Source organism: Tachyglossus aculeatus, chromosome 1 (genome assembly GCF_015852505.1).
Source record: "Tachyglossus aculeatus isolate mTacAcu1 chromosome 1, mTacAcu1.pri, whole genome shotgun sequence".
Classification (NCBI taxonomy): domain Eukaryota; kingdom Metazoa; phylum Chordata; class Mammalia; order Monotremata; family Tachyglossidae; genus Tachyglossus; species Tachyglossus aculeatus.
The window spans coordinates 43,709,992-43,782,080 of NC_052066.1; the positions used below are offsets into that span (position 1 = coordinate 43,709,992).

The 72,089-nt window shown below is 44.7% G+C and overlaps 1 protein-coding gene across 1 annotated transcript; it reads right to left on the minus strand.

Annotated features, from left to right (window-relative positions):
* Positions 1-3,888: 3,888 nt before the first annotated feature.
* LOC119929985 (lysosomal amino acid transporter 1 homolog) lies at positions 3,889-53,143 on the minus strand. The gene is made up of 9 exons (XM_038748384.1): positions 53,074-53,143; positions 43,827-43,949; positions 29,861-30,162; positions 24,811-24,940; positions 23,574-23,664; positions 20,858-20,982; positions 18,935-19,030; positions 13,561-13,746; positions 3,889-4,119 (listed from the first exon to the last, which is right to left on the minus strand). The coding sequence occupies exons 3-9, from the start codon at positions 30,034-30,036 to the stop codon at positions 4,018-4,020; spliced, it is 906 nt and encodes a 301-aa protein (XP_038604312.1). The 5' UTR covers positions 30,037-30,162; positions 43,827-43,949; positions 53,074-53,143; the 3' UTR covers positions 3,889-4,017.
* Between the last annotated feature and the right edge of the window lie 18,946 nt (positions 53,144-72,089).

Consider the following 72,089-nt stretch of genomic DNA (forward strand, 5'->3'; position numbering starts at 1 on the left):
GAATACCAAAGATGAGGTCTGCAAGGTAATATTTATAACCACTGAGGCCTAGGATTGTCAGGGCCCAGTTGAGGATTTGGCTAGCCAAAGTCATACAGATATGCCAAGTGGCTGCTTGAGAGCTTTGCTTAGGGAAAAGGCTGAGAAATAATATAAGTCCAAAGTAGTCCCCAGATTGAGAGCAACCATATGACCTGTTATCATTTCCTTTTTACCAGATATCGACTCTTCTTCATTGTACAGACTGTTCCCTAAGTAGAAGTCTTAGACTCAAGGCAACCATATAGCCCAGCATAGGGTGGCTCAAGGATCTTCACCAGGGTGATTCTTTTTTAAGGTATTTGTTAATAATAATAACAATGTTGACATTTGTTAAGCACTTACTGTGTGCCAAGCACTGTTCTAAGCGCTGTGTGGGGGGGGATACAAGGTCATCAGGTTGTCCCACATGGGGCTCACAGTCTTAATCCCCATTTTACAGATGAGGGAACTGAGGCCCAGAGAAGTGAAGTGACTTGCCCACAGTCACACAGCTGACAAGTGGCAGAGCCGGGATTAGAACCCATGACCTCTGACTCCTAAACCCGGGCTCTTTCCACTGAGCCACACTGCTTCTCTAATCATTTAAGTTAAGCATTTTACTGTGGGTCAAGGACTGTTGGGTCCTTAGCCCACTGTTGGGTAGGGACTGTCTCTATATGTTGCCAACTTGTACTTCCCAAGCGCTTAGTACAGTGCTCTGCACACAGTAAGCAGCGCTCAATAAATATGATTGATTGATTGATTGATTGACCATACTATGTGCTGGGGTAGATACAAGATAATCAGGTTGGACACAGTCCCTGTTCCATATGGGGCTCACAGTCTAAGTAGGAGGGAGTAAGACTGAATCCCCATTTTACAGATGAGGAAATGGAGGCACAGAGAATTTAAGTGACTTGCCCAAGGTAACACAGCAGAGAAATGGCAGAGCTGGAGCTAAAACCCAGGCCTGTGCTCTTTCCACTAGGCAGCACTGCTTCTCAGAGAGTAAAATGTATCTTATCCATAGTATTTCATGAGGGCTGGGTATGGTCACCAGGGGTTTGGGTAGGGTGACTAGATAGATAGATCCCCTGCCTCCCCAGTTTGACTATAAATTCCTTGAGGACAGGGATCTTGCCTTTTTCCTCTATTGTTCTTTCCCAAACAATTAGGACAGAGTTCTGCACATAGAAGGAACTCAATACATAGTATTGATTGATTGAGAAAAGAAAATGGATAAAAGAAGAAGAGGGGAAGGGAAAAGAGGAGGGGGAGAGTAGGGAAGGGAGGAGAGGCATGATAAGAGATGGGAAAGGAAGAAAAGACAGAGAGCAAATAGAGGGAGACAGAAGCAAGGAAGAGGGGAAAGTACAGGGTGGATTCCCCTTCTACTTAAAGCGGGGAGTTCCCTTTTAATTGATGCAGGGAAAAAGAAACAGACAGGGATCAAATGAGAGGTAGGTCACACGAGGAAATGACTAATAAAAACATTCTTTCTTGAAAACATTTATTTGAGCTGATGAATAACCCCAATCAAAAGAGACAATAAATACTATTTAGAATGTGTTTTTTTTTTTTCCTTTATGGGCTTAAGCGAAGAATACCAATGTGCAAAATCACTGGTGAAGAGTGTATTTTCTACACAAATTGTGAATAATAATAATAATGATGGCATTTGTTACGTGCTTACTATGTGCAAAGCACTGTTCTAAGCACTGGGGGGATACAAGGTTGTCCCATGTGAGGCTCACAGTCTTAATCCCCATTTTACAGATGAGGTAACTGAGGGTCAGGGAAGTTAAGTGACTTGCCCAAGGTCACACAGCAGACATGTGGCAGAGCCGGGATTAGAACCCATGACCTCTGACTCTCAAGCCCAGGTTTTTTTCCACTGAGCCACCATTTAAATGCCACCTTATTCTCCAGCAATTTGAAAATAACTCACTTATCAGATCTATCAAAGGCAAATATAATTTCAAATAAATTAAGATAACCTGAGCCTACACCTATTATTGCTTAATGGTCCTTCAGGCAGTCTCATCAGTTTCACTTTCAGTCCAATCCGATAGTCCTAACTGAGCCTGGCTCACCTTGAGCGAATGTCGTGTTAGATATTTGGGGTCGGAATTGACCAGTATGGAATCATGGCAAAAACAGAACTTTGGAAATAGCCCGGGCTTGGGAGCCAGAGGTCGTGGGTTCTAATCCTGGCTCCGCCACTTGTCAGCTGGGTGACTTTGGGCAAGTCATTTCCCTTCTCTGGGCCTCAGTTCCCTCATCTGTAAAATGGGAATTAAGACTGTGAGCCCCACGTGAGACAACCTGATCACCTTGTATCCCCCCAGCACTTAGAACAGTGCTTTGCACATAGGAAGCGCTTAACAAATGCCATCATTATTATTATTATTATTAAAATTTAATTTGGGATACAAATTATCTATTTCCCTCCTTTTCCCTTTTATAATAAACTCACACCTACAGAATATTATTTCACAGCATAACATATTGTTTTCAATTCCTTAAATTTAAAAAACCTGTATAGCAAAAGACTAATTATAAGATGAAGAAAAAACACCTGTGTATTCACTGTAACTGAATTATAATGTTGGAATCTTAGTAGAGCACTAGAAGAACATTAGTTTTACATGGTCTGCGCACATTAAGCGCTCAATAAATATGACTGAAGGAATGAATCACAAAAAAAATTGAACTGAAAATCCTGAAAAGCCATTTTCAGTTTATGGAAGACTACATCTGACTTAGAAGTAGGAAGAATTTACAATTCCATACCACTATATTTTCAAAGCCCTACTTTGCACATTCAAGTTAATGTAAATATTTTAAAAAACAGCATCTTTAAATGACAGTGAGATCATCCAGTGCACATTGCAATGTTTCTCGGTTGTTTTTATACATGATAATATTAGGTGCAATTAAATAGTTACACAGATAGTAATTCTGGTGGTAACAGGTACAGTTAAACAGTAAAAGTAATTCCAACAGTACATAAATGGAACAGAAATGATAGACAAATGTGCAATTTTTATATAGGAAAAGCATAACTTTTTTCCATATGAAAAAAAAGTCCCTGACCATTACATCAGTTTCTAATTGTGGAAGAGAAGAGAGTAAGGGGGGAAGAGGATGGAAGGGAGATGTAATGTGCGAAAGAAGTTTCTCAAGGCTGATCCATGAGACTGGAGTTGTGCAAGTTAAGTGACAAGCAGAGAAGCCGGGATTAGAACCCATGACCTCTGATCCCAGACCCATGCTCTTTCTATTGAGTCATGCTGCTTCTCTTTATTGAGCGCTTATTGTGTGCAAAGCACTGTACTAAGTGCTTGAGAGAGTAAAATACAGCAATAAGCAGACACATTCCCTGCCCTCTACAAGCTGACAACCTGTAGAACTTTTCATTTCCAGACCTTTTTTATTGGGTAAAGCAGCCTGAAGAAGGAACTGTAATATTCTCTGATAAGTTCCTTGTAATTAAGTTGGGTTTGAGGGAAACTGAGAGACGATGCTGTATGTCATTGATGTACGTCCCAAGCGCTTAGTACAGTGCTCTGTACACAGTAAGCGCTCAATAAATACAATTGAATCAATGAATGCAAGCCAGAGGAAGTGATCAGAACAGTGACTGAGCGGTAACTTTCTAAAAAGAAACCACAAAAAACTCTCCCTCTATCTTGCCTCTCCTGCCTTGGTGTTGCTATACTGGGGTAATTTGATATTCATTAAACCCGACCAGGGTTGGGGAGAGTGGGGTGTGCGTGTGGGGAAAAAACTAAGAAATCTTGTGTTTTTTCAGCATAACATAAGGATTTGCATAGAAAAAAAGTTGCAGAATGGACAAGTTCTTTGAATGGTCAGAGTGACTTTAATCTTCTATCCTGTAAATATTTAGGGAGCCAAAAACAGAAAATGAGTCTTCAAAAATCACCTTTCTTAGTATATTGCATCTGCTGAATACCGCTCCATCAGCTAGCCGCTTTAGGATTCCTCCTGGTTGATCAGTAAAGGCTCTACTTCCAGCATCAGCAGACTGGGTCGTCTTGGCTTCTGTTTGCGGTATAAAACGAACTGAGCAGTCATCTACGTTTTGTAGATAAGGAAACATTTAACAGTGGGATTATCAAAGTCGCTTTTGTAGAATTTAGTTTCATTCCCTTAAAGAGCCACTTTCCAGTAAAGTAACTCAGGAATAACACAGGAAGTAAAGACAACAAATCAAATTTCCTCAAGTACCTCCTTCTTTTTATACTTCCCTTTGACTTCCTGTTTCTCTTTGCTAATTCCTTCCCAATTACTGCTCCTTGCCCTTTGCTTACCTTCTCTCCTTTTCGGTGCCTCCTTTCTTCTCACCTAGAAGATTTGGCGAATAAAATAAAGACGATCCACAGTAAAACAAACAGACACATGCGGTTAGGATGTAATAATTGTGGTATTTGTTAAGCGTTATGAGCCAAGCACTGTACTCAGCACTGGGGTAGATAGAGAAGCAGTGTGGCTCCATGGAAAGAGCACGGGCTTTGGAGTCAGAGGTCATGGTTCAAATTCCGCCTTCGCCAATTGTCACCTGTGTGACTTTGGGCAAGTCGCTTAACTTCTCTGTGCCTCAGTTACCTCACCTGTAAAATGGGGAATAAAACTGTGAGCCCCGCCATGGGACAACCTGATCACTTTGTAACCTCCCCAGCGCTTAGAACAGTGCTTTGCAGACAGTAAGTGCTTAACAAATGCCACTATTATTATTATATGATTTTAGTAAGGCTTTGGAGAAGGGCAGAGTAGTGGTCTATTGGAAAGAGCATGGGCTTTGGAGTCAGAGGTCATGGGTTCAAATCCTGGTAAGTGCTTAATAAATGCCATCATTATTATTATTATTATTACACAATAATCACATCCCACAAGGGGCTCACGAGTTGGAATTAGAACCCAGATCCTTCTGACTCCCAGGCCTCTGCTCCTTCCACTAATAATAATAATAATAATAATAATAATAATAATAATGGCATTTATTAAGCACTTACTATGTGCAAAGCACTGTTCTAAGCACTGGGAAGGTTACAAGATAATCAGGTTGTCCCACGGGGGGCTCACAGTCTTAATTCCCATTTTACAAATGAGGTAACTGAGGCACAGAGAAGTTAAGTGACTTGCCCAAAGTCACACAGCTGACAAGTGGTGGAGCTGGGATTTGAACCCATGACCTCTGACTCCAAAGCCCATGCTCTTTCCACTGAGCCATGCTGCTTCTCAATAATAATGGTATTTAAGTGCTTACTATGTGCAAAGCACTGTTCTAAGTGCTGGGGAGGTTACAAGGTGATCAGGTTGTCCCACGGGGGTCTCACAGTCTTAATCCCCATTTTACAGATGAGGTGACTGAGGCCCAGAGAAGTTAAGTGACTTGCCCAAAGTCACACAGCTGACAATTGGCAGAGTCGGGATTTGAACCCATGACCTCTGACTCCAAAGCCCGGGCTCTTTTCACTGAGCCACGCTGCTTCTCATAGCAATTGGGAAAACATTTTAGACACACCTGGGTGCCACTGATATTAAAAAGGAAGTCTGGGGAGGCGGAGACCAGCTTGCTGCTAGTTGGAAATCACACGGAACACATTATGAGAGTTTAATCGGCATCACTATCGGGATTTGCTGGAGCACTCCCAGGACAAATGATACAGCACTAAGCAATTCATGGGTCGGTAGAAAAGATGTGCTCTTTTATCTTAAAATATTGATTTTAACTCTCCTATGTGAGTCTCTCAAAGAGAGAGTAACACACGGTCGGAAGCCACTTGGGGGCACAGCAATCTTTTTCAACATCTACTTTAGTCTACAACTACTGTAAGAGGCCAGGGGGTGGGAAGCAGGTTTAATCCAGTCTTTCCCAACTCTCTCTGTGTCTGTCACTCTACAGCCTTCTTCTTAAGCTATGAGCTCCTGAAGGGGTAGGGACCAGGTCTGAATTATAGTAAATGATAACAGTAATTAAGTACTTATTATGAGCCAAGCACTGTGCTAGCTAAATTAGTCTAATTAATAATAATGGCATTTGTTAAGCACTTTCTATGTACCAGGTGCTATACACTAAGTGCTGGGGTGGATAAAGGTTATCAGGTTGGAGACAGCCCATGTTCCTCATGGGGTTTACAGTCTTAAACGCCATTTACAGATGAGGTAACTGAGGCACAGAGAAGTGAAGTGCCTTGCCTAAGGTCACAGAGCCAGCAAATGGCAGAGTAGGGATCAGAACCCAGGGTCTCCCCAGCACCTGTTCTATCCACTAGGTCACACTGCTTCTCTTAACCCAAGTGCACATTACTGAATGAACAACTTTTTGAAAGAAGTACAATAGAGATGATTAGTACAGTGCTTAGTACATTGCCTGGCACATAGTAGACACTTAACAAATACCATTATTATTATTATTATGGCTTCTGAAGAGAGTCACAATCAGTATGAGTTAGTTATCCTATTTCTGGAAGTGTCCCCTGTTAACACTGTCCTGCAGGGCTCTGTACACAGTAAGCACTCAGTAAGTATGATTGATTGGTTAAGCAATTGATCAACTGATTAACTGATCGTTTTACCTGTTTCTTCCTCTTTCCATCATCAATCAATCATATTTATTGAGCGCTTACTGTGTGCAGAGCACTGTACTAAGCACTTGGGAAGTACAAGTTGGCAACATACAGAGATGGTCCCTACCCAACAGTGGGCTCACAGTCACAGTCATGTACCCAAATGCTCTTCCAAGCTACATTTTAGAATGACTGAGCTCTTATGATGTGTTTAATACTGCACTAGACACTTAATAGTTTAAGTAAAATAATAATAATTATAATAATAATGGCATTTATTAAGCGCTTACTATGTGCAAGGCACTGTTCTAAGCGCTGGGGAAGGTTACAAGGTGATCAAGTTGTCCCACGGGGGGCTCACAGTCTTCATCCCCATTGTACAGATGAGGTAACTGAGGCCCAGAGAAGTGAAGTGACTTGCCCAAAGTCACCCAGCTGACAAGTGGCGGAGCCGGGATTTGATCCCATGACCTCTGACTCCAAAGCCCGGGCTCTTTCCACTGAGCCAGGATTAAGTCTACTGAAATTGTCTACTGAATATTCAGTAGATCATTGAAATGCATCTGGAAAATACACAGGTAAAGGTAACTGATACACCTGATGTCTCTATGAATATGATGAAGGCCCAATATTAATAGCACTGATTTTTATAAACATGAGGTTGCAGAAATTTGAAACTTCTATTGATTTATCATTTCACTGAAGAGATTACGTCTACATCAGTAACTAGCTCTTTGAAATCTCAGGCTTGAAATCTTTCTTGCTACTGAAGCACCTAGAATGAGAAAGAAGTCCAGTCTGCCACTTTTATCAAGTCTTGATCGAATGATAGAGTAAAATGGGAGGAATCACCAGGAGAAACAAGATAAGAGTCTCTTTGGAAGCTTCTCATTTCCCTAGCTTGAGGGTTCCTCCAGGCAGGGGGTCCAACTTTATTTGTCCTTCCTGGTGATTACAAACACTCTACATTCTTTGAGGCTAAATTTTCATCATTGGATGTTTCTAGTTTGCTTGAAAGCATCTGTTTTTCATAGAATTTGGATTTTGAGACATTTCTGGTGAGATTGGATTCAGACTTCAAACAAAGTCAGACCGGTGAGATGACTCTTGCATAAATCCTGAAATTTAGGAAGATTTGAGGACAGGGATAGCAGAGTTCCTGAATTACCGCGTCATAAGACAATTGAGAAATGCAACTGAAACCTGTGACAAGTTCCTCAAGAAAAATGTTCTCTCGGGAAATAATTTTGGTTTTGAATTATAATAATAAATGCGGTATTTGTTAAATGCTTACTATGTGCAAAGCACTAAGTTAAACACTGTGATTAATGCCACATAAGTAGATCAGTTATAGTCTGTCCACAAGGGACTCAGTGTCGAGGAGGAAGGGAGACTAGCTCTTTCCTTAATATAGATATTTATATTAATGTCTTTCTCCCCCTCTAAAATGTAAACTCACTGTGGGAAGGGAACGTGTTTACCAACTCGGTGTTATTTTACTCTCCTAAGAACTTAGTACAGTGCTCTGCACACAGGAAGCACTCAATACAATTGATTGCTCCTATACCATTTTTACTGATGAGGAAACTGAGGTACAGAGAAATCAAGTGACTTGCCCAAGGTCACCTAGCAGTTAGCGGGAATTAGAACCCACCTCTCCTGCATCCAAGACCTGTACTCTTTCCACCAGGCCATGCTGCTGTTCAAACCCTAGCAAAGTTAGGGTTGCACTGGGAAGGGTTAGTCTTGGGAATGAAAGCTACCGGTAACCCCAAGAAGGGTCAAAGGGAAGCCTGTGAGTATACCATCCTGGTATTTCCAGGGCAAACTCACTGGCCAGCGTGCTCCACTCCCTCTGTTTAAATCAGAAGTAAGAGCCAGGGATTGGCAGCAGCCTGAAGCTGAATAGCGGGGAACCTAAATTCAGACTGGAGCCAAAAGACTCTCTTTCCGCAGCCTGGAAGAGTAGTTACATCCCTTCAAATTCCAGAGGGCCAGCACTTAGAACAGTGCTTGGCACACAGTAAGCACTTACAAATACCATCATTATAAACCAGCTGAGAATTTCAGACTTTGGTACTGGTGCTGATTCACAGAACTAATAGACAAAAGCTGTCAATTTACTTCGAACTTGCCTTTTCTCTAAATTCAACCCCCACTTCCAGTGAATAGAAGGTAGAACTGCCTCACATTTCAGTGGCTAAGTGCCTGTGTAGTTATTTTTTTTAAGATATGATTTGGAGAAAGCAAAAGCAATCCTTATGAAGCAGTGTGCTTAATGGATAGAGCATGGCCGCGGGAGTCAGAAGGACCTGGCTAATCCCTAATCCCGGCTCTAGCGCTTTCATTTATTCATTCAATCGTATTTATTGAGTGCTGTGTGCAGAGCACTGTACTAAACACTTGGGAAGTACAAGTTGGCAACATATAGAGATGGTCTCTACCCAACAACGGGCTCACAGTCTAGAAGGGGGAGACATACAACAAAACAAAACATAATAACAAAATAAAATAAATAGAATAGTAAATATGTACATGTAAAATAGAGTAATAAATCTGTACAAACATATATACAGGTGCTGTAGGGAGGGGAAGGAGGTAGGGCGGGGGGATGGGGAGGGGGAGAGGAAGGAGGGGGCTCAGTCTGGGACGGCCTCCTGGAGGAGGTGAGCTCTCAGTAGGGCTTTGAAGGGAGGAAGAGAGTTAGCTTGGCAGATGTGGGGAGGGAGGGCATCCCAGGCCAGGGGGAGGATATGGGCCGGGGGTTGATGGCGGGACAGGCGAGAACAAGGCACAGTGAGGAGGTTAGCAGCAGAGGAGTGGAGGGTGTGGGCTGGGCTGGAGAAGGAAAGAAGGGAGGTGAGGTAGGAGGGGGCCAGGTGATGGACAGCCTTGAAGCCGAGGGTGAGGAGTTTTTGCCTGATGCGTAGGTTGATTGGTAGCCACTGGAGATTTTTGAGGAGGGGAGTAATATGCCCAGAGCGTTTCTGCACAAAGATGATCCGGGCAGCAGCGTGAAGTATAGACTGAAGTGGGGAGAGACAGGAGGATGGGAGATCAGAGAGGAGGCTGATGCAGTAGTCCAGTCGGGATAGAATGAGAGATTGAACCAGTAGGGTAGCTGTTTGGATGGAGAGGAAAGGGCGGATCTTGGCTATGTTGCGGAGGTGAGACCGGCAGGATCTGGTGACGGATTGGATGTGAGGGGTGAACGAAAGAGCGGAGTTGGGATGACACCAAAGTTGCGGGTTTGTGAGATGGGAAGGATGGCAGTGCCGTCTACAGTGATGGGAAAGTCAGGGTTTGGCGCAGGGTTTGGGAGGGAAGATAAGGAGTTCAGTCTTGGACATATTTTTAGATGGCGGGCAGACATCCAGATGGAGATGTCTTGAAGGCAGGAGGAGACCCAAGCCTGAAGGGAGGGAGAGAGAGCAGGGGCTGCTGTGTGACCTTGGAAAAGTCGCTTTACTCCTCTGTGCCTCAGTTACCTCATCTGTAAAATGGGAATTAAAACTGTGAGCCCTAAGTGGGATAGGGACTGAGTCCAATCTGATTACTTTGTATCTTTCCCAGGGTTAAAACAGTGCCTTATCAAATACAATTTAAAAAAATCCTCACTAAATTTAAGGAAACAAGAAAAGACCGTAAACAAGAGTTCAACATAGTCTGGTTTGTTCTTCCTAACGGCTAAATTAGGGCATTACTTTTGAAGACAAATTTCAGTTTGGTAAAAAGAGTAAATGACTATAGAATGAGATAATTCATCTGAATTATCTCCCTAGGTCTGGAGCGGGTTGGCAGAGTGGCTTTGGGAGTGGCACTCTCCTTATCCCCTTCATTCTCCAGCTGTCCACCACACTGGGACTGCAGGGATGTTTGACAGAACCTTCCGCATGTAATTTATTGGGTCTCTATCTTTGCAAAGCACCATGCTAAATACCTGTAAGAGTACAGTGGAATTAGAGTCAATCAATACCATTTATTGAGCATTTATTTATATTAATGTCCATCTCCCCACCTCTAGAGTGTTAGCTCATTGTGGGCAGAGAATGTGTGTCTTTCTTGTACTGTACTCTTCCATGTGCTTAGTACAGTGCTCTGCACACAGAAAGTGCTCAATAAATACACCTGAATGAACGAATGAATGTCACTCGCTTACACACTGGTGTGCAGCAGGTAATGTGATTTTAGGCAGATAGCAAGGAGCGTGTTATCAGTCGCTCATTCCCGATGATTCTGCTGTCAGAGTTTTAGTAGCCAGCCCACTCGCAAGATCTATCTTCGATGCATGCCCAGTATGAGTCCATTCTGAATATCTTGCATCTAAACCCATGCTTAGCACAGTGGTTGGCACATAACAAGCAGGCCATAAGTACTTTAAATAAAAGGAAAGTATAAACGGTGCATCATTGGTGGGTGCAGATATCTTCTAGACTGTGAGCCCGTTGTTGGGTAGGGACCGTCTCTATATGTGGCCAACTTGTACTTCCCAAGCGCTTAGTACAGTGCTCTGCACACAGTAGGCGCTCAATAAATACTACTGAATGAATGAATCATCACTGCCACTGGAGGCAAACATTTACAGAAGGTTGGAGAAGAGAGCCATCTACAGGATCTTATGCATGAGTCAAGCTGAATTCCGGGGATCAGTTCATTAAAATTTCTGTATCTACAACTAAAAAATCCAAGGTCAATATTACACAATGATCGCCTAAGATATAAAGCAACTCTTCTACCCCTGAGGAGTTTATAAATCCTTTTTGGGCAGAGATCATAGCAGCAGCGTGGACTACTGGAAAGAACACAGGCCTAGGAGATCCTGAGTTCTAATCCCAGCTGCACCATGTACCTGTGGGTGACCTTGGGCAAGTCACTTAACTTCTCTAGGCCTCAGTTCCCTCATTTGTCTCTATGTGTTACCGATTTGTACTTCCCAAGCGTTTAGTACAGTGCTCTGCACACAGTAAGCACTCAATAAATACGATTGAATGAATGAATGAATGAATGAATTTGCAAAATGTGGATTCAATTCTTGGTCTCCCTCCTACTTAGACTGTGAGCCCTATGTGGGACCTGATTATCTTGGAGAAGCAGCGTGGCTCAGTGGAAAGAGCCCGGGCTTTGGAGTCAGAGGTTGTGGGTTCAAATCCCGGCTCCCCCACTTGTCAGCTGTGTGACTTTGGGCAAGTCACTTCACTTCTCTGTGCCTCAGTTACCTCATCTGTAAAATGGGGATTAAGACTGTGAGCCCCCCGTGGGACAGCCTGATCACCTTGTAACCTCCCCAGCACTTAGAACAGTGCTTTGCACATAGTAAGCGCTTAATAAATGCTATCATTATTATTATTACTCCAGAGCTTAGTACAGGGTTTGGCACAAAGGCATATCTCCTCCAAGAGGCCTCCTTTCCTCTTCTCCCGCTCCCTTTGGCACCACCTTATTCATCCCCCATCCCAGAAGCACAGCACTAATGTACATATCTGTCATTTATTTGTACTAATGACTGTCTCCCCCTCTAAAAGTTCATTGTGGGCAAGGAATGTGCCTGGTTATTATTGCACTGTACTCTCCCATTCATTCAATCGCATTTCTTGAGCGCTGTGTGCAGAGCACTGTACTAAGCGCATGCTTAGTATAGAACTCTGCACAGAGTAAGCACTCAATAAACATGATGGACTGACAATTATTATTAGAGAAGCAGCGTGGCTCAGTGGAAAGAGCCTGGGCTTGGGAGTCAGAGGTCAGGAGTTCAAATCCCAGCTCTGCCAATTGTCAGCTGTGTGACTTTGGGCAACTCACTTAACTTCTCTGTGCCTCAGTTACCTCATCTGTAAAATGGGGATTAAAACTGTGAGCCCCCCCTTGGGACAACCTGATCACCTTGTAACCTCCCCAGCACTTAGAACAGTGCTGTGCTCATAGGAAGTGCTTAATAAATGCCATTATTATTATTATCATTATTATTAATCCCGGCTCCACCGCTTGTCAGCTGTGTGACTCTGGGCAAGTCACTTCACTTCTCTGTGCCTCAGTTACCTCATCTGCAAAACGGGAATTAAGACTGTGAGCCCCACTTGGGAAAATCTGATCACTTTGTATCTCCCCCAGAGCTTAGAACAGTGCTTTGCACATAGTAAGCGCTTAACGAATATCATTATTATTATTAATTATTCTTCCTCTTTGTAATTTATTGAAGGGTCTGTCTTCCTTGAGGGCAGATATCATAGATACTAATTTTATTGTACTCTGTCAGGCACTCAGTGCAGTGCTCTGCACACATTAGATGCCCAATAAATGCCACTGATTAATTCTACTTGTACTGTATTCTCACAGGCACGTAGCATGGTGCTTTGGCAACAGTAGGGGCTCAATAAACACTACTGATTGATTTTTATGTGCCCCCTATTACTGATATTCACTTCTTGACTTGTCTAAAATGGAATAACTGCCTATATGTTAGCAGAACATTAGGTAGTTATTAGGAGAAGCAGCGTGGTTCAGTGGAAAGAGCACAGGCTTGGGCGTCAGAGGACATGGGTTCTAATCTTGGCTCTGCCACTTGCCTACTGTGTGATCTTGGGCAAGCCGCTTAACTTCTCTGTGCCTCAGTTACCTCATCTGTCAAATGGGTATTAAGACTGTGAGCCCCACGAGGGACAACCTGATTACCATGTATCTACCCCAGCACTTAGAACAGTGCTCAGCACATAGTACATGCTTAACAAATACCATAATTATTAGAACATATAATTTAGGCTTATTTTTTGTAGGTGCCTGATGTAAGGGATACACTAATAAGCCAAGAGATTTTAAAATAATGAACTGATTTAAAAATAATATACATATAGTATTTAAAATGATATAGAAAATGTCATTTACAATTCTCAAACAGGTGATATCATGCTATATAAGTTCTTAGCTGACTCTTGCTTACTCAGAAGGATACAAAAAAATCAAGGAACAGAACTCCAAAGCTTCCAATAAACCAGGGAAGGTGATGAAATAAGAAGATGGTCCTCTGAGAGTCAGATGAAGGTAACTTTAAAACAAGGCCAAGTCCGTAAGTACAATTTCCTGACATGGCTAATGCAAACAACAGATACGACGTGCCTTCTGTTGATCGTCTTCGGAACTAGAAACAAAGAAAACATTAGTTTCTTTTTAAAGCATAAGATATTACTGCACAATTGATGACATTATTCATCCCAGGTTTGCCACTCATTGCTATGTGACTTTGGGCAAGCCACTTTGCTTCTCTGGGCCTCAGTTACCTCATCTGTAAAATGGGGATTGAGGCTGTAGCCCCTTGTGGGACAGAGACTATTTCCAACCCAATTTCTTGTATCTACCCCAGTGCTTAGTACAGTGCCTGGCACATAGTAAGTGCTTAACAAATACCACAATTACTGTTATTATTTAGAGGAATTCCTGATATTCATATCAGTGCAGGCCAATTGATTCAGGACCTGAAATATCTGGTCAAGCCGAAAAGACGTTGGTCCAAGGGCAAATAACTATTTTAGTTTGAAGAAGTACAGTGTTCGGATGAAACCGCGCTTTTCTAGGCTGATGTGGTTGATGATGATGACATTCACGGCTCTCACTGTGGGCTATAACATTTCTTCGGTTTCTTGAATTTATCTGCAAGACTGGGAAACACTTAGAAACTCCAAAACAGCTGACTGATCTTTTTCATCTGAAAAAAGGCTTTGGCTGGTCTCAGTGCTGACTGATCCAACACGGAGCCCATCTGTTCTATACTTCCCTTCATAAATGTTCTCAATCGAACCATATGAAAATACTCCCCAACACAGTTCAAAGGGATTCATTTCGATCGAGGCCCACTGTATACTCCTTCAAGGGAGGGAATTTTGAGTAAACAAACAAAAGGGGAATAAAATAAGCAGAGACATCTGTAGTGAAGAATTTAGTATGTTTTGATAGGACTCTTCTGGTTTATTTAGTATGAAGCACAGATTTTTACAGTTAGGTCGATTTTTCTACTGGTAGATCATAGTATACTACTTGCAAAAGTGCCTATGCCTCTTTTGCAAGCAAACATTCAAAGTGTCCATTTTTTTTTAATGTCCCTTGCTGGAGAAATTTAGAAGCAGCTTTGTATCAAAACACAGATTATTCACAAGAGCTAGGCCCATATCTAGATTACTGGAAGGATTCCACCTATGTCAGACCCCCACCCTCTCCACTTTCAAAGCCTTATTCAAATCACATAATAATAATAATGGTATTTGTTAAGCGCTTACTATGTGCAAAGCACGGTTCTAAGCGCTGGGGATGTTACAAGGTGAACAGCTTGTCCCACGGGGGGCTCACAGTTTTAATACCCATTTTACACATCTCCTCCAAGAGGCGTTCCCTGACTAAGCCCTCATTTCCCCTACTCCCTCATGTTTCTGCATCACCTCTGCACTTAAATCTGGACCTTTAAGCACTCGGTATTCACCCCATCCTCAATCCCACAGCACTTATGTACATAACCCTAATTTATTTATATTAATGTCTGTCATCCCCCTCTAGACTGTAAACTCCTAGTGGGCAAGGAACATGTCTACCCACTATGTTATATGGCACTCTACAACACATTTAGTACAGGGCTCTAAATTCCATTGATTCAGAATATCTGGAACTCAAGACCTCCACTGACTGTGGGTTTGTGCCAAAGTAGGCCTGGAAAAGCCATTCTAGCCCAAAATCAATCATTCAAGTCAATCAATCAATCGTATTTATTGAGCGCTGTGTGCAGAGCACTGTACTAAGTGCTTAGGAGAGTACAACATAACAGTATCTAGGCATTCATTCATTTATATTTATTGAGTGCTTACTGTGTGCAGAGCACTGTACTAGGCACTTGGGAAGTACAAGTTGGCAACATATAGAGATGGTTCCTACCCAACAATGGGTTCACAGTCTAGAAGTGGGAGACAGACAACAAAACATGTGGACAGGTGTCAAGTTGTCAGGACAAATAGAATTAAAGCTAAATGCACATTGTTAACAAAATAAATAGAATAGTAAATATGTACAAGTAAAATAAATAGAGTAATAAATCTGTACAAACATATACAGGTGCTCGTGGAGGGGAAGGAGGTAGGGCAGGGGGGATGGGGAGGAGGAGAGGAAAAAGGGGGTTCAGTCTGGGAAGGCCTCTTGGAGGAGGTGAGCTCTCAGTAGGGCTTTGAAGGGAGGAAGAGAGCTAGCTTGGCAGATGTGTGGAGGGAGGGCATTCCAGGCCAGGAGGAGGATACGGGCCGGGGGTTGACAGCGAGATAGGCGAGAACGAGGTACAGTGAGGAGGTTAGTGGCACAGGAGCGGAGGGTGCGGGTTGGGCAGTAGAAGGAGAGAAGGGAGGTGAGGTAGGAGGGGGCGAGGTGATGGGCAGCCTTGAAGCCCAGGGGGAGGAGTTTCTGCCTGATGCGCAGATTGATTGGTAGCCACTGGAGATTTTTGAGGAGGGGAGTAACATGCCCAGAGCATTTCTGCAAAAAAAGATAATCAGGGCAGCAGCATGAAGACTGAAGTGGGGAGAGACAGGAGGATGGGAGATAAGAGAGGAGGCTGATGCAGTAATCCAGTCAGGATAGGATGAGATATTGAACCAGCAAAGTAGCGGTTTGGATGGAGAGAAAAGGGCGGATCTTGACCATGTTGCGGAGGTGAGACCGGCAGGTTTTGGTGACAGATTGGATGTGAGGGGTGAATGAGAGAGTGGAGTCGAGGATGACACCAAGGTTGCAGGCTTGTGAGACGGGAAGGATGGTAGTGCCGTCTACAGTGATGGGAAAGTCAGGGAGAGGGCAGGGTTTGGGAGGGAAGATAAGGAGTTCAGTCTTGGACATACTGAGTTTGAGATGATGGGCAGACATCCAGATGGAGATGTCCTGAAGGCAGGAGGAGACATGAGCCTGAAGGGAGGGAAAGAGAGCAGGGGCAGAGATGTGGAATTAGGCACATTCCCTGCCCACATTGAGCTTACAGTCCAGCGGGGGAGACAGACACAAATGCAAATGAATGTTACGGATATGTATGTAAGTGTTGTGGGGCTGAGGGAGGGGTGAATAAAAGTGCAAATCCAAGTGCAAGGGTGACACAGAAGGGGCTGGGAGAAGAGGAAATGAGGGCTTAGTCAGGGAAGGCCTTTAGATGGGATGTGCCCTCAATAAGGCTTTGAAAGTGGGGAGTGTGATCACCTGTCAGACATGAAGAGAAGGGCATTCCAGGCCAGAGACATGATGTGGGTGAGAGGTCAGCGGTGAGATAGACAATGCTGGGGTATAGTAAGTACACCCGCATTAGAGGAGAGAAGTGTGGGGGCTGGGTTGCAGTAGGAGAATAGCAAGGTGGGATAGGAAGGGGTAAGGTGATTAAGTGCTTTAAAATCGATGGAAAGGAGTTTCTGCTTGATGCAGAGGTAGATGGGCCACTGGAGTGTCTTGAGAAGCAGCATGGCTCAGTGGAAAGAGCCTGGGCTTTGGAGTCAGAGGTCAAGGGTTCAAATCCTGGCTCTGCCACTTGTCAGCTGTGTGACTTTGGGCAAGTCACTTAACTTCTCTGTGCCTCAGTTACCTCATCTGTAAAATGAGGATTAAGACTGTGAGCCCTCCGTGGGACAACCTGATCACCTTGTAACCTCCCCAGCGCTTAGAACAGCGCTTTGCACATAGTAAGTGCTTAATAAATGCCATCATTATTATTATTATTATTGAGGAGTGGGGAAACATGGACTGAACGTTTTTCTAGAAAAATGATCCGTGCAGCATAGTGAAGTATGGATGGGAGTGGGGGTCAATAACAGGTACCCCAAGATTTCCTTTCTAATCGCGTTATATTAATGGTTGTCTCCCTCCAGACTGTGAGCTCACTGTGTGCAGGGAACATGTCTACCAACGATTTTGTATTGTACTCTCCAAGTGCTTAGTACAGTGCTCCCCACACAGTAAGTGCTCAATAAATAGCAGTGATGATGATGATAATGATGATGTTGGCCAAGGCTTCTTGGATGGGTGGGTTGTTTTCAAGATGCCTTGGGTGTTGTAAGCTATTATGGGATCCCCCCGAAAGGCCACACAATGCCCTAAAGGGGTCCCAGAATTCAAAATTCCTCTGGCTCTTTACCACAGTCCTGGACCTGGAGAATATACCTGAGGTGTGTCCGCCTCAGAGCATACCTACAGTGTATGTAACTCAGAATCACTCCAGAATTCAGGGGTGCAAGATGGATTGGCTATGGATCTGTGCTGTCCAAATGACCTGATTAAAGAGCCTTCTGGTCACAGCATCCTTTCAAATGGGAAGGTTCTACTATCTAAAGTGTGGGCTGATTCACCACTGGAGACTTGCACTGAAAGCTGATTAGGAAAACTGACTTTTGTAGACAATCAAGTTAATTTCTGTTCCTCCCACGTTAACGGGTCCAAACACCTTATAGTAAAATACCGTTTTAAAGAGCCACATTACATTTGTGTTGGATGGTCTGAAAATGAGTTTTTCTAAAATTGTTTGGGCTTAGCGTAGGAGTCCCTGGTGACCATCCACCTCTCATGATCACTATAATCACCCCTCGAAGTGATCTCTAGTCCATCCAGGTAGCCAACCATCATCATCATCATCATCATCATCAATCATATTTATTGAACGCTTACTGTGTGCAGAGCACTGTACTAAGTGCTTGAGAAGTACAAGCTGGCAACCAGGGCCGTGAAACATTGTGTTGCCCAGCTTCCCCCCTTCCCAAAACGCGATCATCTTTATGGAGCCCCCACTCCCTCCTTCCCTGTGTTCAGACCGTATGTGACTGATTCCAACTTGTACTTCCCAAGCGCTTGGTACAGTGCTCTGCACACAGTAAGCACTCAATAAATATGATTGATTGAGTGCTTGCATAGAAGCAGCATGGCTTAATGGAAAGAGCATGGGCTTGGGAGTCAGAGGCCATGGGTTCTAATTCCGCTCCACCACTTGTCAGCTGTGTGCCTTTGGGCAAGTCACTTAATTTCTCCATGCCTCAGTTACCTCATCTGTAAAATTGGGATTAATGAGGCTCACGCGGGACAACCTGATTACCTTGCATCTACCCCAGCGCTCAGAACAGTGCTTAGCACACAGTAAGTGCTTAACAAATACCACTATAATTACTATTATTATTACAAATACACTTCCTTATAATATCCTCAAAAATGAAAATATTGTTATTCTGGTGTTTGTTAAAATTAGTTGATACTTCAATTTCCAAAGTACATTCCAGAGGAAGACAAGAAGAGATGATGAATTACTGGAACCAGAAAGTCAGTAAGTCACTTACATTCTTATACAGTTGAGGAAACCGAGATCCCAAATAAAATACGCAAGATATATAGCCACAAATAAAGCCAGACATTTTGATGATACCATGAGGATCCTGAAAACAGAAACACAAAAGGGGTTGTGTTAATGAAAATTTTGGCCAGCTGGGAGAGCCAGCAGAGAAATTTGGTCTACTGACAAATATCCTTTTTCTGCTTACAGTAGTGAGGAGACCAAACAATTTTAGCAGCCAGGGTCTCTTTCATCACCCCATAACATATAAAAAATTACTTTTTCATAAATCTCTAAAACAGCTTTTAAAACACATCACAACAAATAAAAATGAAATTTTCTTAAAGATAAACACTGAGAATTTCAACAAACTTCCTGTTCTTGAAATCTGCTTAGATGTTCACATTCTAACTGTGTCTTGTTCTTGATTTCCTCTCCTCCAATTCTTTATTCACATTTTCCCTCCTATCTGGAATGTTCTCCCTCTTCAAATCTACTAGAAAGCAGCTTTCTCCATATTCAGAGTCCTTCTGGAAAAGCTCACCTCTTCCAGGAGGGTTTCCCTGATTATTTTTTTCTTCTCCCCAAATCACATCTCCCTTGGAGAACTCATTCGCTTCCTGATCTCTTTCCCTCTCTCCAGTCTCGCATTTCCTCCTGACTTCAAGACATCTCTACTTGGATGTCCTCCCGTCACCTCAAATTTAACAAGTCCAAAACAGAACTCCTTATTCTCCCACCCAAACCCTGTCCTTTCCCTGACTTTCCCAGTACTGTAGATGGCATTAGCATCCTTTCTGTCTCACAAGCCCATAATCTTGGCATTATCTTTGACTCCTCTCTGTCATTCAACCCACTTACTCAATCCATCACTAAATCCTGTCAGTCCCACCTTCACAACATAGCTAAAACCCTCCCTTTCCTCTCCATCCAAACTGCTACCACGTTCATACAATCCCTCATCCTAGCCCGCCTGGATTACTGCATCAGCCTCCTTGCTGACCTCCCAGCCTCCTGTCTCTCCCAACTCCAGTCCATACTTCACTGATTGTCCATTGATTATCCATCCACCTCTAAATCAAACAAAAACTCCTCACCATAGGCTTTAAAGCACTCACTTGCTACTTTCCTTCTAAAGTCCAGCCCACACACTTTGCTCCTCTATTGCTAACCTTCTCACTGCACCTCAATCTTGCCTGTCTCGCCGCCGACGCCTAGCCTATGTCCTGCCTCTGGCCTGGAATGCCTTCCCTCCTTAAATCCGACAGACAATTACTCTCCCCGATTTCAAAGTCTTACTGAAGGCACATCTCCTCCAAGAGGCCTTCCCAGACTAAGACCCCCTTTTCTCATCTCCCATTCCCTTCTGCTTCGCTCTGACATGCTCCCTTTGCTCTTCCCCCTTCCCAGCCCCACAGCACTTATGCACATATATGTAATTTATTTGTATTGATGTCTGTCTCCCCCCCTAGACTGTAAGCTCGTTGTGGGCAAGGAATGTGTCTATTATTGTACTGTACTCTCTTAAGTGCTTAGTACAGTGCTCTGCACACAGTAAGTGCTCAATAAATGTGATTCAATGAATGAATATCTGCCCCACTCACATCTCAGCATGTTTGCACCCACAACCTTTTATTGCCCTGTTGTACATATCAATGTATCAATTTACATATTCTATTATTTGAGCTCTTCCTCCTCCTAGACTTCATTTATTTTATACCTGACTTCCCAGATGAATTCTAAGCACTGTAGTATAGTGGTTTGCACTCACAAGGACACATCAAAACCAAACTCATGTATTTCAAATGATAACCAGTTTGTTCCATCTCAGTGTACCCTAAAATCATATCTTCACCTTCAAGGAGATTTAAACTGCTCATTTAAAAAATAAAACATTTACTACTCCAATTTGACATCCATTCCAGTTTACCTTATTGGCTTCTAATGCTGGACTTTGCTTCTGGTTTGTCAGCAGGAACTGACTTGGTATTATCACTGACAATAACATACAACCTACAATCCAGGCACCACAGCAAGTCTTAAGGCTTCCACTCCCTGAAAAACAAAAGCAATAAAACACGGACTTTTTGGCAAATTAAAAGAAATATACCTGTACTTGAGCAGATTTAATATTCTTTTTAATTTGGTCAACAGAAACAGACATTAAACATAAAAAATACACGAATTGAGTAAAATACAGCAATGAATATCCCACAGGTATGCACAGCAGTCTGGATTAGATCAGAGATCTGTCCAATCTCCTATAGTAGGAGCCAGTTTGCAGCTATTATGAAATATTTTTGGACAGCAGTAACAATTCTAGGTCACACCCACTCTCACTGGAAAATTAGAGTTATGAAAACTACAAGGAGCTGTTATGGTGGCCTGGGTGTCAAATTTTCATTTTAAGGTATCTACCTTTCTTTAATAAAAATAATAATAATGATGATGGCATTTATTAAGCACTTACTATGTGCAAAGCACTGTTCTCAGTGCTGGGGAGGTTACAAGGTGATCAGGTTGTCCCACGGGAGGCTCACAGTCTTAATCCCCATTTAACATATGAGGTAACTGTCATGGCCCAGAAAGCTGATGAGAACCAAGCCTCTATTGAATCGATATCTACAGGGGTGAGCGAATTTGACAGGAGCTATTTCTTAGCCTGTTATAATAATAATAACAATAATGATGATGGCATTTATTAAGCACTATGTGCAAAGCACTGTTCTAAGTGCTGGGGAGGTTACAACGTGATCAGGTTGTCCCACGGGGGGCTCACAGTCTTCATCCCCATTTCACAGATGAGGTAACTGAGGCACAGAGAAGTTGAGTGACTTGCCAAAAGTCACACAGCTGATAATTGGTGGAGTTGGGATTTGAACCCATGACCTCTGACTCCAAGGCCCGGGCTCTTTCCACTGAGCCACACTGCTTCTCTATGTTATATGATTATATTTATTGGTCTGATTTTGTCAGCAGAGCTTAGTGCCTGCTCTGTTGGCAACGAAGCCCCTTTCTAAACTGTGAGCCCATTGTTGGGTAGGGACCGTCTCTATATGTTGCCGACTTGTACTTCCAAAGAGCTTAGTGCAGTGCTCTGCACACAGTAAGCGCTCAATAAATACAATTGAATGAATGAATGAATGAATAAAGTGTATCTTTGGGTTACCCAACCTTCATCTCCAGAAAAGGAAGCGGGGATGCCATGGAGTGGGGTAGCATAAATCACCCTGCTGAGTTGCTCTTTGCACTCAACAAAATGGAGGAACAGTGTGGTCTATGGGACAGAGCACACCCTGTGGAGTCAAAGGACCTGGGTTCTAATCCTGACTCTGCCACCTGTTTGCTGTGTGCTCTTGGGCAAGTCACTTAGCTTCTCTCTGCCTAAGTTTCCTCACCTGTAAAATGGGGATTCAATATCTGTTCTTCCTCTTACTTAAACTGTGAGCCCCATTTGGGACAGGGACTATGTCTGGCATGATTATCTTGTACCTATCCCAGTGCTTAGAACAGTGTTTGACACACAGTAACCACTTAACACACACCATAATAATAATAGTCCAAACTGTCCACTGTGGGACTCAATCTCCACATCTTTTCAAATGTTTTTTCTTTTTTCAGAGAAGAATGGTAAGAGTATATTACATTGCTGCTAGACTCTAATGATAGAGAAAAAACACACTAATAAAAACCACTTGTAATTCCCTAGGAATTTTCCCTCTACAGACAGCAACTGCATAAAATGCTCCATAAATCATGAAGCTCATCTTTAGACTGTAAGCTCGTTGTGGGCACGGAATGCACCTGTTATATTGTTGTGTTGTACCCTTCAAGTGTTTAGTACAGTGTCCTGCACACAGTAAATACTCAATAAATACAACTGATTGGTTGATTGATAATGAGCCAAATCTCTCTGTGCCCAAAGCAATACCTGAGAGTACTTTAGGCCTTTTGGAGGAGCATAACTATTTCCAGTGACAGCAATCGATGAAACAGTTCCTTAGCAGTCTGAGAGATTGAATGCTCCTCCTAAAGTACTGAATTTATTCCCAAGGAACAATTTTGGACATTGGAAACATTGGTCTACTCATAATAACAATTATAACAACAATTGTTATTATCATTATTACTTATCCTTTGTTCAAAATCCCAAGTTCAACAAATTCTTACATTGGCAAAAAGACAGAAGTGAACAATTTTACTGAAGGGCAATTTTTAAAGTCCTGTTTTATAAAGTTGTTTTACCCAAAATTCTTAGCAAAAAGTAAAATCGACAAACTAATGTTTTTGTTAATTTATAAATAGTCAAGTGAATATACTTCTACAATACTTCAAAACCACTTTGTGAGATCTATTTGTTCTGACAATTTTGATACCTGTCTTCATGTTTTGTTTTGTTGTCTGCCTCCCTCTTCTAGACTGTGAGCCTGTTGTTGGGTAGGGACTGTCTCTATATGTGGCTGACTTGTACTTCCCAAGCGCTTGGTACAGTGCTCTGCACACAGTAAATGCTCAATAAATACAACAATGAATGAATGAATGAACATTTCTAAATACTTTAAACTGATTTCAAGGTTATCAAATGTAAAATAAAGTTACTTTAGAATAAAATTCTGTGTTTGAGTGAATGCTATTAATCATCTTACAATTTTTCATCTTCCGGTTCTTTAACTTGTAGTAGCCAAACTGCGAGATCATAATGACATCCATGTTGACATAACAAATGGCAGTAAAAATCTGGGGATAAAGCATACACAACCCATAAATCCAGTACGCCAGTATCAAAAACACATAAATATGATGTGATTTGGAAAGATTATTCAGCTACTGAGAAACCTTAAATGGCAGCAAAGAACATATAGACTAAAACTCAAATGGAAGATTTCATGCCTCTCATGCCTCCTCCTTCCCCTCGGCAGCAGGGGGCTGGGGCCATCGATGTGACAGCAATCCTCAGGAAAAGTTATTTGCACCAAAAACACATAAATATAATGTGATTTGGAAAGATTATTCAGATACTGAGAAAGCTTAAATGGCAGCAAAGAACATGTTTATAGACTAAAAATCAAATGGAAGACTTCATGCTTCTCATGCCTCCTCCTTCCCCTCAGCAGCAGGAGGCTGGGGCCATCGATGTGATAGCAATCCTCAGGTAAAGTTATCTGCACAGTAGCCACAGTTGGCATGTCCTTGGCTGGAGGAAAAGCCAATGCTTCACTGTCCCTAGTTGTCCTCAGTTGATTGTTTCAAGGAGAAGGGGAGGATCCACGATGTCTGTGGCAGTTGAGAGGTCTAGGCGGAATAGGTTGGAGTAAAGGCCGTTGGATTAGCCAAGGAGACCACTGGTGACCTTAGAGAGGGCAGTTTTCGTGGAGTGAAGGGGACAGAAGCTAAACTCGAGGAAGTCAACGAGAGAATTGGAGGAGAGGAAGTAGAGGCAGTGAGTGTTCACCACTCACTCAAAGAGGTTGGAGAGAAATGGTAGGAGAGAGATGAGGGGATAGCCAGAGGGGAGTTGCGCTTGGAAGGGAGGGTTTGTTTTTAAATAGAGGATACATGAGCATGTATGAAAGCAATGGGAAACAAAGCCATTGGAACGTAAACAGTTGAAGACAGCGGACGGGGAGGGAAGAAGAGAGAGGGCAAGGGTTTTGATAAGGTGCGAAGGGATGGGGTTGGAGGAGCAGGCGGAGCAGTTAGATCTTGAGAGGAATTTTTATGAAACCAAAGAAGGATCAACTTGTGCCAAAAGAGCTGTCAGTTGATTCTTTTCAACTATATGTCCGTTGAATATACTCAAATGCAGGTATAGCCAGCAATGAACAGGAGCACTATCTTAATATTTAACCATTAAAACACAACTCAGCCAAGCAAACCACTTACCTGAATTGGTAACTGGTTGGTTAAATAGCAGCCAATGAAATTTGTGAGGTCCCCAGCTATCCAGCACAGCAAAAAGCTAAGAGAAAGAGCTTCATCCACTTTCCCATTTCTGTACGCAACATAAAGTTGTCTAGAAAAATATCACAGATTAGAAAGATTTCAAAGTGTAAATTCTACAATGCTATTAACATGAATTCAATATGAATATCTTTTTCATTAAATAATAATAATTAAAATGAACAATGATGGTATTTAGGCGCTTACACTGTGCCAAGGACCGTTCTAAGTGCTGGGGTAGATGCAAGGTAAACAGGTTGTCCCACTTGGGGCTCACAGTCTGAATCCCCATTTTACAGATGAGGTAACTGAGGCACAGAGAAGTTAAGTGTCTTGCCCAAGGTCATGGAGCAGACTAGTGGAGGAGCCGGGATTAGAACCGAAGTCCTCCAAATCCCAAGCCCGTGCTCTTGCCACTAAGCCACGCTGCTTCTCAAATAATAGTGATAGAGAATTTTCAAAATAGCACAATTTAGACCACTAAGTACATATTCCTGAAGCCTAAATTAATGCAGGCCAAAGGTTTGATAAAAATTGATATAAACCATTTTTTTCACTATAACTTTTGGTTTCAGCAATTTGGCCAGCACTTGATACTGGAGATTTAACAAATCTATTAGCAAATATGATTTTAACACATCATCTATCTCACTCCTACCATTCCTTTCCAAACTCCTAGAACGAGTCGTCTACACTCGCTGCCTTGAATTCCTCAACGCCAACTCTCTCCTTGACCCCCTCCAATCTGGCTTCCGTCCCCTACACTCCACTGAAACTGCCCTCTCAAAGGTCACCAATGACCTCCTTCTTGCCAAATCCAATGGCTCCTACTCTATCCTAATCCTCCTCGACCTCTCAGCTGCCTTTGACACTGTGGATCACCCCCTTCTCCTCAACACACTTTCCAATCTTGGCTTCACAGATTCCGTCCTCTCCTGCTTTTCCTCTTATCTCTCCGGCTGTTCATTCTCAGTCTCCTTTATGGGCTCCTCCTTCCCCTTCCATCCCCTTACTGTAGGAGTTCCTCAAGGGTCAGTTCTTGGTCCCCTTCTGTCCTCTATCTATACTCTCTCCCTTGGTGAACTCATTCGCTCCCACGGCTTCAGCTATCATCTCTACGCTGATGACACCCAGATCTACATCTCTGCCCCTGCTCTCTCCCCCTCTCTCCAGGCTCGCATCTCCTTCTGCCTTCAGGATATCTCCATCTGGATGTCTGCCTGCCATCTAAAACTCAATATGTCCAAGACTGAACTCATCTTCCCTCCCAAACCCTGTCCTCTCCCTGACTTTCCCGTCACTATAGACGGCATTACCATCCTTCCCGTCTCACAAGCCCGCAACCTTGGTATCATCCTCGACTCCGCTCTCTCGTTCACCCCTCACATCCAATCCATCACCAAAACCTGCCGGCCTCACCTCCACAACACTCTCCATCCAAACCTCTACCTTGCTGGTTCAACCTCTCATCCTATCCTGCCTGGATTACTGCATCAGCCTCCTCTCTGATCTCCCATCCTCCTGTCTCTCCCCACTTCAGTCTAAACTTCACTCTGCTGCCCGTATTATCTCTGTACAGAAACGCTCTGGGCATGTTATTCCCCTCCTCAAAAATCTCCAGTGGCTGCCTGTTAACCTATGAATCAAGCAAAAACTCCTCACTCTCAGCTTCAAAGCTCTCCATCACCTCGCCCCCTCCTACCTCACCTCCCTTCTCTCCTTCTTCCGCCCAGCCCGCACCCTCCGCTCCTCTGCCGCTAACCTCACTGTGCCTCATTCTCACCTGCCTCGCCATCGACCCCCAGTCCATGTCCTTCCCCTGGCCTGGAATGTCCTCCCTCCAAACATCCGCCAAACTAGCTCTCTTCCTCCCTTCAAGGCCCTACTGAAAGCTCACCTCTTCCAGGAGGCCTTCCCAGAGTGAGCCCCCTCCTTCCTCTCCCCCTTCCCATCCCCCCACCCTACCTTTTACCCCTCCCCACAGCACTTGTATATATTTGTGCAGATTTATTACTCTATTTTACTTGTACATATTTACTATTCTATTTATTTTGTTAATGATATGCATATAGCTGTAATTCTATTTGTTCTGACAATTTTGACACCTGTCTACATGTTTTGTTGCCTGTCTCCCCCTTCTAGACTGTGAGCCCATTGTTGGGTAGGGACCATCTGTATATGTTGCTGACTTGTACTTCCTAAGTGCTTAGTACAGTGCTCTGCACACAGTAAGCGCTCAATAAATACTATTGAATAAATGAATGTATCTAATTGAGCTGTGTTAATCTAAACGAAGTAAATTATAGTTTTCTTAAGATTCTTTGCTCTAATACACCTAGAAACATAAGAAACTGCATTAATGCATAAGACCATCTATTAAGTACTAGGTACACACAAGCAAACATCTCTAATTTTTTCCTTCTTCATCCCTTTCTCAGAAATTTCTACAAAAATTCCTAATCCTTAATTTCAAAGGTCTCTATTAGCTCTCTTTACCTACCAATTTCTTTAGTTGAGAGGCTCATCCCAAATCTCACTCTTGGCTAGAGTTTACCTCTAGACTGTAAGCTTGTTGTGGGAAGGGAATGTGTCTACCAATTCTGAAATATTATACTCTCCAAGTGCTTAGTACAATGCTCTGCATACAATAAGCACTCAATAAATACAAATGACTGACTGCTCTTCCCAAAGAGTCCTTTAAACTGTTACCATCAATCAATACTATTTATTGAGTGCTTACTACACGTGTAGGGCACCGTACTAAGCACTTTGGGAGAGTACAATAGTGAGTTGGTAAAAACGTTCCCTGCCCACAACAAGTTACAGGCTACTTCACATTCGACTTCCCGCTTCCAGTCCACTGTCCAAGCGTTTCCCCATACCTACAAGTCTTCCTGCTTTCAAATCCACCAGACTGCACCCCACCCTGTCTTCAAAGTCCTCCTGAAAATTTACCTCCTTCAGAAAGCATTTCCCCCTCTGAAAAATTCCCCAGCCATTTCCATTTCATCAGCCACCTTCAGTATTTTTGTATACGTCAATTTATTTGGTCATTTATTCATTTTTTCTATACTATTGCTGTTACCAGGTATGTTGAAGCAGTGTGGCTTAGTGGATAGAGCAGGGGCCTGGGAGTTAAAAAGACCTGCATTCTAATCCCGGCTCTGCCGAGTGTCTGCTGTGTGACCTTGGGCAAGTCACTTCACTTCTCCTTGCCTCTGTTACCTCGTCCGTAAATGGGGATAAGAGCGTGAGCCCTATGTGGGACAGGGACTGTGTCCACCCTGATTAACTTGTATCTATCCCAACGCTTAGAACGGTGCGTGGCACATAGTAAGCTCTTAGCAAGTACACTAGTTATTACTCTTAGTAAGCTTCCCTTGCTCATTTCATGTAAATTCCATGAAGACGGGACTGTATCTTTTACCCTTCTTATAGTCCCTGTTTAGTCCAATATTCTGCATAGAATAGGTACTCAAAAATACCAATGAATAAACAGAGATCCATCAATGGAAATTGAGCACTATGTGTAGAGCACTGTACTAAGCACTTGGAAAAGTATACTACAATAGAGCTGGTAGACACAATCCCTGCTCACCAGGAGTTTCCACAATCTGACATGGAATCATATTACTTACGCTCTTGAGCCTCCCCCCGACTCCCCACACTGTGAGCCCGTTGTTGGGTAGGGACCATCTCTATATGTTGCCAACTTGTACTTCCCAAGCTGTTAATCCCTATTTAACAGATGAGGTAAAGGAGTCATGGAGACTTGCCTGACTTGCGTCAGGTCACACAGCGGACAAGTGGCGGAGCCAGGATTGGAACCCAGGACCTTCTGACTCCCAAGCCTGTGTTCCATCCACTAAATCATGATGCTTCTCTAGCAGAAGCAGCAATTTTTACTGAAAAATTCATTTCCAAAAGCACACTCAGTTCAAGTAGATAAGATGAATGGATATTTTGAATGGAAAATGATAGTGCTATGGCATATTGTAACTAGCAAACTAAAGTAAAATTCCACATTGGCATCCACCCTCAAGACAAGCACAGACCACGCCTACAAAAATCAGTGACATTTACCGAGTGCTTACTCTGTACAGAGCACTATACTAAGGAAGTGAATTGAGGATCTGCATATAGTTTAATAACCTTAATGAAATCTTGTGTTTCCCAACTAATATTAAAAATTATAATATATTATAATTATTATTATATTATAAATTAAATTAAACTAATTTGGCGGGGCAACTGCTGGTGATTTTGGGGTTGACACCTCTCTGTCTGCCTGGACTCCTGGACTGCCTTGAAGTGCACTTAAGAAGTGACCAAGCTGGGGGACAGGCCTGAGATTTGGGAAAGTTCTGCATGTATGCAATCAACCAGGCTGTTGATGACGGTGTCAGAGTTTGAGTTCTCAGAATAGGCTTAAAGTGGGTTCCAAAAATGTGTAAACCCCACCAATATTAGATTGGCACTAAAAAGAGAAGAGAAGCAGCATCACTTAGGTGGAAAGACCGCAGACTGGGGAGTCAGAGGACCTGGGTTCTAATCTCAACTGTGCCACTTGTCTGTTGTGTGGCCTTGGGCAAATCACTTTTCTGCAACTTAGTTTCCTCCTCTATAAAATAGGGATTAAATCCTGCTCCCTACTACATAAACTATGTGCCCCATAGAGGATGTGGACTGTGTCCAATCTGATCATCTTGTATTACCCCAACACTTAGTACAGTGCTTGGCACATAGTGCTTAACAAATACCAATTACTGATCATTATTTACTGCAGCTTTGCCCTGCACAGATTTGAGGACAGGGGATTAGGAAGAGTGATTGTCTATGAGGAAATGCCTTAAAAATGTCATCAATGCAGGCGTGACTTGTGTTTCAACAATTCTCCACCCCTCCCTGTTATAAAATATCATAAAAAATTTATAATAAGAATTCAGGAAGGAATGTTCAATCACAAACTAGACATATGGGATTTTACACTTACGGTAGTGCAGCAAACAAAAAACAGATGATAGAAATCAGCCCTAAGATCACACTCCAGTATTCCCAAGCATTATCTACACATTCTTCCAAGAGATGCCAAATCCATGCTGTTCCATTTACACAGACTCTTCCACTCTCCAATGAAGAAAGATTGAAACCGTGAAGCGGAGTGACCATCTTTTTAAATGCCGATAATCAACGTGACTTGTAGTTCTGTTGGACACACAATCAGTTTGTGGATGAATCTCCCCTCGCGACGCCTCCACATTCAGGGGGAGAGTTTGATACAAGTTATTTCCAATTCTGTAAAAATGAAATAGAAAACGTGGGAATGCTAAAATGAAATAAATCAGAATAGCATGGAGTTATTCAAGTTAGAGCAGTGTGAGAAGTAGCATGGCTTAATGGAATGAGCACAGATCTGGGAGACTGTGAGCCCACTGCTGGGTAGGGACCGTCTCTATATGTTGCCAACTTGTACTTCCCAAGCGCTTAGTACAGTGTTCTGCACACAGTAAGCGCTCAATAAATATGACTGAATGAATGAATGGGAGGCAGAGGACCTGGGTTCTAATCCCTGCTTTTCCATCTGTCTGCTGGATGGCCTTCCCCGACTAGGCCCTCATTTCCTCTTCTCCAACTCCCTTCTCTGTCCCCTGGCACCTAGATTTGCAGCCTTTATTCACCCCTCCCTCGGCCCCACAGAATTTATCTGAGAAGCAGTGTGGCTCAGTGGAAAGAGCATGGGCTGCGGAGTCAGAAGTCATGGGTTCAAATCCCGGCTCCGCCAATTGTCAGCTGTGTGACTTTGGGCTTTGCGACTTTGCGACTTCACTTCTCTGTGCCTCAGTTACCTCATCTGTAAAATGAGGATTAAGACTGTGAGCCACCCGAAGGACAACCTGATCACCTTGTAACCCCCCAGTGCTTATAATAGTGCTTTGCACATAGTGTTTAATAAATGCCATCATTATTATTATTATCTGCAATTTATTTATTTATATTAATGACAGTTTCCACCTCTAGACTGTAAGATCGTTGTGGGCAGGGAATGTGTCTTCCAACTCTGTCATATTGTATTCTCTCGAGTGCTTAGTATAGTGCTCTGCATTCCTTCACTCATTCACATTTATTGAGTGCTTACTGTGTGCAGAGCACTGTACTAAGCACTTGGGAGAGTACGATACAACAATAAACAGACACATTCCCTGCCCATAGTAAGCACTCAGTAAACTTGATTGATTGATGGATGGAATGACTAACCATGAGTAAGTCATTTAAACCTCACTGTTCTTCAGTTACCTCACATGTAAATTCGGGATTAAATCCTCCTCTCTCTGATTTAGCCTGAGACAACATATGGGATTATCTTGTATGCACTCCAGCACTTAGAACAGTGTTTGATGCATAGTAAGCACTTAACAGATACCATAAAAAAGTTAAAAATAAATATGTGATAAATATATTAACTTGCACCCATATTACAGCACTGAATATGGAACTGATGGATTAATCATCAGAGAAAAAAATTCATGTCAATCCTGACTTAAAGGACCCTGCTGTTAATGATATACCTATTTTAGCAAACATAGGGACATACATGCTCATGGAAGAAGGAAATTAATTCAAACAGCTTCCTTGGAGGCATACAGTTACCTTCAACAGGCAACATAAATTGTTAGAACAAAATTATAATGTCCCGATATTTCTTCTTATGGTTATACTTAAGTACTAGTGACAAGAGCAATATAATTCCTTTGATTTGACCCTTAAGAAAACTCTTTTTATACCTTACGGTGGAGTAGTTTGTCAAAATGAAAGCCTTGGGTAAGTAATGGGAAGATTAGCAACGTGGCTCAGTGGAAAGAGCACGGGCTTGGGAGTCAGAGGTCACGGGTTCTAATCCCAGCTCCGCCACTGGTAAGCTGCGTGACTTTGGGCAAGTCACTTAACTTCTCTGTGCCTCAGTTCCCTCATCTGTAAAATGGGGATTAAGACTGTGAGCCCCACGTGGGATGACCTGATCACCTTGTAACCTCCCCAGCGCTTAGAACACTGCTTGGCACATAGTAAGCACCTAACAAATACCAACATTATTATTATTATAATAAGCAACAATCATTTGTACATTGGACATAAATCTGGTTTGCTGAAACACATGTTTTCTGTATGTGTGTGTTCTGGCTACACTGTTAGAGATTTAGGGAACATTCTTCTGACACATGAGCCTGTTTGTGTTCAGGTTGTCAAGGTGTTGTTGGAGGTGGCTTGTGTTTGTGGGCACAGGGTTGGGCACAAAATACTGTCCAAGTTTTACTGAGTGGGGACTTTGCAAGTACATTCTTCGAAAACTGGAAGTATTTGTTTTAGTATACATTTGTTTTACTATAAATAAAAGGTGATCCCTACAGAGTCAGCTCCATGAGGACAAACAAGACAGACTCACCTTCATCCACCACTCCCACACAATTAGTATTATAAACAAGAGATTCATTCAGTCATTCAATTGTATTTATTGAGCGCTTACTGTGTGCAGAGCACTGTACTAAGTGCTTGGGAAGTACTGCCAGCAGTTACTAGTTGCAGGAGTAGTTACGGAGGGATTAAATCTTCTCTTTCACATTCTTGGAATGCAGACAAGCCAACAGTCTTAGGATGGTAGCATGTCCTCAGTCTCAGAGACCTTGGTTATCTTACCCTCAAGCTTGTTGTGGGAGGGAATGTGTCTGTTTATTGTTATATTGTGCTTTCTCAAGTGGTTTGTTCAGTGCTTTGCACACAGTAAGTGCTCAATAAATACGACTGAATAAATGAATGAAAGGTCAGGAAGTAAGTCAAATCTAAGGGAATTTATCCCCTATCTGAAATTTATTGTTATGTCTATCTATCCCTGTGAGCAATGACTGTGAGCTGTGGGCTGGGCTAAGATTTGCAGACTCCACTGTATCGTGTTTTCCGAAGGGCTTAGTACAGTACTGTACTAACTCAAAACCACTGTTTGATTAAGCACTCAATAAATACTATTCATTAGTTGATTTTCCTTTCACACGCAAGAAGAGAATAAAACTCATCTCCCCATCACGTATTTATTTATATTGATGTCTGTTTATTCGTATTGCTGTCTGCCTCCCCCACTGTAGACAGTGAGCTTGTTGTGGGCAGGGATTGTCACTCTTTATTGCTGTATTGTACTTTCCCAAGCACTTAGTACAGTGCTCTGGACATAGTAAGCTCTCAAAAAATATGATTGAATGAATGCTCTGCACATAGTAAGCACTTAATAAGACTGAATGCACTCCAGTCAGTTCCGTTTCAGAGCTTTGTGTCTATCATGCCTATCCATATTTTAAAGGAGCTATGGAAAACCTATCGGTAGTCTGAGGAAGGCTTTGGAAACTATGGCCTTAGACGAAAGGGTAAGGGAATTAGGAGACTTAAGTCTCAAGGAGATAGGTGATTTCATTGTTGCCTTCAGGTATGCGAAGGAGGATTCTACCCAAGTATTTTCTATCTTCATGTTAGGCCCAACACAAGGAAATGCAGGAAGAGAGATTTATGCCACACAAGGGCTCTCTGACAGTAATATTGTGCCTATAACAACCAAACTCCATCAAAGCCTTCATTCAGTCATTCATTCGTATTTATTCAGTCAATCAATCGTATTTATTGAGTGCTTACTGTGTGCAGAGCACTGTACTAAGCGCTTGGGAAGTACAAGTTGGCAACATATAGAGACGGTCCCTATCCAACAGCGGGCTCACAGTCTAGAATGGGGAGACAGACAACAAAACAAAACATATTAACAAAATAAAATAAGTAGAATAAATATGTACAAGTAAAATAGAGTAATAAATATGTACAAACATATATACATATAGCCTTAAAAACAGAACATGGGTTCTAATCCTGGCTCTGCCACTTGTCTGCTGTGTGACCCTGGGCAAGTCACTTAATTTCTCTATGCCTCAGTAACCTCATCGGTAAAATGGGGACTGAGACTGCGAGCCCCATATGGGACAAGGGATCTGGTCCAACCCGATTTGCTTGTATCCACCCCAGTGCTTAGTATAGTGCTTGGCACGTAGTAAGCGCTAAACAGATACCGTAATTTTTATTATTACTGACAGAGCTTGGAAGTGACAATGTTCAGGCTTGAATTACAGTGAAAGCTGAGGTCAAAGGGAAACCTACAGGGGAAGCAGAAAACCTATTCTTGTAGTACCTGTCAGCTGACTGGGACTTGCACCCACCCTCCCTCCGACCCCAATTAAGCACTACTAAGAACTTCAATCTTGTCTATCTTGCCGCCAACCTCTTGCCCTCCCTCCTCATATCAGATGGACAATTGCTCTCCCCCACTTCAAAGCCTCATTGAAAGCACATCTCCTCCAAGAAGCCTTCCCTGACTAAGCCCTCCTCTCCCCTTCTCCCACTCCCTTCTTCCTCAACCTGACTTGCTCCCTTCATTCATCCCAGCCCCATGGCACTTAGGTATACATCTGTAATTTATTTATTTATTCATGTATACGGATGTCTGTCTCCCTCTCTAGACTGTGGGCAGGGAACGTGTCTATTTGTTGAATTGTGCTCTCTGAAGCACTTAGTACAGTGTTTTGCACACAGTAAGCGCTCAGTAGATATGAGAAGCAGTGTGGCTCAGTGGAAAGAGCCCGAGCTTTGGAGTCAGAGGTCATGGGTTCAAATCCCGGCTCCGCCAATTGTCAGCTGTGGGACTTTGGGCAAGCCATTTCACTTCTCTGTGCTTCGGTTCCCTCATCTGTAAAATGGGGATTAAGACTGTGAGCCCCCGTGGGACAACCTGATCACCTCGTAACCTCCCCAGCGCTTAGAACAGTGCTTTGCACATAGTAAGTGCTTAATAAATGCCATCATTATTATATTATTGAATAAATGAATCTCTCTTTTACACATACAAACACACTATCAGACTTGGTGACCTGTGAGTACACATGTTCAGAACTCTGTGTATCAAAAAAAAGCTTGCTTGTATATTAAGAATAGTTTGTGGGTATATCCAAGTCTGAATATTTAGGAGTGGGTATGCATTTGGATTTAGTTTGCTTTTTTCTATTTTTCTCCCCTGGACACTAAACTAAACTTTTGTTTAGCCACTGAGCGTGGTTCAGTGGAAAGAGTCCAGGCTTTGAGTCAGGGGTCATAGGTTCAAATCCTGGCTCCGCCAACTGTCAGCTGTGTGACTTTGGGCAAGTCACTTCGCTTCCCTGTGCCCCAGTTCCCTCATCTGTAAAATGGGGATTAAGACTGTGAGCCCCATGTGGGACAACCTGATCACCTTGTATCCCCCCAGCACTTAGAACAGTGCTGTGCACATAGTAAGCGCTTAACAAATACCATTATTATTATTGTGTATCCAAGTTCTAAGTAATTGGGAGATGCCACCTATATGCTAACTGCAGCCCTGAGGCTAAGAGAGCAGCAGTTTAGCCTATCAATCAATCATTCAATCAATGCTATTTACTGAGCACTTACTCTCTAAGTAGAGCACTGTACAAAGTGCTTGGTGGAGTACAATATAAAAGACATGCTTCCTGCCCATGAGAAGAGGTCTATTGGAAAGAACACCACATTGGGAATCGGGAGATTTGGGTTCTGATCCCTGTTCCACCATTATCCTAATGTATGACTTTGGCCAAGTCATTTAATTTATCTGTGACTCAGTTTCCTCATCTATAAAACAGAGATTAAATTCCTGTTCTTCCTCGCACTTAGACTGTGAGCCTGATATACACAGACCATGTCCAAGTTGAATATCCTGTATCTACCCCCATGCTTGACACACAGTAAATGCTCATGTACCACAATTAGTATATTACTGAAACTATGGCCTGGGACCTCTTAAATGAGGTCTCAGACTATTTTAATGTAAGGGGAGGAGGACTTTTTAGGGTTTTTTTTCCCCTCAGTGTTTTTTTTAAATGGTACTTGTTAAGCAACCTCTCAGGGTCACACCTGAAGAGTTTCCATCATCATCATCGATCGTATTTATTGAGCGCTTACTGTGTGCAGAGCACTGTACTAAGCACTTGGGAAGTACAAGTTGGCAACATATAGAGACAGTCCCTACCCAACAGTGGGCTCACAGTCTAAAAGACAGTGGGCTCACAGTCTACTCTACCAGCCTTGACTATTCATTCAATCGTATTTATTGAGTGCTTACTGTGTGAAAAGCACTGTACTAAGCGCTTGGGAAGTACAGGTTGGCAACATATAGAGACAGTCCCTACCCAACAGCGGGCTCACAGTCTAGAAGGGGGAGACAGACAACAAAACAAAACATATTAACAAAATAAAATGAATAGAATAGTAAATATGTACAAGTAAAATAAGTAGAGTAATAAATATGTACAAACATATATACAGGGGCTGTGGGGAGGGGAAGGAGGTAAGGCGTGGGGGATTGGGAGGGAGAGAGGAAGGAGGGGGCTCAGTCTGGGAAGGCCTCCTGGAATAGGTGAGTTCTCAGTTGGGCTTTGAAGGGAGGAAGAGAGCTAGCTTGGCGGATGTGTGGAGGGAGGGCATTCCAGGCCAGGGGGAGGACATGGGCCGGGGGTCGACGGCGGGACAGGGGAGAACGAAGCACAGTGAGGAGGTTAGCAGCAGAGGAGCGGAGAGTGCGGGCTGGGCTGTAGGAGGAAAGAAGGGAGGTGAGGTAGGAGGGGGCCAGCTGATGGAGAGCCTTAAAGCCGAGAGTGAGGAGTATTTGCCCGATGCGTAAGTTAACTGGTAGCCACTGGAGATTTTTGAGGAGAGGAGTAACATGCCCAGAGCGTTTCTGCACAAAGACAATCCGGGCAGCAGCGTGAAGTATGGATTGAAGTGGGGAGAGACAGGAGGATGGGAGATCAGAGAGGAGGCTGATGCAGTAATCCAGTCGGGATAGGATGAGAGACTGAACGAACAGAGTAGCGGTTTGGATGGAGAGGAAAGGGCGGAACTTGGCGATGTTGCGGAGGTGAGACTAGCAGGTTTTGGTTTTGGATGTGAGGGGTGAACGAGAGAGCGGAGTCGAGGATGACACCAAGGTTGCGGGCGTGTGAGACGGGAAGGATGGTAGTGCCATCAACAGTGATGGGAAAGTCAGGGAGAGGGCAGGGTTTGGGAGGGAAGATAAGGAGTTCAGTCTTGGACATATTGAGTTTTAGAGGGCGGGAAGACATCCAGATGGAAATGTCTTGAAGGCAGGAGGAGACACGAGCCTGAAAGGAGGGAGAGAGAGCAGGGGCAGAGATGTAGATTTGGGTGTCATCAGCGTAGAGATGATAGTTGAAGTCGTGGGAGCGAATGAGTTCACCAAGGGAGTGAGTGTAGAGACAGAAGTCCACAGTGTAGGAGGAAGAGTCAAGCAGAGGCATACCCATTCCATTCCTAGCTTGGCCAACGGCTAGCGAGTGGAAGGCAATCTGCTACAAGTCAAAACTCATCTGTGCTGGGCAGCAGCGGCATGAGAGATGGGGGAGGCTCGTTTACTGCACGGAAGGAGGCAAAGGTAAACTGCTTCCGTGTTTTTATCAAGAAAACTCTACGGATACACTACCAGAACAACTGCAGTTGCAAGTGGGGTGATCTGGAAGAGATGTGTCCATGGCGTCGCTATGGGTCAGACATGACTCGACAGCATAAGACAATAATTTGTTAAGCACTTACTATGAGCCAAGAACCATACTAAGCACTGGGGTAGATAGAGGATAATCGAGTTGGACTCAGTCCCTGTCCCACATGATATTCACATCCCAGACTAATCTCCACTTTTCCTCATCTCCCACTCCCTTCTGCATCGCACCGATTTGCTCCCTTTGCTCTTCCTGCACCTCCCAGCCCCAAAGCACTTATGTATATATCTGTAATTTTATTTATTTGTATTGATGTTTCACCCTGCCTCTAGACTGTGAGCTCATTGTGGGCAGGGAATGTCACTGTTTATTGTTGTATTGTACTTTCCCAAGCACTTAGTACAGTGCTCTACACTCAGTAAGCACTTAATAATTATGACTGAATGAATTAAGCACTCATGAATTCATGAATGAATGAAGAGAAGCAGTGTGGCTCAGTGGAAAGAAAGTGGGCTTTGGAGTCAGAGGTCATGGGTTCAAATCCTGACTATGCCAATTTTCAGCTGTGTGACTTTGGGCAAGTCACTTCACTTCTCTGTGCCTCAGTTACCTCATCTGTAAAATGGGGATGAAGACTGAGCCCCCTGTGAGACAAACTGATCACCTTGTATCCCCCCAGCACTCAGAACAGTGCTTTGCACATAGTAAGCACTTAATAAATGCCATTATTATTATTATTATTATTGTTAATGAATGAATAATTAGGAAGGAGTGGATTCAACCCCCATTTTACAGATGCAGAAAGCAAGGCACAGAGAAGTTCAGTGATTTGCCCAAGGTCACTTGCCCCAGGTGGCATTAGGCTGCTACTTCCCACTAGTGCAGATTCACTTGAAGAGTGCTAGTCTGCATCAGTGGAGACAAGGCAGCAGAGCTTGTACTTCCTAAGCGCTTAGTACAGTGCTCTGCACACAGTAAGTGCTCAATAAATACGATTGAATGAATGAATGAACCCTTGGATCTACATCTGATTGATGCAGGAGCACACATGACTGACAACAAATGTGATGGCAGGCTTGCCCTCACCTCCCACCCTAGCACTGGCCTGCCTGTGCCCTGATTTAACTGCCCCAAGATCAAATAGTTAATAGGAAAGAGCTGTGCCCAGAGCAATGGTTAGCCTGCCAGGTCATGAGTCTACAATCAATCAATCGATCAATCAATCATAATAATTACAGTATTTGTTAAGCACTTACTATGTGCCAAGAACTATTCTAAGCGCTGGGGTAGAGACAAGGTAATCGGGTTGGAACCAGTCCCTGTCCCACATAGGGCTCACGGCCTTAATCCCCATTTTACAGATGAGGGAACTGAGGAACAGAGAAGTGAAGTGACTTGCCCAAGGTCACACAGCAGACAAATGGTGAATTAGAACTCATGACCTTCTGATTCCCAGGCCTGTGTTTATCCACTAGGCCATGTTGCTTCTCAAAGTGGAGATACCGGGGGCTTACTGTTTATAGAGGACTGTACTAAGCACTTGGAAGAATACAATACAACAGTTGGTAGGCATGTTTTCTACCCACAGGAGCTTACGTTCTTGGTTCAGCCAGGTCGAAGCCAAACTTGTCTACGACTGATCTGGGTTCAGACCTCCTGACCAGAGCCACCTCACCCCTTTTAGGACTGGTTTGATCTTGGGCACTCATACACGTTTGAAGCTTGCTCTAATCCAACCCTCCCCAAAGTGACCCCTAAATCCCACCTTGTAAGGATCATGGCCCAGGTTTAGACATTCACTCATTCAATCGTATTTACCGAGCGCTTCCTGCGTGCAGAGCACTGGACTAAGCGCTTGGGAAGTACAGTTGGCAACATATAGAGACGGTTCCTACCCAACAACGGGCTCACAGTCTAGAAGGGGGAGACAGACAACAAAACAAAATATGTGGACAGGTGTCAAGTCGTCAGAACAAATAGAATTAAAGCTAAATGCACATCATTAACAAAACAGAATAGTAAATATGTACAAGTGAAATAGAGTAATAAATCTGTACAAACATATATACAAGTGCTGTGGGGAGGGGAAGGAGGTAGGGCGGGGGGGGGGGGATGGGGAGGAGGAGAGGAAAAAGGGGGCTCAGCCTGGGAGTGGCTGGGGAGGGAAGGAGAGCAAGGCCACTGAGGAACTCTAGAACCGCTGCACTATCTCCACCCTCACAAACTCTGAAATAATCCCTCTCTTTGATCATAACCTTCTCACCAGCCTACTCACTCACACTCCTCCCCTGGGGAAATCTATATTACTTCCCCACAGAGACCTCCGCTCTCTCGACCCCATCCAATCCCTCTCAGCACATCACACCCCACCAAGCCTCCCTATCCGCTCTACCCAATCTTGATGACCAGATTACTGCTCTCAACTCCATCTTCTCTACTCAACTCAGCTCACTCACTCCCCTTTCCCTTCGTCGCTCTCGCACCACTAACCCATAGCCTTGGATCACTGCCACTGTCGGCCACCTTTGCTCATATGCTCGCTGGCTAAACACCAAGCCAACCTTGTTCACTTCAAATTTATCCTTTCCTGCCTTAACTCTGCCCCCTCCTCTGCCAGGCAAAACTATTTTTCTTCCCTTATTGACATCCATGCCCATCACTCCCATCAGCTGTTCTGGACATTTAACTCCCTCCTCAGGCCCCCTGTTCCTCCCCCTCCTCCATTTCTCACCCCCAATGATCTGGCCACCTACTTCTTTAGTAAAATTAACACCATCAGGTGAGCTCCCCAAAGTCACTCCTCCCCCTTCTCCATCCCCTGGCTCTCAACCCTCTCTGCTACTTTCCCAACCTTAACAGCAGTATGAGCAGATGAGATCTCCTCCCCCTTTATGTGCCACTCCATTCACCTGTGCTTTGGACCCCATTCCCTCTCTTATTATGAAAATTCTCGCCCCTTCCCTTCTCCCCTCCTTAACCTCCATCTTCAACAGCTCAGTCTACACTTTTTCCTTCCCCTCTGCCTTCAAACATGCCCATCTCCCCCATCCTAAAAAAAACCCTCTCTTGACCCCACTACCTCTTCTAGTTATTGCCATAGCTCCCTCCTACCCTTCCTTTCCAAACTCCTAGAATGAGTTGTCTACGCTCGCTGCCTCGAATTCCTCAACTCCAACTCTCTCCTAGATCCCCTCCAATCCGGCTTCCATCCCCTACATTCCACCGAAACTGCCTTCTCAAAGGTCACCAATGACCTCCTTCTTGCCAAATCCAATGGTTCCCACTCTATCCTAATCCTCCTTTCACCTCTCAGCTGCCTTCAACACTGTGGACCATCCCCTTCTCCTCAACACAGTATTCAACCTTGGCTTCACAGACTCTGTCCTCTCCTGGTTCTCCTCATCTCTCCAGCCGTTCATTCTCAGTCTCCTTTGCGGGCTCCTCCTCCCCCTCCCATCCCTTTACTGTATGGGTTCCTCAACGTTCAGTTCTTGGTCCCCTTCTATTCTCTATCTATACTCACTCCCTTGGTGAACTCATTCGGTCCCATGGCTTCAACTATCATCTCTATGCTGATGACACCAAATCTACATCTCCGCCCCTGATCTCCCTCCCTTCCTTCAGGCTTGTATCTCCTCCTGTCTTCAGGACATCTCCATCTGGAGTCTGCCCACCATCTTAAACTCAGTATGTCCAAGACTGGGCTCCTTATCTTCCCTCCCAAACCCTGTCCTCTCCCTGACTTTCCTGTCACTGTAGACGACACTACCATCCTTCCCATGTCACAAGCCCGCAACCTTGGTGTCATCCTTGACTCCGCTCTCTCATTCACCCCATACATCCAATACGTCACCAAAACCTGCTGGTCTCACCTCCACAACATGGCCAAGATCCACCCTTTCTCTCCATCCAAACCACTACCTTGCTGGTTCAATCTCTCGTCCTATCTTGACTGGATTACTGCATCTGCTTCCTTTCTGATCTCACATCCTTCTGTCTCTCCCCACTTCAATCTATACTTCACTCTGCTGCCCAGATTATCTTCGTACAGAACTGCTCGGGGCATGTCACTCCCCTCCTCAAAAGTCTCCAGTGGTTTCCTATCAACCTTAGAATCAAGCAAAAATCTCCTCACTCTCGGCTTCAAGGCTGTCCATTTCCTTCTACAGCCCAGCCCAAACCCTCCGCTCCTCTGCCACTAACCTCCTCACTGTGCCACGTTCTCGCCTGTCCCGCTGTCGACCCCCAGCCCACATCCTTCCCCCGGCCTGGAATGCCCTCCCTGCACACATCCGCCAAACTAGCTCTCTTCCTCCCTTCAAAGCCCTACTGAGAGCTCACCTCCTCCAGGAGGCCTTCCCAGATTGATCCCCCCTTTTTCCTCTCCTCCTCCTCCTTCCCTCATCACCCCCATACCTCCCTCTACCCTCCCCCCCTCCCCTCCCCACAGAACTTCTGTTTATTTGTATGTATTTATTACTCTATTTATTTTATTAATGATGTGCATATAGCTATAATTCTATTTATTCTGATGGTTCTGACACCTGTCTACTTGTTTTGCATTGCTGTCTATCTTCCCCTTCTAGACCGTGAGCCCACTGTTGAGTAGGGACCGTCTCTATATGTTGCCCATCTGTACTTCCCAAGCACTTAGTACAGTGCTCTGTACACAGTAAGTGCTCAATAAATACGACTGAATGAATGAATGAATAGAACAGAAAAGGTGGAGGACGGAAAGAAACCTGAGATTTCCCAAACGTCAGGTCAAGGTGCTCCCTCTTCTAGACTGTGAGCCCACTGTTGGGTAGGGACTGTCTCTGTATGTTGCCAACTAGTATTTCCAAAGTGCTTAGTACAGTGCTCTGCACACGGTAAGTGCTCAATAAATACGATTGATTGATTGATTGATGTCAGAGTTTTGCGAACGAATTTGGAAGTGCGACCTGGAGTGTAATACCTCTATGTACACCTGCAGCATAAGCCCTCCTTCAAACCTTGGGAAGGCTAGCGGCCATGGCAGCTATTTCTAAGGCTTCGGGCATGCCATGAATTCTGAATCAGATGGAGAATGAAATGCTGCTCCTCTAGCCACAGCTCCCTACTGATTTTTGTTTTTATTCTGTTGATTGTGTATCTGTCCTCACCTCTCATGCTGTAACGTTTTATCGTTTCGTTGCTCCTGATGTGTCAAGTCCTCTCCCCTACCTTTATTCATAGAAGCAGCATGGCTCAGTGGAAAGAGCACAGGCTTTGGAGTCAGAGGTCATGGGTTCAAATCCTGACTCCGCCAACTGTCAGCTGGGTGACTTTGGGCAAGTCACTTAACTTCTCTGTGCCTCAGTTCCCTCATCTGTAAAATGGGGATTAAGACTGTGAGCCCCCCGTGGGACAACCTGATCACCTTGTAACCTCCCCAATGCTTAGAACAGTGCTTTGCACATAGTAAGCGCTTAATAAACACCATTATTATTATAGATTGTGAGCCCTTCAAGGGACAGGATCCATGTCTAATTGCCATGTGTATACTCTTTCCCAGCCTTTAGTACAGTGCTCTGCACACAATAAGTGCTTAATCAACACTATTATTATTATTATTATTATTATTATTATTAGCATGACTACTAAACTTTGATAATAATAATTATGGTTTTTGTTAAGTGCTTACTATGTGCCAGGCATTGTACTAAGCACTGGAGGCACTGTACTAAGCACTGGGCCACTATTGAGACCAAACACTGCAAAGATTAGTAAAGGACAAAACATCAGGTGGTCCTGTAAAATCATGGCTGTAACTAAATTCTTTCCTAAAACATTAGCTGAGGAAAAAGTTAATCAGTCAATCAATTATATTTATTCAACACTTACTGTGTGAAGAGCACACAGAAGAAGTGTGGAGAAGCAGCGTGGCTCAGTGCAAAGAGCACGGGCTTTGGAATCAGAGGTCATGGGTTCAAATCCCGGCTCTGCCAATTGTCAGCTGTGTGACTTTGGGCAAGTCACTTCACTTCTCTGTGCCTCAGCTACCTCATCTGTAAAATGGGGATTAAGACTGCGAGCCCCCCGTGGGACAACCTGATCACCTTGTAACCTCCCCAGCGCTTAGAACAGTGCTTTGCACATAGTAAGCACTTAATAAATGCCATTATTATTATTATTATTAAGAGCAATGTACTAAGTAAGCACTTGGGAGAGTACCCTATAACAGAGTTGGGAGGCATTCCCTGTCCCCAGTGAGTTTACAGTCTAGAGGACTGTAGTTGACAGTTACCCAGTGAATTTGTACCACGTTGATAATCTGAATAATTTGGTAAAATTAAAAAGTGAAAATAAATTGCAGTGGTAAAAAAAACACAAACACAGGAGAAAATAACTTACCTTCCCCTTTCCTGCTCCTCCCAGATTCTTGGTCCATTATATTCTTTGGCCTGCTGGAATGACGCATGGTAGAAGATCACACTCAACCGAAGGTAAGATGGAGAAGGAATCAGGGCTTCGAAACTAAAAAGGAAGAAGATAAAAATGTATGTAGCAACGAACTAAATGCCTTCTGCAAATCACATCAACCTGGACAGAATCTCTGCAGATACTTTAAAGTCCTGAAGGTTATTTGGGCCTTTCGGCAAACAACAATGGGGCCAGAGAAAGGTATTCCTTGTTTTATTTGCGGTTCCTACAAAAATGCTATTGTACGCAAAATATGCTATTTGAATTGAATTTCCCCATAAGCATGGATGTAAACTAGGGATTTAAGTCTTACCTTGGGCATTGCTGAGATGAATAAAAACATAATTTCTAGTAAATGCTTCCTTCTACTGTTGGGAGTTAACCTGGATTCTGAGCTCCCTACATGGGTTTTGTAGAGTCACCCGGAGGGCTCCTTCAGGAAGGTCTTCCTGGCTACCCGATATTCAGGTATAATCAATCAATCATTCAATCAATCATATTTATTGAGCGCTTACTGTGTGCAGAACACTGTACTAAGCGCTTGGGAAGTACAAGTTGGTAACATATAGAGACAGTCCCTACCCAACAGTGGGCTCACAGTCTAGAAGGGGGAGACAGAGAACAAAACCAAACATATTAACCAAATAAAATAAATAGAATAGATATGTACAAGTAAAATAAATAAATAGAGTAATAAATATGTACAAACATATATACATATATACAGGTGCTTTGGGGAAGGGAAGGAGGTATGACAGTGGGGATGGAGAGGGGGACGAGGGGGAGAGGGGGAGAAATATAAGCATAAATATAAGTATAAATATATGTATAAGTATAAGAATAGGACTGTTTCATAATCCCTATTAGGGACCAACCAGCTGGGAGCAGATCCAAACTGCAGGAGGCTATCTAGGAATTCCAAGAGCTGAAGGATTTTTTCCTTTGAAGTAATGGCTACTTCTGTCACAGCTCTCTCTTCTGCCTGTATGTGAATGGAGGCATGCACATGTGTTTGAGGGACACGGGACATGAATGAGGTCATCGCGTTCCTTGTGGGCAGGGATCATTTCTACCAACTCTGTTGTATTGTACTTTCCCAAGCGCTTAGTACAGTGCTCTGCACACAGTAGGCACCCAATAAATAAACTGATTTTCAAACTGTCCAGGTTTTCTCCATCTTCTGTCTTTCCTTCTCCATGTCTTGGTCTCTTCTGTCACGAAAGAATAAAACATAGAGTATGGATGGCTACTTGAGTATAGACTTTTTTCCTATAATGCAGGGTTTGAATTCTTACAAAACTCAGCATTAACGAAAAGTCCCATTGTACTACCCACTGCCTGACCCTGCCTGTGTGCAAATATGGTTTCTTTTGTCCCCCAGCACACTATATGCACGTGGGGGATGTTGTTCCATAATGGTCCCCAATTCTGTGTTTTCTAGTCAAAATGCGTAGTGAAAGCACGTGTTTCTTTCTTCTACCCCAACAGATACTGACTTTAAGAAGAGCGCTCTACTTCTACGATTGAGTTCTTTCCAAAATGGAGAGTGAAAACTCTCATAATGGGAGAACTGGTGTACCACTGGTCAATACTCCTTTTTCAGTGGCATCCTTCTAGGTCCCCGTGGGTATCCACAGAGTCTTCCCGCTGGTGATGGGCCCTCCACCTGACTGTCCACCACTCTGCCCCTGGAGAGGGTGGGCAGCCCTCACAGGCCTGCCTTTCCTCCCTGTCCCATATCCACACATAATATAATAATAATAATAATAATAATAATGGTACTTGTTAAGTCCTTACTAAGTGCCAAGCACTGTTCTAAGCACTGGGATAGATCCAAGTTAATCAGGTTGGACACAGTCCCTGTCGCACACTGGGCTCACACTCTTAATCCCCCTTTATTAACAGATGAGGTAACGGAGGCCCAGAGAAGTTAAGTGATTTGCCCAAGGTCACACAGCAGACAAGTGGTGGAGCTGAGATTAGAACCCATGACCTTCTGACTCCCAGGGGCGTGCTCTAGCCACTACAACATATTATGCCTACAGGCAGAAGACTACTCACATCACAAATACACACATCCATGGACGTGCAAACTCAGCTACACAGAAATCTTCACACTCAACAATGGCATGAACGCTGAGTTGGTGGGATTCAAGGGTAAACCCAGCTCTGTCACTCATATGCTGTGTGACCTTGGGCAAGTCACTTCACTTCTCTGCACCTCAGTTCCCTCATCTGTAAAATGGGGATTAAGACTGTGAGCCCCACATGTGGCAGGGACTGTGTCCAACCTGATTACACTGTATCTACCCCAATGTTTAGAACAGTGCTTGACACGTAGTGAGCGCTTAACAAATACCATTATTATTATTAGCATTATTATTAAGGGCTATTGGCCCTAAGAACTGGGACTGTGGGGGCAGAGTTATTAGCTTCATTCCCTTTGGACTATCTTCTCCTCCCTTGTCAATACAGAAGAGCCAAGGTAAGCAGGAGTCCTAAAAGAGTGCTGGCCAGGGCTCTCTCCCATTCCCAGCCTCAGTTGGGAATGAGTGTACCTACCAGACTCTATGACAGACTAGAAATGAGAGCATTAGACTGCAAACTCTGGGTTCTCGTCATGACATTTGTTTTTTTTCTGCTGCATGACCTTCAATAAGTTACAACTTCTCTGTATTTGAGTGTTCCTCTCTGCAAAATGGAGTCTAAATACTCAATCCATCAATCAATCAATCAATCGTATTTATTGAGGGCTGACTGTGTGCAGAGCACTGTACTTGGGAAGTACAAGTTGTCAACATACAGAGACGGTCCCTACCCAACACTGGGCTCACAGTCTAGAAGGGGGAGACAGAGAACAAAACAAAACATATTAACAAAATAAAATAAATAGAATAGATATGTATGAGTAAAATAAATGAATAGAGTAATAAATATGTACAAACATACATACATATATACAGGTGCTGTGGGGAAGGGAAGGAGGTAAGGCGGGAGGGATGGAGAGCGGGGCGAGGGGGAGAGAAAGGAGGGGGCTCAGTCTGGGAAGGCCTCCTGGAGGAGGTGAGCTTTCAGTAGGGCCTTGAAGGGAGGAAGAGAGCTAGCTTGGCGGATGTGCAGAGGGAGGGCATTCCAGGCCTGGGGGAGGACGTGGGCCAGGGGTCGACGGCGGGACAGGCAAGAACGAGGCACAGTGAGGAGATTAGCGGCAGAGGAGCGGAGGGTGCGGGCTGGGCTGGAGAAAGAGAGAAGGGAGATGAGGTAGGAGGGGGCGAGGTGATGGACAGCCTTGAAGCCCAGGATGAGGAGTTTCTGCCTGATGCGTAGGTTGATTGGTAGCCACTGGAGATTTTTGAGGAGGGGAGTAACATGCCCAGAGCGTTTCTGGACAAAGACAATCCGGGCAGCGGCGTGAAGTATGGATTGAAGTGGGGAGAGACACGAGGATGGGAGATCAGAGAGAAGGCTGATACAGTAGTCCAGACGGGATAGGATGAGTGCTTGAACGAGCAGGGTAGTGGTTTGGATGGAGAGGAAAGGGCGGATCTTGGCAATTTTGCGGAGCTGAGACCGGCAGGTTTTGGTGACAGCTTGGATGTGAGGGGTGAACGAGAGAGCGGAGTCGAGGATGACACCAAGGTTGCGGGCTTGTGAGACGGGAAGGATGGCAGTGCCGTCAACAGAGATGGGAAAGTCAGGGAGAGGGCAGGGTTTGGGAGGGAAGACAAGGAGTTCAGTCTTGGACATGTTGAGTTTTAGGTGGCGGGCAGACATCCAGATGGAGATGTCCTGAAGGCAGGAGGAGATGCGAGCCTAGAGGGAGGGGGAGAGAGCAGGGGCAGAGATGTAGATTTGGGTGTCATCAGCATAGAGATGATAGTTGAAGCCGTGGGAGCAAATGAGGTCACCAAGGGAGTGAGTGTAGATCGAGAACAGAAGGGGACCGAGAACTGAACCTTGGGGAACCCCCACAGTAAGGGGATGGGAAGGAGAGGAGGAGCCTGCAAAAGAGACTGAGAAAGAACGACCGGAGAGATAAGAGGAGAACCAGGAGAGGACGGAGTCTGTAACGCCAAGGTCAGATAGCGTGTTGAGGAGAAAGGGGTGGTCCACAGTGTCGAAGGCAGCTGAGAGGTCGAGGAGGATTAGGATAGAGTATGAGCTGTTGGATTTGGCAAGCAGGAGGTCATTGGTGCCCTTTGAGAAGGCAGTTTCCGTGCAATGTAGGGGACGGAAGCCAGACTAGAGGGGGTCGAGGAGAGACTTGGTGTTGAGGAATTAGAGGAAGCGCGTTTAGATGACTTGTTCAAGGAGTTTGGAAAGGAATGGTAGGAGGGAGATGGGGTGATAACTAGAAGGTGAGGTGGGGTCAAGAGAGGGTTTTTTTAGGATGGGAGAGACATGGGCATGTTTGAAGGCAGAGAGGAAGGAACCAGTGGAGAGTGAGCGGTTGAAGATGGAAGTTAAGGAGGGGAGAAGGGACGGAGCGAGAGATTTCATGAGATGAGAGGAAAAGGGGTCAGAAGCACAGGTGGCTGGATTAGCACTTGAGAGGAGTGAGGAGAGCTCCTCACTAAGCTCCCCAGCACTTAGAACAGTGCTTTTCACATAGTAAGTGCTTAATAAATGTCATCATTATTAGTAGTAGTAGTAGAAGGGGGAGACGGACAACAAAACAAAATATGTAGACAGGTATCAAAATCGTCAGAACAAATAAAATTCCCGCTCCCCACCCCCACCAGCCTTACCTCCTTCCCCACCCCAGAGCACCTGTATATATGTATATATGTTTGTACAAATTTATTACTCTATTTTACTTGTACATTTTTATTCTATTTATTTTATTTTGTTAATATGTTTTGTTTTGTTGTCTGTCTCACCCTTCAAGACTGTGAGCCCACTGTTGGGGTAGGGAACGTCTCTATATGTTGTCAACTTGTACTTCCCAAGCGCTTAGTCCAGTGCTCTGCACACAGTCAGTGTTCAATAAATACAATTGAATGAATGAATGAATGAAAGCTATACTCGCACACGTGTATCTGTCCCAGTGCTTAGAACAGTGTTTGGTCCATAGTAAGCGCTTAAACACCATCATGATAATTAGTATTGAAACCTGAGCCCGCTGTTGGGTAGAGACCACCTCTAGATGTTGCCAACTTGTACTTTCCAAGCGCTTAGTCCAATGCTCTGCACACAGTAAGCGCTCAATAAATACGACTGAATGAATGAATGTATGAAAGCTATACTCGCACACGTGTATCTGTCCCAGCGCTTAGAACAGTGCTTGGCACATAGTAAGCGCTTAACAAACACCATCATGATCATTAGTATTGAAAATCTGAGCCCGCTGTTGGGTAGGGACCGTCTCTGTATTTTGCCAACTTGTACTTCCCAAGCGCTTAGTACAGTGCTCTGCACACAGTAAGCGCTCAATTAATACGATTGAATGAACGAATGAATGAATTAAAGCTGTTCTCACACACGTGTATCTGCCCCAGCACTTAGAATGGTGCTTGGCACATAGTAAGCGCTTAACACCATCATAATAATTAGTATTGTACTTCCCAAGCGTTAGTACAGTGCTCTTCAAACAATAAGCACTTAATAATAATAATAATAATAATAATAATAATAATAATAATAATAATAATGATGACGGCATTTATTAAGTGCTTACTATGTGCAAGCCCACTGTTGGGTAGGGACCATCTCTATATGTTGCCAACTTGTACTTTCCAAGCGCTTAGCAGAGTGCTCTGCACACAGTAAGCGCTCAATAAATACGATTGAATGAATGCAAAGCACTGTTCTAAGTGCTGGGGAGGTTACAAGGTGATCAGGTTGTCCCACAGAGGGCTCAGTCTTCATCCCCATTTTCCAGATGAGGTAACTGAGGCCCAGAGAAGTTAAGTGACCTGCCCAAAGTCACACAGCTGACAACTGGCGGAGCCGGGATTTGAACCCACGACCTCTGACTCCATTCATTCATTCGTATTTATTGAGCACTGTGTGCAGAGCACTGTACTAAGCGCTTGGGAAGTACAAGTTGGCAACATCTAGAGACGGTCCCTACCCAACAGTGGACTCACAGTCTAGAAAGCCGGGCTCTTTCCACTGAGCCATGCTGCTTCCCTACAAGTCTCTACAAGTTCACTCAATACGACTGAATGAATTAATATTGAAAACCCGGTATCCCATTGAAAAAATTGTACAAAAAGGAGGAAAGCGGAATAAGGAAGGAGGGAGAGAGGGCGGACTCAGGGTTCATTCATTCATTCAATCGTATTTATTGAGCGCTTACTGTGTGCAGAGCACTTTACTAAGCGCTTGGGAAGTCCAAGTTGGCAACATATAGCTATGGTCCCTACCCAACAGCAGGCTCACAGTCTAGAAGGGGGAGACAGAGAACACAACAAAACATATTAACAAAATTAACAAAATAAAATAAATAGAATAAATACGTACAAATAAAATAAATAGAGTAATAAGATGATCAAACAAAATGTGATTTGGGTATCATTAGGAACAAACTATTTTCTTCCATTTCTCAATCTTCCCACTGAATGGCACTTCTTTTTTCCCCCTTGACAATATCTGCAATAGAATGTTTCACTTACGAATTTTGTCAGTTGCTCTCCAAGTCTTCAGAACTACCATTCACTTTATAATATATACAAATCATTCATTCATTCAATCGTATTTATCGAGCGCTTACTGTGTGCACAGCACTGTACTAAGTGCTTGGGAAGTACAAGTTGGCAACGTATAGCGACGGTCCCTACCCAACAGGGGGCTCACAGTCTAGAAGGGGGAGACATACAACAGAACATAACATTAACAAAATTAACAAAATAAAATAAATAAATAGAGTAATAAGATGATCAAACAAAATGCGATTTGGGTATCATTAGGCACAAACTATTTTCTTCCATTTCTCTATCTTCCCACTAAATGGCACTTCTTTTTTCTCCCTTGACAATATCTGCAATAGAATGTTTCACTTACGAATTTTGTCAGTTGCTCTAAGTCTTCAGAACTACCATTCACTTTATAATATATACAAATCATTCATTCATTCATTCAATCGTATTTATTGAGCGCTTACTCTGTGCAGAGCACTGGACTAAGCACTTGGGAAGTCCAGTCCCTACCCAACAGCGGGCTCACAGTCTAGAAGGGGGAGACAGACAACAGAACAAAACATATTAACAAAATTAACAAAATAAAATAGAGTAATAAGATGATCAAACAAAATGCTATTTGGGTATCATTAGGCACAAACTATTTTCTTCCATTTCTCAATCTTCCCACTCGAATGGCACTTCTTTTTTCCCCCTTGACAATATCTGCAATAGAATGTTTCACTTACAAATTTTGTCAGTTGCTCTCCAAGTCTTCAGAACTACCAATCACTTTATAATATATACAAGTCATTAAAATTACTAAAAAAATTATGTTAACCAGAGGTCTCATTCATATATAAGGTGGCTCGGTGGAAAGAGCCCGGGCTTTGGAGTGAGAGGTCATGGGTTCAAATCCCTTCAAATCCCTTCCCTTCAAAGCCCTACTGAGAGCTCACCTCCTCCAGGAGGCCTTCCCAGACTGAGCCCCCTTTTTCCTCTCCCCCGCCTTACCTCCTTCCCCTCCCCACACCACCTGTATATATGTTTGTACGTATTTATTACTCTATTTTATTTGTACATATTTATTCTATTATTCTATTCATTTTACTTTGTTGATATGTTTTGCTTTGTTGTCTGTCTCCCCCTTCTAGACTGTGAGCACACTGTTGGGTAGGGACCGTCTCTAGATGTTGCCAACTTGTACTTCCCAATCGCTTAGTCCAGTGCTCTGCACACAGTAAGCGCTCAATAAATACAATTGAATGAATGAATGAATACTCCTTCATGATCGCTCAAATCTTTTGGTTTTATGAGGGAAAACCTCATAAGGGATTAGCAGCGTGGCTCAGTGGAAAGAGCCCGGGCTTGGGAGTCAGAGGTCATGCGTGCGAATCCCTGCTCTGCCGCTTGTCAGCTGTACGACCTTGGGCATGTCACTTAACTTCTCTGAGCCTCAGTTCCCTCATCTGTAAAATGGGGATTAAGACTGTGAGCCCCACATGGGACAACCTCATCACCTTGTCCATTCATTCGATCGTATTTATTGAGTGCTTACTGTGTGCAGAGCACTGTACTAAGCGCTTCCAGCGCTTAGAACAGTGCTTTGGACATAGTAAGCGCTTAACAAATACCGTCATTATTATGAGGGTGCTTAAGGCTTGTTTTTTTTCTAAAACCTGGAAAACGTTTTGCTTTCCACCCTCATCACCTTGCCCATTCACTCGATCGTATTTATTGAGTGCTTACTGTGTGCAGAGCACTGTAGTAAGTGCTTCCAGCGCTCAGAACAGTGCTTTGCATGTAGTAAGCGCTTAACAAATACCGTCATTATTATTAGGGTGCTTAAGGTTTGTTTTTTGTTTTTTTTTTCCTAAAACCTGGAAAACGGTTTTGCTTTCCACCATCCACGGTTTTCTTTTTTAAGTAACCTCAGGGTTGTTAGGAAGCCCCAGGGTGGAGGGCTGCCGAGGGGGAGGGATGGGGCGAGTGGATGTTCTGTTTTGTTGTCTGTCTCCCCTTGCTAGACTGTGAGCCCATTGTTGGGTAGGGACCGTCTCTAGATGTTGCCAACTTGGACTTCCCAAGCGCTTAGTCCAGTGCTCTGCACACAGTAGAAGCTCAATAAATACGATTGATTGATTGATTGATGGGGCGAGTGGATGTTCTGTTTTGTTGTCTGTCTCCCCCTGATAGACTGTGAGCCCACTGTTGGGTAGGGACCGTCTCTAGATGTTGCCAACCTGGACTTCCCAAGCGCTTAGTCCAGTGCTCTGCACACATTAAGCGCTCAATAAATACGATTGACTGATGGATTGGGAGGGGGTGTGGGGGGCGACCTGGGGATGGTGGTCCAGGCTCAGCATCTTCTCCGGCTGGTCCTGGGCCTTTCAATCAATCAATCGCGTGCAGAGCACTGGACTAAGCGCTTGGGAAGTCCAAGTTGGCAACATGTAGAGACGGTCCCTACCCAACAGCGGGCTCCCAGTGTAGAAGGCAAGGCTTTCCCGGGTGGGGGGGTGGGGGGGTCCGCGGGGTCCTTGGGGTCCGCTCCTCACCTGGCTGCGCGGCTCCATGGCCTCGGGGACAAAGGGTGCGGGGGCCCGGCCCGCGGGGGGCACGGGAGGGCCGAGGGGCGGCGGGAGGGGGGAGGAGGAGGGGGAGGAGGAGGGAGAGGAGGAGGAGGAGGAGCGGGGGGAGGAGCTGGGGGAGGCACAGGAGGAGGAGGAGGCACAGGAGGAGGAGGAGCGGGAGGAAGGAGGGGGAGCGGGAGGAGAAGCACAGGAGGAGGAGCCAGGAGGAGGAGAGGAAGGAGGAGCAGGAGAAGGAGCGGGGGGAGACACAGGAGGAGGAGGAGGAGGGACGGGGGGAGGCACAGAAGGGGGAGGAGCGCGAGGGAGGAGGAGGAGGAGGAGGAGGAGGAGGAGGAAGCAGGAGGGGCCGGAGGAAGAGGGAGGAGGAGCGGGGGGAGGCACGGGAGGAGCGGGAGGAGGAGCCAGGAGGGGGAGAGGAGGAAGGAGCAGGAGGAGGAGCGGGGGGAGGCACTGGAGGAGGAGGAGGAGGAGGAGACACAGGAGGAGGAGGAGAGGAAGAAGGAGGAGGAGGAGGAGGAGGAGGAGGGGAAGCGGGGGGGAGGAGGAGGAGAAGCGGGGGGAGGCACAGGAGGAGCGGGAGGAGGAACGGGGGGAGGCACAGGAGGAGGAGACACAAGGAGGAGGAGCAGGAGGAAGGAGGAGGAGGAGCGGGAGGAGGTACAGAAGGGGGAGGAGCGCGAGGGAGGAGGAGGAGGAGGAAGCAGGAGGAGCCGGAGGAGGAAGGAGGAGGAGGAGGAGCGGGGGGAAGCACAGGAGGAGGAGACACGGGAGGAGGCACAGGAGGAGGCGCAGGAGGAGCCGGAGGAGGCACGGGAGGAGGAGGAGGGGGAGGCCCAGGAGGAGGAGCGGGAGGAAGGCGGAGCGAGGACAGGCTCAGGAGGAGGGGGAGACGAGCCGGGAGAGGCACAGAAGGAGGAGACGACGCAGGAGGAGCAAGAGGGAGGAGGAGGAGCGGGAGGGAGAGGCCCAGGAGGAGGAGGAGGGGGGGCGGTCCTCCCGGGCCGGTGACAGCCCAGCCCCGCTCTGCCGCCCCCCCAGCCGCCGCGGGCCCTCTCTCCCCGCGCGGGCCACACACCGCCTCCTCTCCGGCCTTACCCCCCCCCCCCCCGCCTCCCCCTTCTCTCTCCTCTCTCCCTCTCTCTCCATTCTCTCCCTCTCTTACCCCCCTCTCCATTCTCTCTCTGTCTCTCTCTGTCTCTCTCTCTTTCTCTCTCTCTCTCTCTCCTTCCTCTCCCATATCTACCCCGTGTGGCTCAGTGGAAAGAGCCCGGGCTTTGGAGTCAGGGGTCATGGGTTCAAATCCCGCCTCAGCCACTTGTCAGCTGTGTGGCTTTGGGCAAGTCACTTCGCTTCTCTGTGCCTCGGTTCCCTGATCTGTAAAATGGGGATCAAGACTGTGAGCCCCCCCGTGGGACACGCTGATCACCTTGTAACCTCTCCAACGCTTAGAACAGTGCTTTGCACATGGTACGTGTGCTCTTAATAAATGCCATCATTATTATTATCCTCTCCCTCTCTCCCCCGTTTCTCTCCCCCCTCTCTGTCCCCCTCTCTCCATTCTCTCCCTCTCTTCCCCCTCTCTCCATTCTCTCTCCCTCTCTCGGTCCCTTTCTCTTCTCCCTCTCTCTCCCATCTCTACCCCCTTTATCTCCCCCTCTCTCGCCATCCTCTCCCTCTTCCGCCCTCTCTCCATTCTCTCTCCTTCTCTCTCTCCCTTTCTCCCTCTCTCTCCCATCTCTACCCCCTTTCTCTTCCCCCTCCATCCTCTCCCCTCTCTCCCCCCCTCTCCATTCTCACTCCCTTTCTCTTCCCCTCTCCATCCTCTCCGTCTCCCCCCTTTCTCTTTCCCTCTCTCCATTCTCTCCCTCTCTTCCCCTTCTCTCCATTCTCTCCCTCTCCCTTTCTCTTCCTCTCTCCCTTTCTCTTCTCCCTCCCGCATCTCTACCCCCTTTCTCTCCCCCCTCCATTCTCTCCCTCTCTCCCCCTCTCTCCATTCTCTCCCTCCCCCCTCTCCCTTCTCTCACTCCCTTTCTCTCCCTTCTCTCGCTCTCTTTCTCTTCTCCTTCTCTCTCCCATCTCTACCTCCTTTCTCTCTCCCTCTCTCCCTCTCCCTGTCTCCCTTCTCTCTCCCCTTCCCCCTTTTCTCTCTCTCCAGTCTGTCTCCCATCTCTACCCCCCTTTCTCTCCCCCCTCTCTCCATTCTCTCTTCCTTTCTCTCCCTTCTCTCGCTCCCTTTCTCTTCTCCCTCTCTCCCATCTCTACCCCTTTCTCTTCCTTCTCTCGCTCCCTTTCTCTTCTCCCTCTCTCCCATCTCTACCCCTTTCTCTCCCCCTCTCTCTCCATTTTCTCTCCCTCTGTCTCCCTTCTATCTCCCCCCTCCCCCCATTCTCTCTCCCCCTTTTCTCTCTCTCTCCAGTCTCTCTCTCCCATCTCTACCCTCCTTTCTCTTCTCCCCTCCATTCTCTCTCCCTCCATCTCCATTCTCTCTTCCCGTCTCCCTTCTCTCTCTCCCCTCCCTTTTCTCTTCCCCTCTCCCTCCCTTCTCTCCCTCCCTTTATCTTCTCCCTTCTCTCTCCCCCTCGCTTTTCTCCCCCTCCCTTTTCCTCTCTCCATTCTCCCTCTCCCTTCTCTCTCCCCCTCCCTTTTCTCTCCCCCTCTCGCTCCATTCTCTCTCCCTCTCTCCCCCTCTTTCTCTCTTCTCTCACTCCCTTTCTCTTCTTTCTATCCCCCTTCTCTCCCTCTCTCTCCATTCTCTCTCTCTTTCTCTCTCTCCCTCTCCCACAACATGGCATAGTGTCTAGAGCCCAGGCCTGGGAGTCCGAGGGTCATGGACTTTAATCTTTGCTTCCCCATTTGTCTGCTGTGTGACCTTGGGCAAGTCACTTCACTTCTCAGGGCCTTCTCAGTTCCCTCATCTGTCAAATGGGAATGAACACTGTGAGACCCATGCGGGACAGAGACTGCGTCCAACCCGATTAGCTTTTATCCACCCCAATGCTTAATACAGCTCCTGGCACATAGTAAGCGCTTAACAAATACCATAACATACAGCGCCTGCCACATAGTAACCGCTTACCAAATACCATAATAATATTATTGTATTAAGTGCTGGTGAGCTAGTAAGCACTTAACAAATACTTAATAATAATATTGATAATAATGACAGCATTTATTAAGCACTTACTATGTGCAAAGCACTGTTCTAAGTGCTGGGGAGGTTACAAGGTGATCAGGTTGTCCCACAGGGGGCTCCCAGTCTTAATCCCCATTTTACAGATGAGGGAACTGAAGCCCAGAGAAGTTAAGTGACTTGCCCAAAGTCACACAGCTGACAATTGGGGGAGCTGGGGTTTGAATCCATGACCTCTGACTCCAAAGCCCGTGCTCTTTCCACTGAGCCACGCTGCTTCTCTATTATTGTTATTATCTACCCCTCTGTCTCTGGGTCTGTCGCCCCGGCTGTCTCTCCATCGCTTTCTCCATCTCTCCGATTGTCCCCCCCCTGCCTGGGACACACATACATGTACTCTTCACATAAAGGCCACACCGAGACCCGGGATATCACCTGCTCAAACCTTACGCAGATCCAGGGACATACGTGCCTTTGTCAAACACAGACACTAGACCGCCAGCTCTCAACTGCCCCAATTACCAAGCTATTGGGCAGTGATCCAGACAATTTAATATTACATTCTTCTTTCTGCAATCAAAATCCAGGCCTTCTCAGCCAGAAAAATAATTGAAGGAGATTCATCTACCTCAAGTGCGGTTGAACTGGGTCTGAAAGATATATGTTCTTTTAGGCCAGTTGTGTCTGGCAATTGCTTTCACATGTACGAGGAAAGCAGTAATTGTTGGCTTGTGGAAAAAAAAAATCATATCTCTGCTGTGCCTTTGGGGGCATTTAAGGACAACCTCTCTTCGCCTGCATGGGTGGTGAGAACTTGAAGTAGCTAGGGATGGTCCCTCAGCATGGTGATGTGGATAGAGCACCACTCTGGGAGTCAGAAGGTCATGAATTCTAATCTCACCTCTGTCACTTGTCTGCTGTGTGGCCATGGGCAAGTCACTTCACTTCTCTGTGCCTCAGTTTCCTCATCTGGAAAATGGGGATTAAGACTGAGCCCTTTGCAGGACAGGGACTGTGTCCAACCCGATTTGCTTGTATCTACCCCAATGCTTAGTACATTCATTCAATCATATTTATTGAGTGTTTACCCTGTGTAGAGCACTGTACTAAGTGCTTGGAAAGTACAATTCAGCAATAAAGAGATGCAATCCCTGCCCATACTGGACTAGTGCCTGGCACATAGTAAGTGCTTAACAAATGCCATAATTATTATTATCAAAAACAGCCCAAAGCCCCCACAATCTGAATTGGGCCATGGGCACTATTCATTCATTCAAGCATTCATTCATTCAATCATATTTATTGAGCACTTACTTTGTGCAGAGCACTGTCCTGAGCACTTGGGAGAGTGCAATCTAGATACAATCCAGATTGCTGGTAAAATTTATGCAGATTCAGTCATTCAATCATATTTATTGAGTACTTCCTGTGTGCAAAGCACTGTACTAAGTGCTTGGGAAAGAGCACGGGCTTTGGAGTCAAAGGTCATGGGTTCAAATCAGCTGTGTGACTTTGGGCAAGTCACTTAACGTCTCTGTGTCTCAGTTACCTAATCTGTAAAATGGGGATTAAGACTTTGAGCCCCCCGGGGGACAACCTGATCACCTTGTAACCTCCGAGTGCTTAGAACAGTGCTTTGCATGTAGTAAGTGCTTAATAAGTGCCATTATTATTATTACAATACAACAACAAGCAGACACACAGAGCCAGGTCCATCTACAAAACAGTGCAGCAGTAGGGCAGACACTGCCTGTTACTGGATTTAGCTCTGTTTGTTTTTAAGTCCCTGTGATAAAAACAACTTATTTCCCAGAGACACAATTTAGATTGGTAAAATTTATAAAATAAAAAAATGCAGAAAATAAGGCTACATTGAGAAGCAGCTTGGCCTGGTGGAAAATGTACTGGCCTGGGAGTAAGAGGACCTGGGTTCTAATCCTATCTTCATCATTTGTCTACTGTGTGACCATGGGTAAGTCACTTGACTCAGTTTCCTCAACTGTAAAATGGACATTAAATTGTACTCCCTCCTGGGTAGACTGTGAGCTCCAAGTGGGACAGGGACTGTATCCTACCTGGTTATTCTGTATCTGCTCTAGTGTTTAGTACAGTGCTTCACACATAATAAACACTTAAGAAGTATAATTTTAAATCAATCTATCAATCATATTGATTGATTGCTTACTACAATCATTCAGATTTTTAGTTTACATTTTTTGTGAATTCTGAGCTTGACACTCTTCACTGCTGAATTGTACTTTCCAAGCACTTAGTACAGTGCTCTACATATGGTAAGCGCTCAATAAATACAATTGAATGAATGAATGGCACTAGTTCATGTCAGAAGCAACCTTAGGAGTCAAGAAGTGGTTTGTGAAAAGACAAAATCATATCTCTGCTGAGCCCTTAGGGGCATTTAAGGGCAAACTCTTCCCTTGCTGGGGTGGTGAGAACTTGAAGTGGTTAGGTATGAACCCTAGCCTTTTCCTTAGCCTTCCTGATTTCATTTGAAATAGGCTCCAACTTCCTTCAAGTGGGGAATCACTGAACCAGTAGAAGCAAGCTGTGTTTTTGCTGTTTGCAACACAGTGTTTAGCGCTTAAAGCAGTTCTTTGCACATAGTAAGTGCTTAATAAATGCTATTATTATTATTATTAGATGTCGGTTGAAGAGTAGTGCAGTAACAGTTACCAGTACTTGTGACAGCCTCCTTGTCTTTGGATGATCACCCGGTATCTCCGCAACCCATCAGATACACATGCCACGCAGTCACTACACTACAAAATTTGGGACTCAAAAAGGAGGCATATTCTCCCTCTCCCTTCCCACTACCGTCCCACCTGGAAATATCCTCCAAATTAATCAGTAGAAAAGTCTTCATGGCTGTACTTTAGCCAATCAATCAATGGTATTTATTGAGCACTTATGTGCAGAGCAATGAACTGGGCCCTTATGAGAGTACTAGAGTCAGAAGACACAATTCGCGTCCTCAAAAACGTTACAATCTTCTGGCAGGGGAAGAAGCGGGGAGAGGGCAGATACAAAAATGATTAGAGATTAGGAGGGAGAGAGAACGCAAAAATGGATAAATGCTGAAATTGTCAAATATGCAAGTCTACATGTTCAGAAGTGCTATGGGTAGTTGTGAGCACATAAGCGTGGAGGTGGCATAAAAGTGTTGAGGTGATACTTGGGAGGCTCTCATCTGAGGAGAAAAAATTAACTGAGGAAGGCTGGAAGGCTTCCTGAAGGAGCTATGACTTCAAAGTTTTTTGAAGATGGGGAAAGCTGTGGCCTGGAAAATGTGAAGGGGAAGAGAGGTCCAGACAGTAGGAGAGGTATGCTCATAGTGGGCAGGGAACGTGTTTACCAACCCTGTCGTTTTGTACTCTCCTTAACACTTAGTACAGTGCTCTGCCCAGAGTAAGTATGCTCTCAGTTCATTCATTCATTCAATCGTATTTATTGAGCACTCTCTGTGTGAGCCCTTTGTTGGGTAGGGACCGTCTCTATATGTTGCCAACTTGTACTTCCCAAGCGCTTAGTCCAGTGCTCTGCACACAATAAGCACTCAATAAATACGATTGAATGAATGAATGAATGAATGAATGAATGAAGAGCGTTCTACTAAGCACTTGGAAAGTACATTTCAACAACAAATAGGGACAATCCCTACCGAAAAATGGGCTCACATTCTAGAAGGAGGGAGACAGACAACAAAACAAAACAAGTAGAAATAAACAAGCATCAATAGCATCAATATAAATAAATAGAATTATAGCTGTATACACATTAATAAAGTAAATAGAATAATAAATATGTATATACATACACTAGTGCTGTGGAGCGGGGGAGGGGAGCAGTAGAACAGAGGGAGGGAGTTGGTACAATGGAGAGGGGAGGAGGAGCAGGGGAAAAGGGGGGCTTAGCCTGGGAAGGCCTCAATAAATACCATTAATGATGATGAATAAGTGTCAGATGTGGGAGAGACTGGAATGAAGTATAATAATGATAATAATGGTCCTCCTTTCTCCACGCCACCCCTCTTCCCACTCTCCCCACCCAGGCCCCCACCAACTCATCCCAATCCAAACCCTCTCCACCCCTCGCACCCTTCCCCTTCCCTCCCCTCCCTCCACAGCTGCTGTCAAGTGTGGCTTTTGGAGCCCTGTGGACCACCCCCTTCTCCTCAACACACTATCCAACCTTGGCTTCACAGACTCCATCCTCTCCCGGTTCTCCTCTTATCTCTCCGGCCGTTCATTCTCAGTCTCCTTTGTGGGCTCCTCCTCCCCCTCCCATCCCCTTACTGTAGGGGTTCCTCAAGGGTCAGTTCTTGGTCCCCTTCTGTTCTCTATCTACACTTGCTCCCTTGGTGAACTAGAGTGGCTCAGTGGAAAGAGCCCGGGCTTTGGAGTCAGAGGTCATGGGTTCAAATCCCTGCTCCACCACTTAGCTGTATGACTTTGGGCAAGTCACTTCACTTCTCTGTGCCTCAGTTCCCTCATCTGTAAAATGGGGATTAAGACTGTGAGCCCCAAGTGGGACAACCTGATCACCTTGTAACCTCCCCAGCACTTAGAATTGTGCTTTGCACACAGTAAGCACTTGATAAATGCCATTAAAAACAAACAAACAAAAGAAAAACCTATCATCTCTACACTGATAACACCCAAATCTGTATCTCTGCCTCTGCTCTCTCTCCCTCCCTTCAGGCTTGTGTCTCCTCCTGCCTTCAAGACATCTCCATCTGGATGTCTGCTCGCCATCTAAAACTCAATATGTCCAAGAATGAACTCCTTATCTTCCCTTCCCAAACCTTGCCCTCTCCCTGACTTTCCCATCACTGTAGACGGCACTACCATCCTTCCCGTCTCAGAAGCCCGCAACCTTGGTGTCATCCTCAACTCCGCTCTCTCGTTCACGCCTCACATCCAATCCATCACCAAAACCTGCTGGTCTCACCTCCGTAATATCGCCAAGATCCACCCTTTCCTCTCCATCCAAACCGCTACCTTGCTGGTTCAATCTCTCATCCTATCCCAACTGGATTACTGCATCAGCCTCCTCTCTGATCTCCCATCCTCCTGTCTCTCCCCACTTCAGTCTATATTTCACGCCGCTGCCCAGATCATCTTTTTGCAGAAATGCTCTGGGCATGTTACCCCCCTCTTCAAAAATCTCCAGTGGCTACCTGTCAACATATGCATCAGGCCAAAACTCCTCACTCTCGGCTTCAAGGTTGTCCATCACCTCGCCCCCTCTTACCTTACCTCCCTTCTTTCCTTCTCCAGCCCAGCACGCACCCTCCACTCCTTTGCTGCTAACCTCCTCTCTGTGCCTCGTTCTTGCCCATCCTGCCATCGACCCCCGGCCCACATCCTCCCCCTGGCCCAGAATGCCCTCCTTCTGTACATCCGCCAAGCTAGCTCTCTTCCTCCCTTCAAAGCCCTATTGAGAGCTCACCTCCTCCAGGAGGCCTTCCCAGACTGAGCCCCCTCCTTCCTCTCCCCCTCCTCATCCCCCCCACCCTACCTCCTTCCCCACAGCACCTGTATACATGTATAGATGTTTGTACATATTTATTACTCCATTTATTTTACTTGTACATATTTACTATTCTATTTATTTTACTTTGTTAATATGTTTTGTTTTGTTGCCTGTCTCCCTGTTCTAGACTGTGAGCCCGCTGTTGGGTAGGGACCGTCTCTATATGTTGCCGACTTCTACTTCCCAAGCGCTTAGTACAGTGCTCTGCACACAGTAAGCGCTCAATAAATATGATTGAATGAATGAATGTAAGTGGAAGAGCCAGGATTAGGACCTTCAGGCTCCCAAGCCCGTGCTCTATCCACTACGCCATGCTGTTTTTAAGATGATCTTAAAAAAGCATTAAAAGTACAGGTTGGGGTGTAGTGGGAGAAAAGAGTAAGAGGGAGAAAGTTGATGGAATGCCTTAAAGTCTGTGAAAGACTCTGAAGAGTGGGTAAAAATGGCCATTCTTCCTTTATGCAGGGGGGAAGAGTCACTATTTTTAATTTTATACCAGCAGTACTTGTAGCATGGTTCAGTGGAAATAGCACGGGCTTTGGAGTCAGAGGTCATGGGTTCAAATCCCAGCTCTGTCAGTCAGCTGTGTGACTTTGGGCAAGTCTCTGTGCCTCAGTTCCCTCCTCTGTAAAATGGGGATTAAGACTGTGAGCCCCCCGGGACAACCTGATAACCTTGTCACCTCCCCAGTGCTTAGAACAGTGCTTGGCACATAGTAAGCACTTAATAAATGCCATCATTATTATTTTTATTATTAAAAGGGACCAGTTATTATTATTGCCATGATTGATTAACAGTTCAATACTGAGCTGTGTGGTGGATTGATTGTACATGCCAAGTAATCACAACAAATGAAATAATTTTTTAACAATTACTAGAGATTTCAGTCTGTTAGGTTCCATATCCTGTTGAACTGGTTGACACTGAACTAGCTTGAGCTGAGTATCAATTCATTCATTCAATCGTATTTATTGAGGGCTTACTGTGTGCAGAGCACTGTACTAAGCACTTGGGAAGTACAAGTTGGCAACAAGTAGGGACAGTCCCTACTCAACAATGGGCTCACAGTCTAGAACGGGGAGACAGACAACAAAACAAAACATGTAGACAGGTGTCAAAATGGTCAGAACAAACAGAATTAAAGCTATATGCACATCATTAACAAAATAGAATAGTAAATATGTACAAGTAAAATAATAATAATGATGGCATTTATTAAGCGCTTACTATGTGCACAGCAATGTTCTAAGCACTGGGGAAGTTACAAGATGATCAGGTTGTCCCACAAGGAGCTCACAGTCTTAATCCCCATTTTCCAGATGAGGTAACTGAGGCCCAGAGAAGTTAAGTGACTTGCCCAAAGTCACACAGCTGACAATTGGCGGAGCTGGGATTTGAACCCATGACCTCTGACTCCAAAGCCCAGGCTTTTTCCACTGAGCCACGCTGCTTCTCTGCAATAAATAAATGAAAAATAAATAGAGTAATAAATCTGTACAAATATATACAAGTGCTGTGGGGAGGGGAAGGAGGTAGGTTGGGGGGGGGGGATGGGGAGGAGGAGAGGAGAAAGGGGGCTCAGTCTGCTCAATGACTGAATTATTTTGAGGAACAAAGAAGAAAACTTAATTGGCTTAGCTCTCTGCTTTATTAAATACTATTAGGGAATGAAGCATGAATAAAGCTTATTAGAGATATGGATGAATTCTAGGTTTACATTTTAACTGTGATATTTAGTATTTAGAAATTCATCCTTATGTTTGTCATAATCTGCCCGCTTGTGGAGTGTAAATACTCATATTGAATATACACCCTCAAATCTCCCCCGGCCCCCGACCCCAAACAACCATATTCTAGGAGTTGCCTAGCTACGTGAGGGACAGTAAGCAGAAAATGCAGAGACATAAAATCCACACTCTGCTTGTTCTTCACCATTTTCCAAAAATAAGGACACAGAAACATTTTGCAAGCTGATTTGTAAAATAGAAAGCATTTCACTGTGAAAGGAAATATAATAATAATAATAATAGTAATGATGGCATTTATTAAGCACTTACTATGTGCAATGCACTGTTCAAAGTGCTGGGGAGGATACAAGGTGATCAGGTTGTCCCACAGGGGGCTCAGAGTCTTAATCCCCATTTTACAGATGAGGTAACTGAGGCACAGAGAAGTTAAGTGACTTGCCCAAAGTCACAAAGCTGATAAGTGGTGGAGCCGGGATTTGAACCCATGATCTCCGACCCCAAAGCCCGGGCTCTTTCCACTGAACCACGCTGCTTCTCAACATAGTTGTCATGGTTTGAGTGTGCGGATTATGACTAGTTCTGCCTTGCAAATTAGGGTTGATCCAAAGACTTAAGACCTTAAAGAAATCAGATTGCAAAAGACCCAGAGCACTGTCATTGCATGTCTTCAGATGGCCAGTGTTCAATCAATCAATCAATGGGATTTACTAAGTGCTTACTAAGTGCAGAGCACTGTACTAAACACTCCGGTGAGCATTCATTCATATTTATTTAGCGCTTACTGTGTGCAGAGCACTGTACTAAGCGCTTGGGAAGTACAAGTTGGCAACATATAGAGACAGTCTCTACCCAACATCGGGCTCACAGTCTAGAAATAATACAACAGAGCTAGCAGACACATCCCCTGCTTGCTCATCAACCTCATATGATCATCTTTGAAAATTAGGATAGCCAAATGGCCTGTTACTTCTCAGGAGTAGAAGATGAGTAGAATTGAAGTACCAATTTTAGAGAAACGTTCTTTAGCAGTAATAATAATATGCATTAGATACATCCTGTGTGCAGCACACTCTACTAAGTACACGGATGTGAACTGTACATAATAATAATTACGGTATTTGTTAAGTGCTTACTCTGTGCCAGGCACTGTACTAAGTGCTGGAGTGGATACAATCAAATTGGGTTGGACACAGTCCCTGTCCCACATGGAGCTCACAGTCTTAATCACCATTTTACAGATGAAATAAATGAGGCACAGGGTTAAGTGACTTGTGCAAGACCACAGAGCAGATAAGTGGCAGAGGTGGGATTAGAAACCCTGACCTTCTGGGTCCCAGGACAGACCTCTATCCATTAAGCCATGGACATGTTTCCTCAACCTCAAAGGGGCTCACTATCTAAGAGTGAGGATGGGGACAGTGTCACACAGACACCTGGGTTTTCAGGTCTAGATTCATGTCTTCGTTGGCTTTCCACTTCCTGATCTCTTGTTACCCTTCCATAACTCATTAGGTGTTTCATTCATCCATTCAGTCATATTTATTGAACACTTACCATGTGCAGAACACTGTACTAAGCACCTGGAAAGTACAGTTCAGCAACACATTATCTAATCCATATCCTATCCAACAACAGGCTCACAGTCTAGAAGGTGGGAGACAGACAGCAAAATACAACAAGTAGACAGGCATCAATAACATCAATATAAATAAATAGAATTATAGATATATCCACATCATTAATAAAATAAATAGAATAGTAAATATGTACATAGATGCACAAATGCTGTGGGGCAGGGGCAGGGGTAGAGCAGAGGGAGGGAGTCGGGGCTATGGGGAGGGGAAGTGAGCAGAGGAAAAGGGGGGCTTAGTCTGGTTTCAGACAACCATCTCGAATTTTATATCTGAGAATTCATTCATTCAATTATATTTATTGAGCGCTTACTGTGTGCAGAGCAGTGTACTAAGTGCTTGGGAAGTACAAGTTGGCAACATATAGAGACGGTGCCTACCCAACACTGGGCTTACAATCTAGAAGGGGGAGACAGAGAACAAAACATATTAACAAAATAAAATGAATAGAATATGTACAAATAAAATAGAGTAATAAATACGTACAAACATATATGCAAATAACTAGAATAACTAATTCTAGTTATTCTAATAACTAGTTCTAATAACTAGAATAACTAGAATAACATAGAATGAATATGCCTGCTTAACAGTTGATAATGCTACATACTTTTGGTAAGTGAAAAAATGCCCCAGTAGTCTTCAAAGCACAAATAAGCCCCACACGCAGCTGTGGGGTATACAGAAGCATTTTTGGCTTCAACAGAGACAGAAATAGTCATTCTCATGATCACAGATCATCCTAGCGTAGAAGGAGACACAAAGTTTCTTTACATTATTGAGAATTCTTTGGTGCTCATCAGAATACCCACAGATTTCTTCAGTACTGACAGTTCAACAATGGTGATGCAGGTAATTAACTTATCTGCATTCCTCATTATTATTATTATTATATTTGTTAAGTGCTTCCTGTGTGTCAAGCACTGTTCTAAGTAAACTCATTATGCGTAGGGAATGCTAATTCTGTTGCATTGTGCTCTCTCAAGTGCTTTGTACAATGCTTTGCACATAGTAAGCACTTAAGTAATAATAATGGCATTTGTTAAGCGCTTACAATGTGCCAGACACTGTACTAAGCGCTGATAAATACCACTGATTGATTGATTTGGGGTAGATACAAGTCAGCCAAGATGGACACAATCCTTTGTCCCACAAAGGGCTCACAGTCTAAATAGGATGGAGTAGGATTTAGCCCCATTTTACAGTTGAAGAAACTGAGACCCAATGAAGTTAAGTGACTTACTCAAAGTCACACAGCAAGCACTTGGCAGAGCCAGAATTAGAACCCAGATCCTCTGATTCCCTGGCCCATTTTGTTTCCACTAGGCCATGTTACTTCCCATCACGGATTTTTGTAAGACTTCTTTTTATTATAATCATGTTTAATTGTATGATGGCACTGATACATTTCTTGTTTTGCCACAAGTACTTTCGAGATCTCGGAGTCATTTTCTATGAACCAGTCTTGGTGGTGTCTCCTTCACACTCTTGATAGCTGCCAGGCACACTGTGCTTCACAGAAGCCTCGATTTGCTCGTCACGTCGGTATTTGGAACTGAAATTCCTTTTTTTCCACGGCACTGCGTGATGTTGTCACAAAGTCTCTTGCAAGTGTCTTTGTTCTTCTCTCTCACCGTTGCCCCATTTCCCCTCTCCTCCCTCTCCATTTCTATCTCTCCCTTTGGCTCTGCCTCTTTAGATCCTTCCCTGTTCCACACTGAGTCTCCAGCAGACGGAGACTTTTCTCTGCTCCTGCCACCGCCAGTCTGGGATCCTTCCCACAGTGGGGGAAAGTAAACTATTGACAAACAATTTGGAATTATAAATCTTTCCATATCCACCCTTAACAAAAACCATAATTATTATTTTCATTATTATTTTACTCTCTCACATCTGTAGGTTTTTTAGTATCTGTCTCCCCTGCTTTAATCTAGAAATAGTATTTACTGAGCACTTACTGAGTGCTGAGCACTGTAGCAAGTGCTTAGGATATTACAATAGAATTAGAATTTGTGATCTCAGCTCTGCTGAGAGCTCACCTCCTCCAGGAGGCCTTCCCAGACTGAGCCCCTTCCTTCCTCTCCCCCTCGTCCCCCTTTCCATCCCCCCCATCTTACCTCCTTCCCTTCCCCACAGCACCTGTATATATGTATATATGTTTGTCCATATTTATTACTCTATTTATTTATTTATTTATTTATTTTATTTGTACATATCTATTCTATTTATTTTATTTTGTTAGTATGTTTGGTTTTGTTCTCTGTCTCCCCCTTTTAGACTGTGAGCCCACTGTTGGGTAGGGACTGTCTCTATATGTTGCCAATTTGTACTTCCCAAGCGCTTAGTACAGTGCTCTGCACATAGTAAGCGCTCAATAAATACGATTGATTGATTGATTGATTGATCCCTGTCCTCAAAGAGTTAAGGAGAAGCAGCATGGTGGAGTGGATAGAGCATGGGTCTAGGAGGGGGAAGATCGTGAATTCTAACCCTGGCTCATGTGCTGTGTGACCTTGGGCAAATCACTTCACTTCTCTGTGCCTCAGTTCCCTCATCTGTAAAATGAGGATTGAATACGTGAGCCCCACTTGGCACAGGGACTGTGTCCAACCTGACTTACTTGTATTCACCTTAGTGCTTAGTATAGTGTCTGGCACATAGTAAGCGCTTAACAAGTACCGCAATTATTATTATTATTATTTACAATCTAGCAGGGGAGACATAGTAAAGAACCTACAGATGTGAGAGAGTAAAATAATAATGAAAATAATAATTATGGTTTTTGTTAAGGGCTTTCAATATGACAAAAGTAGGAGACAATTAGTGAAATAGCACTGACGAAAAAAAAGGTGAACTTTCTCACATCTGTAGGTTCTACAGTGTCTATAGTGTCTATCTCCCCTGCTAAATTGTAAATAATAATAATTATAATAATTGCGGTACTTGTTAAGTGCTTACTATGTGCCAGACACTATACTAAGCACTAAGGTGAATACAAGCAAGTCAGGTTGGACACAGTCCCTGTCCCAAGTGGGCTCACGTATTCAATCCTCTTTTTACAGATGAGGGAACTGAGGAACAGAGAAGTGAAGTGACTTGCCCAAGGTCACACAGCAGATGAGCCAGGGTTAGAAACCAAGATCTTCCACCTTCTGGACCCATGCTCTATCCACTACCCCATGCTGCACACCATGCCAACCTCGTTCACTTCAAGTTTATCCTTTCCTGCCTTATATATGTTTGTACGTATTTATTACTCTATTTATTTTACTTGTACATATCTATTCTATTTATTTTATTTTGTTAATATGTTTGGTTTTGTTCTCTGTCACCCCCTTCTAGACTGTGAGCCCAGTTTTGGGTAGGGACCGTCTCTATGTCAACTTGCCAACTTGTACTTCCCAAGCGCTTAGTACAGTGCTCTGCACACAGTAAGCGCTCAATAAATATGATTGATTAATTGATTGATTGATTAACTCAGCCCTCTCTTCTGCCAGACAAAACTATTTCTCCTCTCTTATTGACACCCATGCCCATCATCCCCGTCAGCTCTTCCGTACATTCAACTCCCTTCTCAGGCCCCCGGTTCCTCCCCCTCCCCCTCCTCCTTCCCTCAATCCCGACGATCTGGCCTCCTACTTCATTAATAAAATTAAATCCATCAGGTCTGACCTCCCCAAAGTCACTCCCCCACCTTCTCCAACCCCCTGGCTCTCATCCTTCCCAGCAGTATCCTCAGAGGAGCTCTCCTCCCTCCTCTCAAGTGCTACTCCGGCCATCTGTGCTTCTGACCCCATTCCCTCTCATCTCATAAAATCTCTCGCCCCGTCCCTTCTCCCCTCCTTAACTTCCATCTTCAACCGCTCACTCTCCACTGGTTCCTTCCCCTCTGCCTTCAAACATGCCTATGTCTCTCCCATCCTAAAATAACCCTCTCTTGACCCCACCTCACCTTCTAGTTATCGCCCCATCTCACTCCTACCATTCCTTTCCAAACTCCTTGAATGAGTCGTCTACACACGCTGCCTCGAATTCCTCAACACCAACTCTCTCCTCGACCCCCTCCAGTCTGACTTCCATCCCCTACATTCCACGGAAACTGCCCTCTCAAAGGTCACCAATGACCTCCTGCTTGCCAAATCTAAGAGCTCCTACTCTATCCTAATCCTCCTCGACCTCTCAGCTGCCTTCGACACTGTGGACCACCTCCTTCTCCGCAATACGCTATCCGACCTTGGCTTCACAGACTCCGTCCTCTCCTGGTTCTCCTCTTATCTCTCAGGTTGTTCATTCTCAGTCTCTTTTGCAGGCTTCTCCTCCCCCTCCCATCCCCTTACTGTGGGGGTTCCTCAAGGTTCAGTTCTAGGTCCCCTTCTGTTCTCCATCTACACTCACTCCCTTGGTGACCTCATTCGCTCCCACGGCTTCAACCATCATCTCTACGCTGATGACACCCAAATCTACATCTCTGCCCCTGCTCTCTCCCCCTCCCTCCAGGCTCGCATCTCCTCCTGCCTTCAGGACATCTCCATCTAGATGTCTGCCCGCCACCTAAAACTCAACATGTCCAAGACTGAACTCCTTGTCTTCCCTCCCAAACCTTGTCCTCTCCCTGACTTTCCCATCACTGTTGACGGTACTACCATCCTTCCCGTCTCACAAGCCCGCAACCTTGGTGTCATCCTCGACTCCGCTCTCTCGTTCACCCCTCACATCCAAGCCGTCACCAAAACCTGCCGGTCTCAGCTCCGCAACATTGCCAAGATCCGCCCTTTCCTCTCCATCCATACCGCTACCCTGCTTGTTCAAGCTCTCATCCTATCCCGTCTGGACTACTGCATCAGCCTCCTCTCCGATCTCCCATCCTCGTGTCTCTCCCCACTTCAATCCATACTTCATGCTGCTGCCCGGATAATCTTTGTCCAGAAACGCTCTGGCATGTTACTCCCCTCCTCAAAAATCTCCAGTGGCTACCAATCAATCTGCTCATCAGGCAGAAACTCCTCACCCTGGGCTTCAAGGCTGTCCATCACCTCGCCCCCTCCTACCTCACCTCCCTTCTCTCCTTCTCCAGCCCAGCCCGCACCCTCCGCTCCTCTGCTACTAATCTCCTCACCGTACCTCGTTCTCGCCTGTCCCGCCATCGACCCCCGGCCCATGTCATCCCCCAGGCCTGGAATGCCCTCCCTCTGCCCATCCGCCAAGCTAGCTCTCTTCCTCCCTTCAAGGACCTACTGAAAGGTCACCTCCTCCAGGAGGCCTTCCCAGATTGAGCCCCTTTCTTCAGCTCCCCCTTGTCCCCCTCTCCATCCCCGCCATCTTACCTCCTTCCCTTCCCCACAGCACCTGTATATATGTATACATGTTTGTACATATTTATTACTCTATTTATTTATTTATTTATTTATCTTACTTGTACATATCTATTCTATTTATTTTATTTTGTTAGTATGTTTGGTTTTGTTCTCTGTCTCCCCCTTCTAGACTGTAAGCCCACTGTTGGGTAGGGACTATCTCTATATGTTGCCAACTTGTACTTCCCAAGTGCTTAGTACGGTTCTCTCCACATAGTAAGCGCTCAATAAATATGATTGATTGATTGATTGATTCTAACCTGTAATAGCTTTCCACCCAGCCCGACTCAATCAACCAATATTATTTACTGACTCTACTATGTATAGAGCATTGCACTAAGCTATTGAGTGCCCCAGCACTTAGTAATAATAATAATAATGATGGCATTTGTTTAGTGCTTACTATGTGCAAAGCACTGTTCTAAGCGCCGGGGTGGATACAAGGTGATCACATTGTCCAACGTAGGGCTCACTGTCTTAATCCCCATGTTACAGATGAGGTAACTGAGGCTCAGAGAAGTTAAGTGACTTGCCCAAGGTCACACAACAGACATGCCTGGCACATAGTAAGTGCCTAACCATACCATAATTATCATTATTATTATGCTGCTCCCCAGTTCCCCTCTCAGGGTCGCAGCTGGAGAGTTTCCAATGCTCTATCAATCTCGGCTACGGGAAGGAGAGTCAAGCAGAGACCTACCCATTCCATTCCTAGCTTGGGCAGTGGCTAATGAGTGGAAGGCAATCTGGTACAAGTCAAAACTCACCTGTACTGGGAAGCAGCAGCATGGGAGAGAATCGAGGGCAGAGACTGGAATTTATGGCACAGAAGGTGACAATGGTAAACCACTTCCGTACTTTTACCAAGAAAACTCTGGATCCACTACCAGAACTATTGCAGATGGAGAGCGGGGCATTCTGGGAGAGATGTGTTAGTGGTGTTACTATGGGTCAGAAACACTCGATGGCATGAGACAAGATAAGCCCTCCAGCTGTTTGGTATCTAATAAGGAAGAATAACAGATACACATGCACCAGTTAATTGTCCTAACCTTTGTTTGGTCTGTGTGAACACAGTCTAAAAGTGTCACCTCAGGAGGATGAAGTGAGGTTCATGGGGATGTGGTTTTTCAGTTTCTCCCTTCTCCCCCACCCTTGCGATGATGCTAAAACGGTCTGGCAAATTTCATTCTATTACATACTGGAAGGAAAATCTCTGGAGTTTTGGTTGTTCTGCCATTTGGCGCAAAGCCAAGCAAATGTAACCAGAGGCCTGTTGAGTCCCCTTTTGGGTGGGATCAGTTCTGCATTTTGATTCCCCTCTTTCTCCCTTCGGCTAACACCCTCCTAGACTGAAAGCCACTTGTGGGCAGGGAAAATGTATTACCAACTCTGTTGCATTGTACTCTCCCAAGCACTTAGTACAGTGCATAGAGTCAGTGCTCAGTAAATTCCATTGATTGATTGATGCAGGTGCTCACATTTGAAGGTCTCTGTTCCCACTCCTCTGGCTCCCCATGTTTGTTCTGATATCCCTGGGAAAGGACCCAGAAGGTTTATAGACCCA

What these genes read in the sequence shown, in the direction of transcription:
- LOC119929985 (XM_038748384.1), bottom strand. Translation starts at nt 30,036, where the DNA reads ATGGTCACTCCGCTTCACGGTTTCAATCTTTCTTCATTGGAGAGTGGA. An exon ending in TTTTTGTTTGCTGCACTACC is followed by an intron (nt 24,941 to 29,860) that starts GTAAGTGTAAAA and finishes ATATTTTTCTAG; the next exon opens with ACAACTTTATGTTGCGTACA. An exon ending in TTCCTCAACTGTATAAGAAT is followed by an intron (nt 13,747 to 18,934) that starts GTAAGTGACTTA and finishes CTTTGTTTCTAG; the next exon opens with TTCCGAAGACGATCAACAGA.